This window comes from Prosopis cineraria, unplaced genomic scaffold, assembly GCF_029017545.1.
Source record: "Prosopis cineraria cultivar Desert tree isolate PC_DT_omini unplaced genomic scaffold, ASM2901754v1 PC6, whole genome shotgun sequence".
Taxonomy (NCBI): Eukaryota; Viridiplantae; Streptophyta; class Magnoliopsida; order Fabales; family Fabaceae; genus Prosopis; species Prosopis cineraria.
The window spans coordinates 39,023,951-39,095,755 of NW_026555337.1; the positions used below are offsets into that span (position 1 = coordinate 39,023,951).

General features: G+C 30.8%; 7 protein-coding genes and 1 pseudogene across 7 annotated transcripts; all 8 read right to left on the minus strand.

Annotated features, from left to right (window-relative positions):
• Positions 1-1,145: 1,145 nt before the first annotated feature.
• Positions 1,146-3,553, minus strand: LOC129314144 (uncharacterized; annotated as a pseudogene).
• Positions 3,554-5,322: 1,769 nt separating this feature from the next.
• LOC129314145 (uncharacterized) lies at positions 5,323-8,736 on the minus strand. Its single transcript, XM_054957515.1, has 7 exons — positions 8,530-8,736; positions 8,250-8,336; positions 7,926-8,153; positions 7,037-7,198; positions 6,665-6,718; positions 6,384-6,536; positions 5,323-5,706 (listed from the first exon to the last, which is right to left on the minus strand). The coding sequence occupies exons 1-7, from the start codon at positions 8,734-8,736 to the stop codon at positions 5,323-5,325; spliced, it is 1,275 nt and encodes a 424-aa protein (XP_054813490.1).
• Positions 8,737-10,085: 1,349 nt separating this feature from the next.
• Positions 10,086-14,401, minus strand: LOC129314146 (uncharacterized). Its single transcript, XM_054957516.1, has 8 exons — positions 14,192-14,401; positions 14,006-14,092; positions 13,695-13,905; positions 13,490-13,532; positions 12,509-12,674; positions 11,249-11,302; positions 10,989-11,141; positions 10,086-10,463 (listed from the first exon to the last, which is right to left on the minus strand). The coding sequence occupies exons 1-8, from the start codon at positions 14,399-14,401 to the stop codon at positions 10,086-10,088; spliced, it is 1,302 nt and encodes a 433-aa protein (XP_054813491.1).
• Positions 14,402-16,250: 1,849 nt separating this feature from the next.
• Positions 16,251-19,543, minus strand: LOC129314147 (uncharacterized). The gene is made up of 7 exons (XM_054957517.1): positions 19,436-19,543; positions 19,231-19,317; positions 18,895-19,134; positions 17,725-17,889; positions 17,526-17,579; positions 17,282-17,434; positions 16,251-16,634 (listed from the first exon to the last, which is right to left on the minus strand). Exons 1-7 carry the CDS (start codon positions 19,541-19,543, stop codon positions 16,251-16,253), a joined length of 1,191 nt encoding a protein of 396 aa, XP_054813492.1.
• A 2,432-nt stretch (positions 19,544-21,975) lies between these two features.
• LOC129314148 (uncharacterized) lies at positions 21,976-25,508 on the minus strand. Its single transcript, XM_054957518.1, has 7 exons — positions 25,344-25,508; positions 25,093-25,179; positions 24,765-25,004; positions 23,872-24,036; positions 23,636-23,689; positions 23,378-23,530; positions 21,976-22,341 (listed from the first exon to the last, which is right to left on the minus strand). Exons 1-7 carry the CDS (start codon positions 25,506-25,508, stop codon positions 21,976-21,978), a joined length of 1,230 nt encoding a protein of 409 aa, XP_054813493.1.
• Positions 25,509-33,077: 7,569 nt separating this feature from the next.
• LOC129314149 (uncharacterized) lies at positions 33,078-35,902 on the minus strand. The gene is made up of 7 exons (XM_054957519.1): positions 35,735-35,902; positions 34,962-35,048; positions 34,649-34,864; positions 34,329-34,496; positions 34,143-34,196; positions 33,885-34,031; positions 33,078-33,661 (listed from the first exon to the last, which is right to left on the minus strand). Exons 1-7 carry the CDS (start codon positions 35,900-35,902, stop codon positions 33,266-33,268), a joined length of 1,236 nt encoding a protein of 411 aa, XP_054813494.1. The 3' UTR covers positions 33,078-33,265.
• A 5,886-nt stretch (positions 35,903-41,788) lies between these two features.
• Positions 41,789-45,089, minus strand: LOC129312515 (uncharacterized). The gene is made up of 7 exons (XM_054955158.1): positions 44,885-45,089; positions 44,257-44,343; positions 43,958-44,152; positions 43,667-43,831; positions 43,486-43,539; positions 43,223-43,369; positions 41,789-42,357 (listed from the first exon to the last, which is right to left on the minus strand). Exons 1-7 carry the CDS (start codon positions 45,053-45,055, stop codon positions 41,980-41,982), a joined length of 1,197 nt encoding a protein of 398 aa, XP_054811133.1. The 5' UTR covers positions 45,056-45,089; the 3' UTR covers positions 41,789-41,979.
• Positions 45,090-53,607: 8,518 nt separating this feature from the next.
• On the minus strand, positions 53,608-61,845 carry LOC129314150 (uncharacterized). The gene is made up of 6 exons (XM_054957520.1): positions 61,690-61,845; positions 61,172-61,258; positions 60,888-61,079; positions 60,566-60,730; positions 54,909-55,052; positions 53,608-53,988 (listed from the first exon to the last, which is right to left on the minus strand). Exons 1-6 carry the CDS (start codon positions 61,843-61,845, stop codon positions 53,608-53,610), a joined length of 1,125 nt encoding a protein of 374 aa, XP_054813495.1.
• Positions 61,846-71,805: the final 9,960 nt, after the last annotated feature.

The following is a 71,805-nucleotide window of genomic DNA, read 5'->3' on the forward strand; positions in this document are numbered from 1 at the left end:
CACTACTATGAGAAATATTTAGGTAGATTGGATACACCATATCATTTGTAATCTATCCAATTAAAATATTCCAAGTAATTTAAATAAAATATTGTGTGACATTTATTTAATGATTTTATTTTTATAACATAATGCAAATTTAATTTCTTGCCTTTTCTCTCTTCACTATTATTAATATCAAAATTAATTTATATTTAATACCATTTAAATATCATGCTTTTATTGGACAGACCACATATGACGTGGTGCACTCTATTCACCTAAAAATTTCTCTCACTACTATATATTGACTCTGATTTTTGCCCAATTAAATTTCCTTTTCTCTTTTCTTTAAATTTCTTTTCATTGGCCTTTCTTTAATTACTTGATTTTCTTTATTTTTCTGTCCACTAATTCATATTCCCCCCTTTTGCAACCTCAACTTCTTTTTCCATTAAACGTTTCATCCTTCTCTCGTAGATCAAATAATTTCATGTTGGAATAAAATTCAATATATGGGGTCACTCATGTAAATATTAAAAATGTGTGGTTATTATTTAATTAAGCCTAGATAAAGTGATCTATTTATATTATAGTTTCTACGCTTAGGGGTATAATTGTTATGGGATTGATGTGAAGAGACCAGAGTAATATTTATAATTTGTTGAGGATTCAAAACATAAATATCACCAATTTAAGTCTAAATAAGAAGCATGGTCACTAGATTAATGTCCCGTTGATTGGAAATGTTCTCTATTCCCCTTCTTAGAGACATTCAAAAGTTCCATCTGGTAACAACCTAGAAAACACACTTTCGCCAAGTCAAAAGATTGATTCAAAGCGATAGGTCCAGGTGCGCTTTTGCATTTAGTTTCTTCTATTCTTATAAATTGATATGGACTTTATTTATGTTTATGAATTTGGTTTAAATCAATTCTGTATTTTAAACATGAACTCAATCGATTAGGAACAACCAATTCCAACAATTCACCTCATCACAATGTACATGGCATTTGAGACCAACCAATTGAGGAGGAAAGCAAAACAAATTTTATAACTATACAAGACTAAAAATAACAAGAGCAGCATTCCAAATTAAAACAACACTTTTGTCAGATCAAATTAAATCATCAGTTGATATATATCTAAATAGTCAAGTTAGTGGATCAAGGGCAACTGGGGTTTCTACCAGGACCCCATAATAGAAGTAGGTGCCCCAACGACGAGAAGAGCCGATTTGGAGAGAGTAGCAATTGGAATGATCAACGTAAGGCAAAATGTTAGTAGGAGGCACCATTTGATTTTTGTCATTAACAATTTTAACGTTGTTGAAATAGCTTGCCTTCCCATAACCTTCTCCAGGAAAATGCCCACTTCCCATTTGTGTTGTTGTGTGTTGTCCATTAGACTTTGAGTTTATTATTTCACCTCCCCACTCTATCAAAGATGCACTGCCAGAGAGGTGTGTGAATATAGACGACGGCCAATATCCCATAACTTTATGGTCACCGTATTGCATCCACCAGTCTCCGTTGAGCTTATCCTGCCCATTATCATATCATATCAGTAACAAGTCGTACTATTCACAAGTAATGTATTAACATAATCATGCAATATAACCGAAAACGTTACAAAAAATTGGTACCTTCCATATAAGGATCTTGATTTCATATTGGGAATTAGCATTACCATAGGAAGATAATGGCCGGATGGTGGATCCTACAGCTACTCCGGCGTTGAGTTGAACAAAACCAGAGCATAGGAGATTGTAACATCCAGTGTCTCTATACGAATCACTCTGTCGTATAACAAAATTGAGAAAATAACAATAATTAAGGCGATGTTTGGTAAATGGAAAATTGTTTTTTAAAAAGGAAACGTGATTCTATTTTCTTTTTAGAAAATATTTTTTTACCTACTGAACATTGCATTAGAGTATGATTTTTGAAGAAACAAAATGTAGGGTTGCAAAGAAATTTGAACTTACAGTCCAGTATGTGAATAGTCTGGTGCGAGAGTCTCCAAATAATTGTGGACTCACCTAATTGTTTGAGTTTTGGGAAAGAGATATGGGGAATAAGATACAATTGATGATATATAGAGACAAAACTTAATTAGAGAAATATTTAGACACGCTTGAACACAAATAATACCATCCAACCAGCTTCAATAGTGTTGAGATTTTGACTGTCATCATTATTTATGACCCAAATTTGAGAGATACTAAATTCATCGTTTTGTTGAACAATAGGCTTCCAAACGTTCATGGCTGCCCTCGCTCCATAATATCTATCACCTTTCGCAAAAGCCATTGCATACTAGAATGCCAAACCCGTCAAACCAAAATAAGAAAGCTCAAATGAGTAAAACGAAACATGCAAATTAAATGGCCGGTTTAATTTCTGATTTTAAAATTAAAAAATAATGTTATAGAGTTAAATATTTTTAAATTTGTTCTGTTTTTTTGTGTTTTATAAATAGAAACATCTTGGAACTGTTTTGTTTGTTTTCATAGCATATTACATTTGATTATTGGACACCGTCATTAGCTATTACAAGCTACTATATATAATAGGCTGCCACCATTAACCACTACTGATTATTTTTATTAGCCATTTTTTAATTTTAAAGTTATTTTCAGATTAACATAATCAATCATATTTTTTTTTGTCTTTTGTTTTCAAAAATTATTTTTAAAAAGTATCCTTCTAGTTTAATTTATTTATAAGTCACTTCTAATATGTTTTATTAGAATAAAAAAAAAAACTTTGCACTCATTAATTCTATCTAAATATTTAACAAATTTTTAACTTTACCTCTATTAAAAATCAATGATGTGATTTGTCACTATGATGGAAAAAAATATTCTCTCTCCAACTTATAAACATAACTAGAGGGAGTAGTTTACAAAATAGTTCAAACAAGCCCAAAGCTTCTCGTTTTTGGGTGAAGAGATAACACAAGTACCTCATGGCTACCTTGACCTGGCAAATCTGATGTTAAAGGGATGTTCTTGGGATTCTTCTTTCCAACCCTCAATATGTCTTCCTCTCTTGTCCTTCTTATAGGAATGGTTCCCTCTGGACAACTTCCACTTTGGTGCCATACTTGAGGAATAGGCATTGACTTATTTGAAGATACATTGTCACTTTCTTCAATTATCATCCCTTCTGGGTAAGAACTTGGCCTCATCTTATAGGCAAGATGAGAAATAATTAATTGTCTTGCTAGAATCAAAATAATGAATCAGAGAAAGTAAAGCATAAGAAGGAAGTTTTCTTACCCGAATTTTGTGGTTTTTAAGTTTTGGATGATCAAAAGCTGGTTGTTTTAATATATCAACACAGTCAATTATATCTCCATCAGGACTCTACAATTTTAAGTTGCACCAAGTTGAAACACATAATTAAAGTATTTAAAGTTGAAAATAAATCCACCAGTTGGTTAAAATTGGCTCATTGAAGTTGTTGTGTACCTGAATAGACTTGACAGCTGGTTTATTCAAGTTCTTCAAAATCTGGTCAACCTCGAGATTCTGAGTAGAACTAGCATTACCAAAGTCTCGGCCTGCCATGGAAATGGGTACAGAAAACAAGAAACAAAATATAAATTTCGCTACCCAAGTCCTCTCATTTCCTAATTTTACCGCCATTAATTAATTATTGAAGGTAAGAAATATCAGAAGAATAAATGAATACGAGAATTCTTATATGAATGCAATGTACAAGATTTGGGGTTACAAGAATTTATAGGGACTTCGTGTCACCGTTTGTTAAATGTTAAATTACTTTACTGTCCATTTTGTTACGAGATTTCGATGGCATGATGCATATCTGGGTTAATTACAATGAAAACCGACCCAAAGGATATGTTTTGAGGTTTCATTTACTTATAATAATCACTAATAAGTTTAGTAAAACGGTAATAATGCAAGAGTTACCAGACATTAATTTTCCCCTCTATTTTAAGCTTCTTTTCATCCTGTGTTAACAGAAAACGGTCAATTAATTTATGCTTGAGATATATATATATATATATATATATTATGGAAATTACTATGAGTATGATTTTTTTTATTTGACCACCATAAATGGATCTGAATAGATAGAATTCCAAAGTTGATTTTTTTTTAAACTTTTGTTTTTATTTATTAATCACTCATAGGCATTTGCCTATGTAGTAGGTAATCCTATTTAAGGTATGGTCGAGTACTAAATATGGGAACCTTTTCTAATGAGGATTTGAAACTTGATTTGCCATGTTGTAGCCTTTTCTTTTTATTCTCATAAAAGTAGATAGAATCAACACTTTTTGTTTGTAAAAAAACAGATTAACGCGCACTGACAAAAAGGGGTTAAAAAAATTAAAGTTAATTTCTACTTTTCTTACATGTAAAAGGGCAAACCCCCATTTTTTTAAAAAAAATAAGAAAATCTGATTAAACATAATATATATAATCAAAATTTAGATATACAAATATACAAAATCAAATCTACAACTTTCAAATATACAAAAATGAAATAAAATCTCCTACTTAAGATTTACATACACCGTGGAAACTGTATGAGTGACAACACACTTGCTCAAAACTAAAAATTTAAATGGAGAGGCTAGATCTGCACGTGATATATAAGAGGAATGACTACAAAGCATTGTCATGATACAATGCTTTAGCAAGTTGGGCCACGAGAAAAATATGGGTTTGGATGGAATGGGCCGAGAGATCAAAGAGATCAAAGTCATCGGAAGGTGAGACATAGGGTTGCATTATGAGAGTGGCTTCATGGTAGAAGGTGTGAATATTATTGTGAAGAACCTCGTCTCTTTTCCCTTTGGCCATTGTCCTTGTGAGGGTAGAGTTTCTCCTTATTTTTGCAATAATGTGCTGCCACTTCATTATGCTCCCTTATTTCTATATTCGAGTAATTGTGTAGCCTTTTTTCTTTTTTATTTGTTTTTCAAACAAACATTTGGATTGGGATTGTCATCAAGATAGTTCAAGTTGTGTTTTGAGTAAATCTTGAGTTCATGACACAATATGAGCAAAACAATTTAAGCAAATCTTGAGCTTATTGTTGCCTTTCAGCCTCATCCATTTTATTTTGATACATCAATCAGCATTCATCAATCAATCAATCATTATACAATTTTTATAGGGAAGAGTCTGTGCCTTATGAACAGTAGCATTTTAATTCCGATATATAAGTGGGTCTCATGCTTGTGGGATCATACAAATTAAACCACTGTATAAGAGACATCTATGCAAAACACAAGCTTATAATAATCTAGATACATGCACCCATGCAACGCAGGAACCACATCTGGTCTAGTTTGAATAAGACCTTACACATTTGCAAACATCAAACTGATATGACCAGGTCCCCCATAATAGAAGAAGTTGCCCCAGTCATCATTATGGTCAGTTCGGAGATCGTAACAATTGGAATGATCAATGTAAGGGACCAAGTTACCAGCAGGAACAAGTTGGTTTTGGCCATTAATATATTTAATGTTGTTGAAGTAGCTTGCTTTCCCAAAACCTTCTGCAGGGAAATGCCCACTTCCCATCTGTGTTGTGGTGTGTTGACTATCAGATTCTGAGTTTAGTACTTCACCTCCCAACTGTATCGCTGTTGCACTATCAAAGAGGTGTGAGAACAGGGAGGAGTCCCAATATCCCATAACTTTATCGCCGTATTGCATCCACCAGTCTCCATTGCTAACATCCTGCTCATTATCATATATAATTAATACTATTTTTGGTCCACAGTATAGAGCATTGCCAACTGCTTCATGATTCTTAAAGGAAAAAAAAGACATAGTTGAAACTTTGATCTTTTTTTTTTAAATTATACCCTCATTATAAATGCCCTATATAAGTGCCTTTAATACTAACAATTGAAATTCTAATGAACATCTTTTTCAAAAGAAATAATAAATGAAAGTTAAAACATAGTTAAAACAATATAAAAAACACCTGATGTCTTATATTTTTGACCAAACAATGTTCTTCTAAAAAATGCCCCATATTATGGATTGAAGGGTTATCACTTTACCAATAATACACAGAATTAGACATATCACATTTTTCTAATAACAAGAGATGTTTGCATAGATGTAATCTACAATAATGAATAATCATGTCTTGTTAATTATAATTATTGATATGCTTGAGAGTAATTTAAAAGTATATAGCATTGCAAAAGCTCTTTAAGCGTGAGGTTGCTGCATGGTCCCAAGTAGCTACTACAACATATATTAACAATCTCAAAGATTCTATATATATATATAGGATTTAAAACTGATTAATGTCTGTACATTTTGATTCACTATATATCATGAAAGTTTCTTCATTTAGTGAAGCTTGTATATATATGTATATATTGTTTCCATTTCATCAGTACCTTCCAGATCATGATGGTGATCCCATATTGGGAATTAGCATCACCATAGACAGATAATGGTGTGATGCGTCCTCCCACGGCTATTCCAGTATCAAGTTGAACAAATCCAGAACAAAGAAGATCATAACATCCGGTACTTTTATATGAATCACTCTGTCATATATTAAAAAAAATTAAGAAAATAAAAATGATGAAGAAAATGATTAGAAGAATATATATATATATATATATATCTATATATATATATATATATATATGATTGCTGAGGAATTTGAGCTCACAGTCCAGTACGTAAAAAGTCTGGTCGCGTCATCTCCATATAGCTGTGGATGCACCTAATTGGACAAATTAAAGAATAGCGACATAGAGTGAGATAAATATAGGAAGCCACATAGAGAAATTTCAAACACTAAAATAGCTGTTTTTAGAAAATATGAAGATCGAGAATACATAACAAAGTAAAATGGGAATATGTAAATGTTATTAGGAAGTATGATTATAAATAATGTGAAAGAATCTTCTTATGTACACACACGTGCACTTAATTACGCATATGATCCGAAAGTCAAAAGCGAGTTTTATATGTTCACACACCCACACTTTTTAATTGTGATTATTTTTCATTTTTTTTCTACAAAAGGATTACAGAATACCTGCCAACCAGCTTCAATAGTATTGAGATTTTGACTGTCAGCATCACTTATAACCCAAATTTGAGAGATACTATACTCATCCTTTAGAACAGTAGGCTCCCATATGCTCATAGTTGCTTTGCCTCCATAATATTTTCCTCCTTTCACAAAAACTGAAGCATACTGAATCCTCCAAAACCATCACAGAAAACAAAAAAGTAAAATACATCATAAAAACTGTGAAATTAGAGATAGAGGAAAAAAGTGCAGTAGTGGGTTCTAATAATAAGTTGTGGGCCCCACAAACAGCTGCATTTTTTTTTGGTTAATCTCTTCCTGAATGGACTTTCTAAATTCATTTTGTGAGCGAAAGGATTTCAAAAAGGGACATTGACAACCAACTAAAATGGAGGTGAGTGGTAAAGGTTCGTTACTTAAGCAAGTGATAGGGGGTTTGATTTTCAACCCTTGTGCATGTAACAATTAGTTGGGAAAGATCTACCTTTTGTTCTCAATACATCGAGGGAGATAATTTATGCAGATGATGGAGCCTATTGCTTGTGCTTGAAAAAAAAAAAAGGGACTCTGGCAAGAACAACTTTTTTCTATGAGGGGTCGGTCAAAGTAAATATGTCTCACTCACTGTTGCAAAAGTGAAAGGATAATAACGGCTTGCACTAGATGTTTAGTTTTGGATAAACGGAAAGCTTAAGTGATGACTATGAGGTGAATTCTGTGAGATCATCAGGTTTAGGATATGTCTTATTGGTCAAAGAATAGCCACATAGATATTTACAAATAACCTCCATCCTTGTGTGTATATATGGATGAAAACAATACATAAATATAGATTAATGAGGTAAAAAAAAAAAAAATCTCATTTAGGTAGGGTAAGAGACAACACAAGTACCTCGTGGCCACCTTGACCAGCAACATATGAGCGTAGACGGACAGTTTTGAGATTCTTCTTCCCAAATTGTTGGATAGTCCTTGCTCGTAATATGTCCTCCTTTCTTGTTCTTCTTATCGGAATGGTTCCTTTTGGGCAACTTCCAATTTGGTGCCATGGCTGAACAATTGAAGACATTTTGCTGTTTTCAGATATTGTCTTTTCTTCTGGTCGGAAAGTTGGCCTCATCTTCAATCATATCATATGAAAAAAATGGTTAATTTGCTTCAAAATTCTAAGCAATAATTAAGAAGCCAAATTAAATCAAATGAATCTCAAATTCACCTTAATTTTGTGATTTTGGAGTTTCGGGTGATCAAAAGCAGGTTGATTTAGAATAGAAACACAGTCAATTATATCTCCATCAGGACTCTGGTTTTGGCAAATACAAATTGACAAAACAAAGGATCATAAGTTGTAGAATCCTCAAGTAATTTCAAATATCATTATCAACAAACCAGACCCCCAAAAAGTGAAATACTATATGGAGATAGAGAGGTAACTTTTTAACCCCCGATGTTTGAAACATGGGGATAAGAAACATGAAGATGAATTCTATAAATACCTTAATAGACTTAACGGCTTGTTTATTCAACTTCTTCAAAAGCTTCTCGATCTCGAGTTTCTGACCAAAAGTACCTTCCACGCCATTGTTGGTGGTGGCGTTGTTGACTGTGTCTAGACCCGCGTGCGTCATGTGTACACAAAACGAGAAGAACACCACCACATTGGCTACCCAATAAGTCTTCCCATGTATCAATTTTGCTGCCATTGAAGCTGAGAAATATGAAACAATCATCTCAATGAAAATGATGCGTAAATATTTAAAACATGATGGCACAGAAATTTATAGGATCGTTCATGTTATTAGAATCTGAAATTATTTTATGGCCCTTGATCTTTGTGACAAGATTTTACCTGGGAAAATGAATCTGGTTATAAAAACGACAACAAAACGCATAAAGAAACATTTTAATGTTGTAATCAATGAGATTCATTTGCCCCTGCTTCGTATAATAAAGGGGCCATGTCCTTCCTATTTCCCCAAAAGAAAGGAATATATCGAATATTTACTATACTCTTATTTTCACTCTTGATTATTTTTCTTTGTAATATGTTAGACTCTCAACTAGTGAGATCAATACGAAGTTTAAACAATGAGTCATATTATGAGTAAAGTTTTTAGGAGTTTGATTTTTATATTACATATAGATTCGTTCTTGCATGCTAAGTGATGAGTTGTGTGGGCTCTTAACCTCAAATCAAATGGCTAATAATACGACCACCTCTTGAATTCTGCCATTCCTTTCTCTCCTAACTCTAAGTTGAATAGGAAACATTGAACTTTTTATTACCTTTGCAAAAAGTAAGAAAAATATCCATTAGGAGGAAGAAAAAACAATATATCAATATTAATTGATTATTTCTACAATTTTTTTTTACATTTTAGAATAAAAAACATAGGTTCAACATTTTTCTTTGTTATATCCCAATAAAAAAAAATTTAATCTTACTTTCCTACGATATCCCCGTAAGATTTGAGTTGGAACTTTAATTTGTTTTTAGTAGCGACGACATAGTATCAAATATTACATTTTAATTTTGATTCAAGCATTATTGAGTTATAAAGGAGATGAAGGTTCTTCGATTAAGTATTACTTATTACTTTTCCTTGGCATTCTATTTTTTTTATATGATTGATTTTAGGGATGAAACCTGATATCTAAACCCTGAGATGGCGCAAGAAAATGAAGATCAGAACGTTGAAGATATATGAATATTTTGTTTTAATTCCTATAATAATCTCTTCACTTATTGATATCTTTTATATTATTCTAAGATATTTGCATTTAATTTTTAGGATTTCTAAAATATATAAGGTCAAGCGTTATTTTAAACCAATGATATAATAGATTGATATAAATTAACACATTATTTTAAACCGATGAATAAAAAAAATTCCTAGAGGAGCAGCAACATGTTTAATAGACAATTTGAATATTAAATTACAAAATATGTTATATCAACGGATAAACATGCAAACAAGAAAACATATACGTAAGATAGATACCTTTTCGTCCATTTATTTTTATACATATATATAATCTGCCAAGTGATTGATCATGGGCAATTAGGGTTTCTACCAGGTCCTCCATAAAAGAAGAAGTTGCCCCAACCATTATCATCATGGTCATATTTGAGATCATAGCAATTGGAATAATCATTGACAGGGACCAAGTAATCAAGAGGCATGAGTTGGTTTTGGGAATTAATGAATTTAATATTGTTGAAATAGCTAGCTATTCCAAAATCTTCTGAAGGAAAATGCCCACTTCCCATTTGCGTTGTGGTGTGTTGGCCATTAGGTTTTCTGTTTACCACTTCACCTCCATATTGTATGTATGTTGCACTATCAGATAGGCGTGGGAACAGAGAGGAAGGCCAATATCCTATAACTTTATCGCCAAATTCCAACCACCAGTCTCCGTTGCTTTTATCCTACTCATTACCAAATAATAGAATTAGCTTATTGTAGGATCTTGAGTAGTTTAGAGTCATAGAATATGAATTATGTTCATTAAAAATGTCAAATGTATCCTTGAGATGTCTGTGAGACCATCATTAGTAAGAACAGTCCTGTATAAACAGTCAAAAGTTAATTTTTATTAATAGTAGGGGTTAGATTGTATTATTTTCAAAAGTTGAAGGGAATATTATACCAAAAATGAATTTATGGTTCTAGATGCTTTGGACCTATAGTTTAGTGTCCAATTTATTCTTTTACCTTTAATTAATGTTAATAATATTGATAAAAAAGAGTTTGTCATAGAATAAATAATATATAAAAAATCAACATGTCTTGATTTAATTGGAAACAAACACCTTTATACTTATGTAAAGCTAAATATATACAGTTTTTCCTATAATAATTAACATGTACATTTTGATTTACTATACATCATGAATTTTTTTTTAAAAGGGCGAAGTTGTATATATAATATTGTTGATATTAAAAAAAAGTACCTTCCATATCATGATAGTGATATCATATTGGGAATTAGAGTGACCATAGACAGATATTGGTAAGATTCGTCCTCCCACAGCGATTCCAGCATCAAGTTGAACAAATCCAGAACAAAAAAGATTATAACATCCAGTACTCTTATATGAATCACTCTGTCATGTAGTATTAAAAACATTAACAAAATAAAAATGATGAAGAAAATTATTGGAAGGAACAAAAAAAAAAAAAAAGATCTGATTGCAAAGGCATTTGAACTCACAGTCCAGTATGTAAAAAGTCTGGTCGTATTATCCCCATACAGCTCTGGATACACCTAATTTTCAATATTAAAGAATAGAGAAATAGAGAATGAGATAGATACGAAGGGACATTAAGAAATATTCAAACACTAAAATTAGCTAATGCTTGGAAATATTTATTTTTTTTAAAAAGTATAATGGTCTTTGATACAATACATAACAAAGTAAAATACACATATGTAACTGTTATTTGAAATGATTATTGCTAAACGCCAAGATGTAATCTCAGGAGTATAATATTAATAAATGATGTGAATGAATCTTCAAGAATATAAGATAATTTCAAAAGTGAGTTTTATAAGTTTGCATTTTTTCTTCATTATGATTAATTATTTTGCTTTTTTTTTTTTGGTTTCCTCGAACCTAATTTTGGAGCTCCAAATAACGTTTTCAATAGAATTGGCATGCGTCATATTTTAATTCAAAAGCTTAAGTTTATGAGTACTCCAACTTTTACACCCTTCCTGATCCTAAACATGATTTTTTATATATCATGTTATTCATGCCTTGTCCAATAAAAACATGTCCAGTCATATGGCTATAAATATAAATTAATTTTGTCATTATTGGTGATAGAGAGAGGAAAGGTAAAAAATTAAATAAGCACTTTATTTAAAAAATGAAATCATTAAAAAAATCACACATAACATTTTATTTGATTGAATTGATGCAATATTATTTGATAAAACATGATCATGTGGTGCAGAATTTCTTTGAGTGGAAACCAATAGAAGTAGGTAACTTGGTTATTTGTGATTAATAAGAGATAGAGAATTTGTAACACTTCTCCAAAATTACAAAGGCTATTTAATGATTATTGATTAAGATATAATAGCAGAAATAAAAACTTTCCAATAAATAGGGGTATTATGGGAAAGAAAAAAAAGGCAGACACAAGAGAATGAGACATCGGAAAAGAATCAATAGAAAAAGAATAGGAATTGATTGATATATCTCTCGAAACAAACGAAAAGGAAACAAAAGACGAAACATAAATCATGGATCAACTAAGCACTCTCGGGGACTTGCTTAAGAATAAGAAAGATGAATCCTATATAAATACTATGGAATAAGGTTTGGTCCTATTCATGGAGATTCTGTAAATATTCCATTCCAAAAAGAGAAAATTCGACACAATTGGAATTTTTTTAGAGATTGGATGCAGTTACTAATAATATTTAGGACTAATTAAATCAAAAGCCAAAAAATCCTATAATTACCTGCCAACCAGCTTCAATGGTATCGAGATTTTTAATATCAGCATCATTTATAGCCCAAATCTGAGAGAAACTCCACTCATCCTTCTCCACAGAAGGCTGCCACACGTTAATAGTTGCTTTGCCTCCATAATATTTTTCTCCATCCACATAAACTACAGCATCCTGGATCCACCAAAAACCATCAAAGAATCATGAAACGAGAAAAAAGTTGTGGAGTAGTAGTGGGTCTCATAAGTAATTATTCCTCTGATCTTATTTATAAGGCACATAGAGAGAATTTGTTTTGTTGCTACTTATAAGTTACCTCTAAGATTTCTACATCCATATTTATTTTTGTTTCTAAATGTTAGATTATTTTATTTTTAAAGTATGTATATTTAATAGGGGTGAAGTTAGAAAATTGTTGAATTTTTAGATAAAATTATTAAGATTTAAGGTTTTTCTTAGTTTGGGTGAAACATGCTAAAATAAAAGCCAATAATTTGGGCTAGCCTCAATAAGTACAAAAAAAATAATTTAGGACTAGGCTTAGAAAAATCATACTCTTTTAATGCTTGGTCTATTTGGATATTCAAGCCAAGTCCAAATTTAATTTGAGCTCTGCCTAAATATCAGAATTAAAAATATTTTTAAATAATATATAATATATTAAATATTAATTAATTCTTTAAATTTTTATTTTTTTATACTAAGAGACTATATATTTAAGTATATTATTATAGATATTTTCTAAAAAATTATTTACATTGTTATATTTTTATTATTTAGTCTATAAAATATCTAAAAAAATTTAAAATGTATTTTAATCTTGATTTTAAACTTTAAGACCCTAAAATTTTTTTGAATCTTCTGCATTTTATAAATATCCCAAAAATAAATTTTACATTTTTTATAATATAAAAATAATTAATTTTAAATTAAAAATTAAAATTGATTTTTTTTTTGAAGAATTAAAGAAATCAGCAATGTAGTTTTTTGGGTCGGCCTGAACAAGTTAAGATCGGACTTAACTTTACAGGGCAAGCTCAAATAATCTCAACCCATCGGAATTATGTATGAGCTCTTGACTTATAAATAAAACTAGAAAAAAAAAAAAAAAGATGCGGGCCCCATACATGCAGCTACTTTTGATAAGAGATGACGTAAGTGTATACCTCGTAGAAACCTTGACGAACAGCATGTGAACGTAAAGGGACAGTTTTGAGATTCTTCTTCCCAAACTGTTGGATAGAGCTTGCTCTCAGTATGTCCTCCTTTCTTGTTCTTCTTATCGGAATGGTTCCTTTTGGGCAACTTCCGATTTGGTGCCATGGCTGAACAATTGATGGCTTTGACCTTGAAGACGTTTTACTGTTTTCAGATATTGTCTTTTCTTCTGGTCGGAAAGTTGGCCTCATCTTCAATTAAAAAAAAAAAAACAGATTAATTATCGATCGGCTTCAGAATTCTGAACATTATAAGAAGCCAAATTAATTAGTAAATGAATGTCAAATTCACCTTGATTTTGTGATTTCTGAGCTTTGGGTGATCAAAAGCAGGTTGTTTCAGAAGAGAGACGCAGTCGATTATGTCTCCATCAGGACACTGATTTTAGCAAATACAAATTGACAACATAAAGGATCATAAGTTGTAAAATGATCCTTAAAAGCTGCGGATAAGAAGCAAGATGAATTCTATATATACCTTAATAGACTTAGCGGCCGGTTTATTCAACTTCTTCAAAAGATTCTCAACCTCAAGCTTTTGACTAGAAGAACCTTGCACGCCATTGTTGGTGGCGTTGTTGACTGTATCTAAACCTGCATTCATGTGTACAGACAAGAAGAAGAAGAAGAAGAAGCAGAACACCATATTGGCTACCCAAGTCTTCCCATTTCCTAATCTTGATGCCATTGAAGCTGAGAAAGACTTATGAAAAAAATCATCTATATGAAAATGCTCTAGTGGATATTCAAGACTAGTCGGTACAGGAATTTATCGAATGATTCATACTATTAGAATCTGAAATAATTTTATTGTTCTTGACTTTGTGACAAGATTTTAATTACCTGGTAAAATAAACCAGTAGGTTAATTATGACAATGGCAAAAAACCACACAAAGAAACGTTTTAATGTTGTAAATCAATAATATTCATTGACCCTGCTTGGTATAATAAAGGGGTCATCTTTCATGGTATCTCCAGAAAGAACAAGAAAATTTGAAATATGTTGTGATTAATTCAAGGGATCGAACCTAATGTCGAAAATCAGTTTCTGTATTGAGCACTTGATTTGATTTGAATATTTAGTTGAATTCCTTATATCTCTGTTATCATTGTATAATTTTCGATGGGAGTCTGCAGGGTATAATCTTATATTGCATTGTAACCATTAATTTATCAAATCACAGCCTGTTTGTTTCCTCTTAAAATTTGTGTAATTAAATCGTTGAAAATACCATAATTTACAGGATTATTTATATTTATATTCTAGGAAATCAACCTATATTGTGTCATCCTATTATCCTATGCCCAATGTAAGTTGGCTATAGATATCCGAATTAATTAACTGGAATCAACAAATACATGCTTCTGAGTTGAATATATTGGAAATTATTAAACAATCTTATAAATATTATTTATGGAGAAAAATGTCAAATTAGAGATTTGGATATGAATTTCCCATGGCGAATAAATTGATAGTGCGACTACTCGATTATTTATCTTCTTTTCTTGCTCTAAACTGGAGTAGAAAATGATATTCATGAATTGAAATAAAGAGAAAAGTAAAAAATCAATTAATATCGCATTCTCATCTACATAGAAGCCGCCATCACATATACTGTTGGCGACACCGGTAGAAACGCAAATGGCGAGGTACGAATTGCTTGAGTCATGCCCAGAAGGACACTGTCCTTAACAACTATTCTGGCACACCTTCCGAGACCGGCAGTTTCTTAGGATTAAACAAGCACTTCCTCGGCGGAACGAGGGAACAGAACAACAGAGACTAAATGTAAACACAGACAAACACAGACGAATTGACAGAGGGAGGAGAGAACCCCGAAAACTCAAGAGGCTTGTACCGCTCTGTCTGTACCCATAGCTATATATAGCCCAAAGGTGGACATGAACATTGGGGGGTTACCACCGGATTAAAGGCTCAGTTACATTGTCATAAAAATCATTTAAATACTTGTTTGGAAATGTTGGGGTTACACAAACGTAAAATGCATTTAACCTCCTATCTGGAAATGTTGGGAAGACAAAATATTTAGAAAATTAATTTGGTTAATGATCAAAAAACATTCTTGATTTGATTTCAAACTTCAGACAGCAAAAAATTGACTTTCTCCGGCAAGCCAAAAATAATTATTTATTTTGTAAAAATAATCCGGTAAAAAGAACCCATTACCTCTTGAACTCGCGCGTAGGGGGGGTGAATCGACTGATTTCAATTGTGATTGCCCTGAGTTGGCCTGTCTCATGTGCACGAAACCACTTTTTCTCCAAGTCTATTTTGCTGGCCCACTTTATTTCTTAGTATATATACATTAGGAGAGTCTTTCTTTTAGTCAATGTGGGACTTTGACACACACACACTTTTGACACACATACAACATATACGTCACCACCAAATGGTATTTTTTTGGATAGCTTAAATTTTAATTACAAACTAAATATAAAAAACCAAAAAACAACACCACCTTAATTGTTTGATGATCTGTTGAAATATTTGAGTATTACTGAAGCTAATTAATGATCAGGGGCAATTAGGGTTTCTCCCTGGACCCCCAAAATAGAAGTGGCTGCCCCAAGCATTATCAGAAAAGGCAGGTTGGAGTACATTGTAGCAATTGGAACGATCAACATAAGACACAACGTTATCAGCTGTCAACATTTGGTTGTTACCATTAACAAATTTAATGTCCTTGAAATAGCTAGCTTTTCCATATTCTTCTCCTGGAAAATGCCCACTTCCCATTTGTGTTGTTGAGTGTTGTCCGTTAGCTTCTGAGTTTAGTACTTCACCTCCCCACTCTATCACTGTTACACTGTCTGATAGACTTGAGAACAAAGTGGAAGGCCAATATCCAATTAGTTTATCACTGCCAAGTAGCATCCACCAATCTCCGCTGCCTCTATCCTGTTCATTATCACAATTGTCAATTATTACTGCATCTCTGCTTCTTTGTTTGTTTGTTTGTTTGTTTTTAATACAAGGGCCACGGAACACGTGCAGCTAAAGAAATTAGTTCATATCAGAATTCAAGAAGAATCCGAACCCAGGTGGTGGAACTTCAAAAGTTGTTGTGTCAAGATTGTCTTCGTACAGGCTCAATTTCAACTATAATGCAATTTTTTGTGTGGAAATCCTGTGTTGTGGGGTATTTTATAGAATATTCTAAAGGCAATTACTGTATTTTTACTTTAAATTTCAATAGAAGTTTATCAAAATTACTTTCCTCTCATTAGAAACATGTGTAATAATTGGTAGTATTATATAAAATGCCTTGTATATTGCAAAATAGGACTTCTAAAAAACAGTAGAATTCGGAACAAATGGGCAAAAAGCGACGGAAATGGAAAGACAATCTTAAGTCAAAATTTTAAGACACAAATTTATGAATTATTTCTCTTTATTCTATATTAGTTATTAAATCAAATTTTATTTGATGTGAGACTTCTCATGTCAACTCTAGTTCACTTATACTTAGACTACCTAATAACTAATGTCATGAACGTGTTTTTCTTTGAGGGAAGTAATGAATTCTAGCCCTTAAAAAATCGTACCTTCCAGATGGTGATCGTGATTTGATATTGGGAATTAATGTCATTGTATATAGACAAGGGCTTGATGCTGCTTCCCAGAGCTACTTCAGCATTTACTTGAACAAAGCCAGAACAAAGAAGATCATAGCATCCAGTATTCTCGTTTGAATCACTCTGTCAAATTAAAATAATAAAAAAAAACAATGACGAAGAAAATGATTTGAACAAACCAAGATTTAGGGCTGTTAAGAAAATTTGAACTTACAGTCCAAAATGTATAAAGTCGGGTGTTAGTATCCCCATATAGCTCTGGATTTACCTAAATGTCCAAAATAAATAATAGACAAATAGGTAATAGGGGCATGAGAAGTCAAAAACGTGTTTTATTTTATATGTTACACATATTTTCTTTTGATTAAATAATTTTTCTTTTTCTGTTAGGTAGGGGGGAACAAAAAGAATACCTGCCAACCAGCTTCAATAATTTCGAGATTTTCACTATCAGCATCATTTAAAATCCGAATTGCTGAAAGACTAAATTCTTGGGATTGTTGAACACGAGGGTTCCAGACGTTCATGGTTCCCTTGGCTCCATAATATTTATTTCCTTTCAAAAAGACCAAGGCATACTAAACAAGAAAAATTAAACACATCGAATAAAGCAAAACAAAACACAAAAATCCATGGCACAGTTTTTTGTTTTGAAAAAAATTAAAAAATTCTACTCTTTCAGTCCCAAATTTTTAAAAGATTTTTTCCGTCTTGAAATATAAGACACTTTAGGTAGATTAAGGTTTCATTAAATGCTTCAATTCTAATACTTCCTCCGTCCCAAATTATAGGGCACTTTGGAAGGAGTTTTTCTATTCTAAAATATAAGACACTTTAGATAGATTAAAATTTTATTAAATGCATCAATTTTAATATTACCCTTTCTCTCTCTATAATTAATTTCTATCCTTTCTCTTTTCAATGTATTAAATGATGGGCATTTTGAAAAGTTTACATTTTTATTTTGGAAAGATAAGGTTGTTAAGTATATTTAATGATGTTTACTGGTATGTGAGATTTTATCTAAAAGTATCTTATAATTTGGGACAGAGGGGGTATTACTCTTTCTCTCTTTATAGCTAATTTTCATTCCTTCTCTTTTCAATATATTAATTATGGATATTTTTGAAAGTTTATTTTTTTGTTTTGAAAATATAAGGTTATTAAGTGTGTTTAATGAGGTTTATTGATATGTGAGATTTTGTCTAAGAATGTCTTATAATTTGGGACGAAGGGATTATTTAAAGATGTGTTTTTATTTACCATTTTAAAAAATAAAAAAGTTAAAATATGTTTTGAAACCTAAAAAATCAAATCATTTTTTGATCATTTGTTACTTTTTTGTTTTGCAAACTTAAAGAAAGTGCAAAAAATATTACTTTTTTATTAATGACAATTATATTAAAGTAAATAATCCGTTCAACTTTCATTTCACCACTTTAAATATATTTATTAGAATAATGTTTCACACATATTTTTTTAAAAAAAGACTTTTTATTGTTTGTTTTCAAAACTTGTTCCAAAAAACTACTCGACACAAATGTTTAAAAAACATAAAAATAAAAATATAATAACACAAGTACCTCATAGTGACCTTGAGCTCCAACACTTGGGGATATGAAATTGTTCTTGAGATTCTTCTCTCCGAATCGTTGGATAAAGCCTGCTCTCAATATATCATCTTCTCTCGTTCTTCTTATAGGAATTGTACTCTCTGGGCAACTTCCACTGTGGTGCCATAGCTGATGGATTGTCTTTGATTTCGAAGATATTTCACTTTCTTCAAGTATCTTATTATCCTGTGGCCCAAAATTTGGCCTCATCTTCATTCAAACATGAAATAATTCATTGGTTTGAGTATTCTGAACAAGAGGTTAATCAATAAAACTTAAAAGAATATAAAAAGCAAACTGTTTCACCTGAATTTTGTGATTTTTGAGTTTTGGATGATCAAAAGCTGGCTGATCTAGAATAGCAACACAATCGATAGTATCTCCATCAGGGCTCTAGTTTAAGAGGGGAAAAAACAAATTATCAACATAAACTATCATAAATTGTACTAAAACCCATCAATAATTTCTCCTCTCCACTAGTGTTTCAAACATGGAGAGATAATTTGCCTACCTTAATGGACTTAACAGCTGGTTTATTCAACTTCATCAAAAGCTTCTCAACTTCATGTTTATGACTATGATTACCAATATCAATTGTGTCACGATTTTCCATCGTCATTTGCCCAGAAAAGAGCAAGAAGTAGAGCACCACATTCGCTATCCAGATCATCTTATTTCCTAATTCGATCGTCTTCCATTACATTGAAGGATATCCAAGACTTTATGACAACTATATAGGCTGATTTGTTCTATATAGTAAACAGCAAACAAAGACACTTTTTAAATTTGTGATATTCATGTACCCCAACCCTATATATGGATTTGGCCCCAAGAAATTTTTCTATTCCCCATTTTCTGTAATCAACGAAAGTGCTATTTTTAATTATCATCTTTGATTTAATAAAGTATCACGTATATTTGTCATTTATAAAGTTTCTTCTTTTCCCAGTACATGTACTTCCACTTGATGCATCTATGTTACTTATTTATAGAATTATTTTGAATCCATGCATGTATGGAACCAATGCACATTGCTCCTCTTTGTTGTGAAATATACCCCTATCTAGAGACTCAAGACAACACTTATAATTTCTTGTTAAGAGCAAAGATTCGAGGAGGTCCATTGCATATTTGAGAAATGCACAATACCAGAATTTTTGTATCCCATATATCAAGCATCAACCTTTTACAAATTTGCAATTTTTGTTTACTCAAATCAATTCAACAGTCAATGTCTAATATTTGACAACTTTCTATGCAAATCTCTACAAGATGATGCTTATAGTTTTCTCAATATTTTATTACTTATCACGAACCTTGTACATATAGAGTAAACTAGATGATGAGCACTACCCAAGTATAAGGCAAATAAAGTGCTCTCTTCATCTCAAATTATAACACACTTTTAGAAAATATTTAACGTCCCAAAATATAAGACACTTTGATAAAAATAAAATTTTATTAATGACACTTTTTCAATATTATCCTTCCCATATATTCTCTCTCTTTAATATTTTTTTATTAATGGAGTATTAAATGAAGGACATTTTTAAAAGTTTCAATTTTTGTCTTGAAAAAGTAAGATTGTAAAATATATTTAATGAATTTTATTGGTATGTGACATTTTATCTAAAAATGTTTTATAATTTGGGATGAGGGGAGTAATATTTTTTCCAGTCCCAATTAGTCTATTACAGGTGACATAAAAGAATTTATTGGTCTTTAATATAGTCACATAGAATATTATTGATTAACATTTTCCAATTTTCTATATAACTCCTCAAATATTGTGTTTATCTCTTAATAGGGGTAAAATTGGAATACTATTAAATTTTAAGATTGTAAAGTTGCCTGAGAGGGGGTAAATTAGGCTAAATAAAAATTTAACAAATTTTGTAAAATAAAAGAGATGAGTTAAGGAACGATACCCCTAAATATAGAGAGAGAGAGAAGGCAAAAACTAAAAGACAATTATTAGAGACGCACTATACTGGAATAAATGGTCTCTCAACCTAATAAGAGTGTTTGTGTCCAAATAAGTATGTTTGTACCCATATTAGAACGAATGACTGCGCCCAAACAAAGATGTTTGTACCATAATAGAGGATAGCATGGGTATAAAGAGAAAGTTTAGGGAATAAATACCACTATATCGGTAGAAATGATGAAATAAGGGAACAAAGGGAACTGTAACGGTATGAAGAGACTCAGTACTGGTATAACTCAAACTTCAACGGAACAAATGCCATTGTATGGGTATAAGTGAAGAAATAAGGGAATGGAGAGAGTTGCACCGGTATAAACAACATCGTACCAGTATAGAGGAATAAAAAGAATTTGAGAAGTTTCAATGTCCAAAATAAATGAAAGAGAGATCGAATCAACTTAAATTTTTCTCAATTAGCAAAAGAAGGATTTTGAGAAAAATTGAGTACTTAACTCAAAAAGAATCTCAAAGAATCAAAGCTTGGAATATTAGGAGATTCATGCTTCTATTGGTATAGGCAAAATATTTTGGGTATAAGAACATAAAAGAAAATAGAAATTATGAGTTTAAAGGCTGTGAGTTTAGTTACCCTTAATTGCCAATAAATAGCATTAAATTTTCCAGTAAAACAAAATTTTCTCTATTTTGTAATCATCAAAACAAGAGTTCAACAAATTTAATGAGTTAACTACTTTTACTTGATTTTAATGAGGTGGTTGAAGTGACTTACTTCCTTCGGTCCCTATCCTAAAGTGTCTTAACTAATAACTAGAATCAAGAAATGATGGTTAATTCATTAAATGTCTTAAAATGAAAAAAACTTTCAACTTTACTCCTATTAAAAATAGAAAGAGAGAGATATAAAATATATGATGAGTTATATAATTAAGGACCAACTTAAGAATTCTTCTAAAAGACACCTTATAATATAAGAATTGGATGGAGTACAATAGGCATGAGGGAGCACACATCTACCTGCCCGTTAATATTGGCTTGTTTTAATACCTGCTGAACACTTTATTTTCTTAAAAACTAGAAATACACTAAGCGTTAAAATAGCAACATCATGGGCAATTAGGGTTTCTGCCAGGGCCACCAAAATAGAAGAATCTACCCCAACCATCAGTACGACCAGTTTGGACATCATAGCAAGTGGAACGATCAACCTGATTGAAAATGGTATCAGCAGGGACCATTTGGTTATCACCATTAAGGTTCTTGAAAAAGCTGGCTTTCCCAAAATGTTCTCTTGGAAATTGCCCACTTCCCATTTGTGTTGTGCTGTGTTGTCCATTTGTTGCTGAGTTTACTATTTGACCTCCCCAACGTATGAATGTTGCACTATCTGAGAGGTGTGTGAACAGAGACGATGACCAATATCCCATAACTTTATCTCCATATTGCATCCACCAATCTCCATTGCTTTTATCCTGCTCATTATCATAATCATTCTTTTTATACAACATTTTCAATTACATATTTAATTTTATTAGCTAGGTTGTTCAAGTCTGAGTGGACTTAAACCGATATGGAAAGATATACATACATCAAATAAAATTGGGTTTAATGACTAATATAAAATAAAAGGAAGGACTTATAAGTGTTGAAATGTGAAGTTAAGATTATACTTCTTCCTACTCTTGCCCTCTTATCCCCTTAGTTTCCAAAAGGTCACTTTCCATTCCCAATAATGTAGCAGGGAATTGAACAAATTTCTAGTTATCATAATAGATAAAGTTATTCATATTTATGGACTGGAGGAATCCAATTCTCCCAAGTCCATCATGTGATGATGATGAAATATCAAGAAAATATTTTCTTTTTTCGATTAATCATAGAGAGAAGCTGACACTGTATAGATTTTATAAAATGGAATTTTAGAATAAAATAAAGATGCGTCAAATATACTCGTTAGTTTTATGCCTGACTAAACTGCCAATAAGAGTCATGCATGAACTATACTCTAATTCCTTCTTTAGCCAAAAGAAAAAAAATTCCTTCAAAGAAATTTGAAATAAGTGGCACTATATTTCATGACCAATGAATATTGTGGCATTTTATATATTTTATGTTCTATATATAGGTAATCGAAAATATATAGATGTCTTTTTCTTATTGGTGAAGCTATATATTCTTGGAAAAAAAAATAAAGTCCTATTACTGAAAATTAATGACAGTGAGGTCCCAAAAGAATTTGAAAATTAAGTTACAATTATTAATTCAGATACACTTTACGAACTGCAATATCAATTACAAATGAAAATTATTATTACGTTTAGAATTTATATATATTATATTTGAAATTAAAATTCTTAAATTTACAATTATTTAAATCAATATTTACAATTTATTTTTAAAAAAATTTAAGACAATTTATTTTTTAAAAAAATTTTTAGGACATAACTGTTATTAATTTCCTCTTTTAAGATTTAATTATCATTTTCTGAAAGAAAAAACAATAGTTACCTTCCAGATCATGATCTGGATATCATATTGGGAATTTGTGTCATTGTAGACAGATAAGGGTTCAAGGGTGCTTCCCACGGCGATTCCAGCATTAAGCTGAACAAAGCCCGAACAACGAAGATCATAGCATCCTGTACTTTTATCATTATCATCCTGTCATGTAAAAAACATTAAGAAAATATCAACGACACACAAAGAAACTTATTGAACAAAAAGAAAAGAAAAAAAATGTAGGGCTGCTAAGAACTTGGAACTCACAGTCCAAAATGTAAAAAGTCTGGTTCGATTATCCCCATAGAGATACTGATTCACCTAATTGTCCAAAGTTAAAAAATAAAACAGAGAATGAGAAAGATTTCTAGTGACAAATAACGTAAACAAATATTTAAAACATGGTGAGCAAGTCAAAATACATTTGTATAATATATATGTTCACTAATTATTAACTTATTTTGCTTTTCTGTTGGGTAATTTTTTCAATATATATATAATACCTGCCATCCAACTTCAATTGCATTGAGATTTTCTTTATCAACATCATTTACGACCCAAATTGCAGAGACACTCCATTCGACATCTTGTTGAACTTTAGGGTTCCAAACGTTCATGGCTGCCTTGCCACCATAATATTTTTCTCCTTTCACAAAAACCGAGGCATACTGGACATTCCAAAGAATCATAGACGCAAAAAAAAAAAAAAAAAAAGAGAAAAGAAAAACAAGTCATCAAATGAACAAAACAGAAAACAGACACTAAAAACTTATCGTTTAGTTATTAGAGACAACACTTGGTCAGTTGATTCTAGCTTCGGTGTTCATCAGATTTACAATTTTCAACTTGTAATTTTTTTCAACAAAATAATTTTTTTAAATTGTTAGTTAGAAGATTATCTTTATTTTTAATATTTTATTTGCCAAAATAAAAATTTATAAATTTTATAAAAAAATTTAATACTAAGTCTAGACTGTTCAAATAATATGTGGATAGTTAATTTATAAAAATTATAAATTTTTAATATTAAATTAGACCATCTAGATTAAATCTGATTAGTGATGAGTTGTTTATTTTTTTATTGGTTTCATAGGGTATTCTCACATTCGGTAGCCATGAGATTAGTCTATAAAGGAATCACCATTTACGATTGTTCTCTCCCTAGTAATGATTTCCATTCACACGTCTAGGAATTAAACTCTATAATGATGTTTAAGTGGCCCAAATCACCACCATTCATTTCACACCCAGATTTAATAAATTTTTTAAACTTGTATAATGAAAATGTTAAATTTGGATAGTCCAAATTAAGTCTAGAATGTCTTTGCCCAAAACAAAAAATTAAATCTAGAATGTCCAAATCTCATCACCTCTAAAGCTGGACTCTTAGTAATACCTCGTTGACACGTTGACCTCCAGCATCAGAGGGTAGACGAATGGTCTGGAGATTCTTCTTTCCAAATTGTCGGATAGATCTGTCTCTCAACATGTCTTCTTTTCTTATTCTTCTAATAGGAATGGTTCCTTCTGGACAACTTCCACTTTGGTGCCATAGTTGAGCAATTGGTGGTGATTTTGAAGGCACATTATTACTTCCTTCAATGATCATCCCTTCTGGGTAAGAACTTGGCCTCATCTTCAATCAAATTGGAAATAATTAATTAGTTTCCTGGCCTCAAATCTGAATGAGAAGAAGTAAAACAACAAAAACAAAATTCTCTGACCCGAATTTTGTGATTTTTAAGCTTTGGGTGATCAAAAGCTGGCTGTTTTAAAATATCAACACAGTCGATTATATCTCCATCAGGACTCTGGATTTAATCATACAAATTGTTAGCACAGACGATCATAAATTGTAAAACACACAATATTCATATCAAATTCTGAATAAAAGCCAAAAAGACTTAAAAAAAAAAACTTCACTTGCTTGCTTCACACACACACACACGCACACACACACAAAGCATATATCTACCTTAATACTCTTAACAGCTGGTTTGTTCAACTTCTTCAAAAGCTTCTGAATAGAACTACCATCTTTGCGGCTTCGATCTGCCATTGTCATTTGAACAAAAAGCAACAAGAAGCAGAACACCACATTTGTGACCCTAGTCTTTTTGTTTGTTAATTTGTTCGCCATGGTGACAAATATCAAGAACCTTTATTGTGGAAAATTTTCCAGTGGATATTCAAGACGATGGCACAGGAATTTATATATAGGCTGATTTTTGTTATTACAATCTGAAATTATTTTATCTTCATTCTTGATAAGATTTAATTTCCTTGCAAATATCAATCTGGTAACAACGATTAAAAAAACCACAAATAAAGAACATTTTTAATGTTTAAATCAAAGGGATTTCCAGACCCTCAATAAAGGGGATTTGATTCCTTTCTTCCACACAACTAATTTATTTATTTCTCATTTATAATTTTTATTCCAATACACTCCCCTTTACATTCAATTATGCTTTCTGTATGTGCCAAATGCTAAGATCAAACGGATGGTAGTTCAATCAACCTTTAAGTGTATCATTTCTTTCTCTTCTTATTATATCCTTAATTGAATAATTAAAAATAATAAATAGATGAATAGATGAATGAGAAATTAAAAAAGAAATAAATATATTTATTATGATATTTATAATTATGAACAATGAAATTCAATTGAATTTCTATGAGGTTGTTCCCTATTACATATATCTACATGGGCTTTAAATTTATAATTCACAAAATGTGATTTCTAGCTCATTTCGATTAATGCAATGATGCATCTAAAATCACATTTGATAATAGACTAGACGGTGGGCTTGAGATTGAACTTTTTTTTTTTTTTTGGGGAGATAGCTTGGTATCGTGTTTTCTGGTAGGCCAATGGTTGAGTTTGGGTTTGAAGTCGACATCTTTAGTTAGAAGATATCTCAACCTTCATATAGGTTTTGGAATTTGCAGCAATAGGAGTCCGATGCCCAAATAACTATTATAATGAGAATTAATATTATCTCAATTTTCAACTCTCAAGGGAACAAAATTATTTTATAAAGACTGATCAATTGCTCAATAATGATTTAATAAGCTGTCTCAATAACCTTGGTAAAATCCTTTGATTTCAATGCTTCTAATATTCACACACCTAAAATTATTATTAATTGAATTAAATAGGGAGGAAGGAAAAATCCCAAAAATGGTGAAAAAAATTATATAAATTCACTATTTTTGAAAATTTCTTCTCCTAATTTTCTCTCATCCCTATTTCCTTCTACTTTTCCCTCCATCCATGCCAAGCCTTAATAAATTTTGTATTCAAGTTCCTTTAATTATATTAGAATCTATCACTTTCGAGTATCTCTTCACTTAAACACATTCTGTGTGTGCATATAGCCTGTGCATTTTATTCAACATTCATATGAAGTGAGTGTTCATCAAAAGAATTTTTTTCCCATTGTTATATCATATAACATAATCAAACATAGGGTAATAAAATCAATACAATGTTAATGGGGAGTGATTGCCTAGGAATGAGGGGAGAGGAAAAGCAGGCAAGAGTAGTGGAAGCCCTATTCAAATGTTATTGGTAGTCTTATGTACAATATGGTGTATATATACCAGGCTTGATCTTGTATATACAATAAGTGTGGTAAGCAGATACATGCACAATTTTGGAGAGGGTCATTGGGATACTATTAAATGGATCCTTCAGTATTTGAAAGGTACTTCTAATGTTGCTCTGGTATTTGACAAGAATAAGGCTGTCTCTAACAATGTTGTTGGTTTTATTGACTTTGATCATGGTCATGATTTTGATAAACGAAAGTTTCTTTTTGCTTATATTTTCACCCTTTGTGCCTCATCTATTAGCTAGAAATCATCTCTCCAATCTATTTTTGCATTGTCATCAACTGAAATAGAGTGTATAGCAGCAACTAAGGGTGTAAGGAAGCTATTTGATTGCAAGGTCTTGTTATTAAACTTTGTGTTGCCCAAGGAGTTACTAATGTTTTTTTAATAATTTATGTTGGTCAGATAAATAAATTATTAAAAAAAGGGTTCAAGCAGAATTGGTGTGCTTGATTTTATTTAATTAGAGTGATAATATATACAATTACAGATAGTAGAGCAGCAACCCAATAAATGCTTCGGATTAAACTTTTGTATTATGTTTGTGGAGATTTGGAGACTTTGTTGTTGTTGTTGTTGTTGTTGTTGTTGTTGTTGTTGTTGTTATGTTTTAACAATTTTAAAATTATTTTCTTGGTGTTTGGATAACTAATTTGCAAAGGAAAAAATTGGATTTCATTTACAAGAAAAAAATAAAAAATTTAAATATAAGTAAAAAAACCTAGAAAGAAAATTGGTGGATTAGGTTGGGGAAATCTTAACCTACCATGGCCAGCCCACAACCCACAGGCTGGCTTAATTTTTACAGCTTTAAATTGAAGGTTATGTCCAGTGGAAAAAAACTCAATTCCCATTTAGATTAAGTTTAAACCATAGGCTTGACCAGGCCATAGTAAGCTCTAAAATTGAACTCACTCATTCTTTTCAATTGAAAAAAAGATTAAGAATCAAACCCTGTGGTTAGAAAAAAAAATATAATGGAAGGGATATCTCAATTAGCTCAACAACATTCAAATCTAATCAGATAGTATTGTGAAAAAAAAAGGAAATAATTTACTTATGCAAATGAAAAGAGAAGAGCTAGGAAAGCTTGTTGAGGCTGAGAGAGAATGAGAATTGTATTGATCATTTAATGGTAGATTGAGATGATGAATGAGAGATGATTCATTGAATTTGAAGGTCATTGACCTTCACTTGCACCACAGTACACGCTGCTACTACGCGTCTTTCACGTCAATTATTGAGTTGCAGACTTGTAAGCTGTGTGATCACGCAGAGATACGCACATAATAATATTAAATTTCTCAAGTATGAATGAATTTGAGTCAATGCGTGTAAGAAATGCATTATGGATTTGCTTTCATGAACTTCTATTTTTTTCCCCTTGTTTACAATCATTATGTGATATTTTCAGCGTCTTCAACATTAAAAAAGTGACTTTTATTTTGTTTTAAATATAGAGCATGTAACAATTTCTCCAAGACATGTACTACCTATAGACATTTTCTGCCCCTTTCGCATAGAAGAATGTAGAATAATGGAAGAATTGCATTCAAGGACATATGAAAAATGTTATTCGCAGATAATGATTAATAATAAGTTACATTCATGAAAAAATAAAGATCTTTTTGAATTTTAACAACAATTCATTCCATATTGATCTTTGTATGTAAATAACATTCTTTACAAATCCTTGGATACAATATTCCTCAGCATAATCAAGTGGGTTCAACAATCACACACACACACACATGAATGAGTTCTAGTGTTCTAGCTTATTGTTTGCCATTGAATATTAATACATGGAATTGAGTTAGGAAGGACTCCAAAATACTTCTGAGACCTGAAAAATTGCTTTTGGGAAAACGTGTCGTGGATTCAGAGTATGAGATTCGATGATAAACAAATTGCTTCACGTTAGAGGTGGAGCCAGAATTTTTTATTATAGAAGGAGACCGAGATTACATAGCTAATTATACGATAATTGCAGAAAAGTCACACACACACACACACAATTAACATAATCTAAATATTTCAATGTAATTATCTTCAAATTTACAAATATATATCTGAAATAAATATGCGCATTCGTTTTTAATTAAATTTTGCTTGTGATTCTTTATGATATAAAAATTTATCAATAAATAAGAATAAGACTTTTTAACCTCTACAAAAACTTGACATAATTTATTCATAGTCATCAAGTTCTAAAAATTAGAATTTTTGGACACATTAAGTTCATAATGCTCTAATTCATATTATTCCAATCAAATCTTTTTTTTTTTTCAGAATTCAAAGTTATACTCAATTTAAAAAGGCTATGTTGCTTAATTGCTTGCTGAATTTATTATGTAATTAATACAATTGATAATTTTATTACAGTAGTAAATATATCAATATAATAATGATAGCCAACTGTGACAAAAAGTAGATCTTATGTTTAGTATATATTTCATAAGGAAAAAAATTATGGGAAAATTACATACTAGTTAGGTGGAGCAGTCTCGCAAAATTCAAAACCTATGTACAACTAGGCTCCTTGAGATTTGAGTGTAATTTGTAGCTGGGATAAAAAGATAATAATACCCCTATTAAACATATATACATTATATCAGTTAAATAATTTACAACTAGTTTATCAATAGTTTACAACTATAACCTCAATTTTCTTACAATTGTGACTTCATATAGCTAATAATTAAATTGATCAATTTGACTATTAAATATGTGAAGTTACACTTATAAAAAATTAAATTTATAAATGCAAATTACTAATAAATTAGTTGTAAATAATTAATATTAAACTTTGTTAGTAATGCATGATTTTAAATTATTAGATATGTAAAATTATAGTTGTTAAAAGTTAAAATTGTAGTTGTAAATTGCTAATAAACTAGTTGTAAATTAATTACTTGATTAAAGTAATGCATGTTTAATAGGGGTATTATTATCTTTGCAGCCTAATTTCAAATTATACTCAGATCTCAAGGGACCTAGTTGTGTTTTTTTGAATTTCTCAGAACTTATTTGTGAATAAGTTTGCTTCACAAGATCCATACATAATATTTTCAAAAGTTATTTTTCTTTCAAATATCGTTGTGTATCATAGACACAAATATTTTGGGGACCAAAAATATATAATTTCTTTATTTTTCAAAGAAAAACTTTAAAGAGTTATTCAAACTTTTTTAACTTAAAACTTTAAATAAATTAAATCTGATTTCAAGAATAATTAAGCACGTCCATGACTTAGTAGCAAACACTGGCTTAAAAGATGTTGGACTGCACTGCAAGTATGGTTTACATTAGCATCTTCAACTTATAAATCTTATTCAGCTCAATCTCATGCGGCAACTGACAAGAGTGAAGCAGGCCTTGATTACATATACTTAAATAATTTGCTGATGGAACCCATATTCATTTGTTTATGCTTAAATTTACAAATATATTTTGGGGCTAAAAGTATATAACTTTTTTGTTTTACAATACAATTTAAAACCTTAAGGGGTCGTGACTCTCCCTCGTCGTCTTTGGCTTCGTCCTATTTCACGTTATTTCTGAAGTACTAGAATAGTGACTTTGGATCACTCCAAAGAGTATCATAAAAAAAATTCCACTTGCTAGTCTTTGTCATTAAAATTTTTTATGAAGCTTGTTGTGGTCCTTATATTTTTCAGGGTTAAAGGGAAAAAGTACCCTAGATTTTTTTTTTTTTAAATAACATGTGCTGTCACCTGTCAACTGCTGGTTAACTCATGGTCTATGTTGATGATAGGGTAATATTACACCATTTTTTAAAGTTTTGAAATAATATTGCTTTAAAAAAGGTTTAGGATACCAAGCACCTCTTATAAAAAAATTTTAGGACATTTTTACCTTTTAACCCTATTTTTTATAAGGATAATGAAACTGTCAGTTCCTCAAGTTTTACTTCAGTTATTGATTTCCCATCAAATTTAATCTATTAATTTGGTCCCTAGCATTTTCTTAAATTATATGATGCCAGTCCTTTAAGTTTTTAAACACAAATTGATTTTCAGATTAATCTAATGTGTATAGTATGTTGATAATTTGATACACATATATAGCTAAATGAAAATAAATTAACCCTTCAATTAGTTTAATTTTTATCAATATAATTTCTTATGCTGCATTTTGTTCTTTTTGTTTTGGAGATTTCCAAGTCTATTTTAATCTCATCTAAATAATTACATTTTTTTTGATTAATCTATATGTTTCTCGTTAATTTTATTGGATACAATTTTGTTCGAGGCATTAAATTAAATTTAGACACCTCTTTCAATACTATTTCTTTTTGTGAGACCCAACCCTTATTGGTACAGTCTTACCTTTCTCTTTAAACAATAACAATAAGAATCAAATGAATAATTGATGCAAATTTTAGCAATCAAATTGATATAAATTAAACTTGAGGGGATTAAATTATAATTAAGAAAAACATGAGGAACTAAAAGTATTATTATTCCCCTTTTACCCCTTTTTTAATAATTGCTCAAAGAAAGTCGGTAGAGATGTTTAGGACCTCAAAGTAAAAATTGACCCAAACACCGATTAAAGGAAAGCATAGAAGTGTTCCGTGTTTGACAGGATAACTAAAAAGAAGAAAGAAAACGGACCCAGAGCAAGCATTTATTGTTGTAATCGCCTATTGCGGAAACCGTGTGAGGAAAATGACTAGCTCTTAACTACCACAATTAAGAACGGAAACATTTAATAGTCAAAAAGACAATAAAGTGGAGCGTTGAAGGATGACTCCCTGGGGGGAATTTTTTGCTTCAACCTTGTACACCAGTCATCCATGAACTTTCCAATAAAATTACATCAATGCAATTAAATAAAATTTTATATCTCATTATTTAATGACTTTATGTTTAGAATAGAGTACCCCTTTAATTTTTTTATTTTTTCTCTCCCTATTATCATCAGTTGCATAATCAATTTATTTTTACATACATTTGATATTGAATATTTTCATTGGATAGAGCACAAATGATGTAGTGCACCAAGTCCTATCCATGCAAGATGAATTTCTCCTGGGGGAATTTAAAGCTGAGAAATTTTTGAATGGACTAGATGCACCATGTCATATATAGTTTGTCTAATAAAAACATGTCTAGATATATAAAACTCAATCGCAGATGAAGAATATGTGGAATGTCATCGGACATGATCAAGAGATCATGATCATCTATATGGCATGCTCTTCTTATTATCATAATTTAAAAAGATTAACCAAGTGCCCTTACATGAGAGACCCACGTGATGAAATAGAATTGAAGCTTTGAGTCTCATCTCTATATGGAGATTATTATTTCTTACTTCTAATCTATTAAAACTCCACAACAACTTTAGTGGAAAAAGTCTAAATGAGTCCATTACCCTTAATAAAAGGTGTCAAATCATGCTATAGAAAACATTTACGGGAACGCTTCTTTTTACCCTATGAGAACATTTTTATAGCCTTCTGGATGTTATCAAAATGCTTTCAAAACGTTCTCATAGATAATTCTACAAGAACTCTTATACATAAAAGTGCTCCTCCCATATAAGTGATGTATAAATATTTGAATAAAACAAGAGTTAATTTAAATACAAAAAATATTCTCTTTTTTGAAAATCTAAAAGTAAGTTCACAAATAGATGTATGAGCGATGATCAAAGAGATATCTTTCACTTAATATATACAATCACAACTAAATATTACTCTAAATCCACTTCGGGCAACGTTATTAGTAACCTTGAAGGAAAAAGGATTTCTTTTCTTTGATAAGGAAAACAATATATTTAATTACTATACATTAATCCATTTAGACTTCTATACATTTCATATTTTACTTTTCATAAAATTTGTATCCAAGTAACTTTATATTAATATGTACCACTTTCCAGTGTCTCTTCACTTAATCACATTATATATATAGAGCTTCTGCATTTTATTTAACATTTAATTAAAGCAAATAATGTTTGTCAAAAGAAATATGTTTTCCACTGTTATATTTTATAACATAATCAAACATAGAGGATAACAAATACGATATAAATAACATTGCATAATACCACACAACAAAATATTTCAATCTTATCGATCAAGATAGACTTGTTTTATCAAACCTTATCTTATACAATATTCCACCAGGCCAGGGAATTCTACCCATGCCACAGTTCCTTTAGTTTCCTTGATATAAATAGATAGTTGTGACATTTTAAATAAAGTCTCCATATTTTTTAATTCCAACATATATTTGCCACCCGCCAAGATTACATTATAAGGGCTAAGGACAATTTTGGTTTCTTCCAGGACCGCCATAGTAGAAGTAGACACCCCGAATCATCAGAATAGCCATAAGGGGTAGCAGTGTAGCAAGTGGGATTGGAAATGTAAGGGTTAAAGCTTTTAGGAGATACAAGATTATTATTTGCATCAACAATAGAAAGCTCCTTGAAATAGCTAGCCTTCCCAAAACCTTCTTCAGAAAAATGCCCACTTCCCATTTCTGTTGTGGTGTGTTGCCCATTAGATTTTCTGTTTACTATTTCACCGCCCCACTGCACATTTGATGCACTCTCAGACAGGCGATTGAACAAAGAAGCTGGCCAGTATCCTATATTTTTACTATTCCCAACTTGCATCCACCAGTTTCCAGTTCCTTGATCCTACAAAAGAAAGAAAGAAAGAAAGAAAGAAAGAATTTAATATCTAGTTTTTTTTGGGGTTAAGTTGTATTTGAGTTATAACGTTTAGGGACTAATGGACTAAATGGTTAAAACTTTAGGACCTGAGTCACGCCGACTTAGAAACCTTAAGCAAAACTGAGTTGTACCCTAGGCAAAACTGTAAGAACTAAATAACTAATTTTTTTCATAAAATAAAAAGTACCTTCCTGATAAGGATGGATAATTCATATTGAGAGCCACCATAGACAGATAGTGTTTGTAGGCTACTTTCCACCGCTATTGTGTTATCAACTTGAACAAAGCCAGAGCAACGAAGGTTATAACATCCAGTACTGCGATATGAGTCACTCTGTGGCATGACAAAGGTATGTATTAAAAGTAATATAACAATGATTAACAACAAAAATACAATGGTTTGAGGAAACAAGAAATTGTAGGTTGGTAAGAAATTTGAACTTACTGTCCAGTATGTAAAAAGTCTAGGGTTGTCATCCCCATATATTCCTGGATAGATCTAATTTTCCAGATCAGGGAACAGTAAATCAGGGAATTAGATGGGCAAAAAGTAGTATTTGTTAAAAAATAAATGTATACAGATATATCATCCATCATGCGTAAATGTTATTTGAAAGAAATTATAGAATACCTGCCAACCAGCTTCAATGGTCTCAACATTATTATTAGGATCATCACGATTCACAATCCAAATTTGAGAGAGACTAAATTCATTGGATTCTTGAACATGGGGTTTCCAAATGTTTATAGATGCCTGGGCTCCATAATACCTGTCTCCCCTCAAGTCAGCTATGGCGTACTTGAGGCACCAGAACCAAGAAAAATATTTAGTTTTATATTTAAAGAATTTTTTTGGCAAGTATGAAGAGTAGGCTCTGCCGACAATAGAGAATAATTCCCCTGAAATACTAAGAGCATATATATATATATATATATGAAAATAATTAGTACCTCATGGCCAGATATAGGTGATGATGATCCAAACAGATCAGGGATGCTCTGATTGATTTTCTTCCAAAATTGTTGGATAGAATCTGCCCTCAATATATCCTCTTTTGTTGTTCTTCTAATAGGAACGGTCCCTTTTGGACAACTTCCACTTTGGTGCCACAATTGAGCAATTCGGTTTGAAATATTGCTTTTTCTGGAATGGAATGTTGGCCTCATCTTCATGCAATAGGATACAATTTACATCACAATTGTGAGTTAATTAGAAAATTCAATTTAAAAAAAAAGACAAACTAAGATATATAAATGATTTTACCTGAACTTTGTGATTTTTCAGTTTTGGATTATCAAAAGCTGGCTGATTTAAAATATTCACACAGTCAATCATGTCACCATCAGGACTCTGCTTTTCATAATACCAAATGTTAACCAAATATAATAGTGAATTATGAAACTCAGAAATAATTTCTTTTTGGGTAAATATAACTTTTAGTCCTTGTACTTTACTCGCATTTTATTTTTTGTTTCTATACTTTTTTTTGAGGTATTTTAGGTCCCTACACTTTTATTTTTTATTATTTTGAATTCTTCCAAAGTTTCTATACTTTGCTCCTAGAGGAATCAAAAATAATGAAAAATAAAAGTGTAGGGACCTAAAACACTGAAAAAAAAGTATAGGAACTAAAAGAAAAATGTGAGTAAAGTACAAGGACTAAAAGTTATGTTTATCCTTTCTTTTTAATTAAGTACTGTGAAATGCACATTAAAAGATTGTATACCTTTAAGTTTTCACATAAAAGGTCATCTTCTTTCTTTAACCCGAAATTTGCAACATGGATATAGAAAAGGCCTAAACTAACTTTCTACAAATCTAGTTCCTGAAAAAAGACAAAAAACAACTTTCCTGAAATTAAGTTTTTTAAACAGAAACTGTAAGTTTAGAACTGGTGTAATTTTAGAAACTGGTGTCCAAACACAGAGTGTGAAGGTTAAAAAGGTTGAACAGTATTGAAGCTTTCTTTTATGCAGAAACATTTGAAGTAAAATGTCAGTGAAATCAAAACTAGTCGAAGAAGCTAAATTGTATACCTTAATTGACTTAACAGCTGGTTTGTTCAACTTCTCCAAAAGCTTCTCAACCTCAAGTTCCTCATCGAATCTACCATGGTTACTGGTGGCCCTGGCAAACACGAAAGTCAAGAAGAAGCAGAACACCACACAAACTATCCTCGTCTTTTCATTTCCTAGTTTCGCCATTGAAGCTGAGAAATAGGGAGCAAGCACCTACACGAAAATTCTCAAGTCGCAAAAATATTCATCATGACTTGATGGTGCGCAAATTTATAGGATGATTTATGCTTTGTGGAAATTACTTAATTATCCTTTTCAAGAGATTTTTTAATGAGAATTTTTAAGATATTTTTATTCCAAAAGGCATCTGTATTGACAACCAAAAAGTATAAGTATTAATATTTTCTCTTACCAATATATGAGAAAAAAGAAAAAAAATTATGATAAAAAATTAATGATATCCCGTATAAATAGGATTAGAAAAATCTTTCTCTCTATGCAAATGAAGGGAGTATTATTCATCCCAACCGAAATTAATCTATATATCAGACTTATTTATTTCTTTCTACAAAACTTAATCGTCTCCTGAGTGACTCAGTGACTATGTAATTAATCGCGTAGTTCTGGGTTCCGAGCTCGGAGGTCTTCAATGGCAGCCAGTAATTGTTTTAAGATGAGGACAAAATAACATCTGTCTCGTAAGGGGCATTGCACCAAAACAAACACATATTTTTTAATTACTTACTAGGATTTTTGCCAATAATTGTGATCTGACAAAAACATGTTTCTATCAAGGGAAGCTTGGTTCGACTAATCGAGGGAGTATAATTAGCTTATCCCAAGGTTTCGAGTTCAAGTCCAAGAAAATGCAATCGCATTAAATAAAAATATCAAAAGCATTCCTGAGACACCCTTGAGGTTGTTGTTAATGATAACAATTCCACATAGTGGGGGTCTTGATTAGTCAAGGCAAGTGGTGGTAATAACTCCAAATGTCTTATATTTTGAAACATAAAAACTCCTTCAAAAGTATCTTATAATTCGGGACGAAAGAAGTATTTGTTATTGATAAGGGCAACATTTCATTGTTTTTAATTTTGGAAGGAAATATTGCATAAAAAGAAAAAAGAAAAAGATACTAGATGTTCCTGTACGAATATATATGGATTTTAGTTTATCAATTTGTTGGTTATGAAAATATCTCACGAATTTTAGAAGCAACTTCGGAGTGAGTTTCCCAATTGTAATTGTAATTAGCTTTCACCGCAAGACTTGTTTCCTGCACGCGTTTGAGAAAACAATTCGTGATCTTATTCCCCCTATCTAACGAAAAATTAATCATTTACACATTATAGTGCTTATTCAGTTAAAATTTAGTCACTAAACTATGATTCGATGCAACCCATTCTCTATTTTATATTTTTATTAAAAGATTATGAAGTTTTTTTGGTTCTTTTTTATAAGACAAACCCCTTTTATAATGATAGAAAAATTAATCTGCAGGCTTTTATAAGTTTTCTTAATTTTGAATTAAGTCTTTGTAGTTATTTTGTTTTAATCAAACCCTTAAAACTGAACTGATTAAATATGTTATTATCTTAAGGTTAAAATTCTTGAATTTTTTCTTTTAAAAAAAAAAATTAAGAACTTTTTCATTTATTAAAAGACTATATAACTTAAAATTAATTACATAAGCTTTATAACTCAAAATTTAAATAATTAGGCTATGCCTTCTCAATAATTTTTATACATATTAAATTTTCATAAAAAATTAAATAAAATGTAAAAATTATATTAAATCAATTTTCTTTTTTTTTTAATTTTAAAACTTTTTTTTGGAAAAGAAAGTCATTCATTAATTATTTTAACCTCCAGGGGATTAGTATATATAATCAATTAAATGATAAGAATTTAATTAAAACAAAATAAATTATAACGACATTTTATTAAACAAACTATGAGGACTTAATTTAAAATTTTAAAAGTTAGAAGGATCTACGTATTAAGTTTTTTCTTTAATAATTGCCCGAAGTGAGTCGAGAGAGATGTCTTGGACGACAAATTAAAAATTGACCCAAACACCAATTAATAGAAGACAAGCTTCAAATATCAGAAGTCATCCTTAAACAGTCCACTTCATTAATCCCAGTCATTTTCCTCACACGGTTTTCACAATTGACTTATACAACAATATTCTTTCTTTGGGGTCGTTTTCTTTGGAAAAAAATGATAAATAAAGACTTGTAAGAAAATTAATGTCAAATTAGGATTGCTTGACAGCCAAGTTTTCAAATTCAGTATTCCTTGTTCCATTTTTCAATACTAATTTCATAAAAAAAATATTAATTTGGTATTAATCTTCTTATGAGATCCTTGCTTGCCATCCTCCCTTCTTTTTATGAAAAAGAACCAAAACAAACTTCATAAAGTGGATTAAGAAAAAACAGTTTAGAGCGATCCAACTTCACTGTTCTAGTACTTTAGAAACAACCTGAAGCAAATTTTAGAAGTCACTCCTATAATTGGGGAAAGGCACGCATATATCATGTATGTGGTGGTTGAACCCACTGGATTGTTCTATATTCATCTTCGAAAGGAGCACATGGAGGAGCAAGCAATTGTAAATACTCATGAATATCACAAAATTATTGAAAACAAATGGGAAAAAAAAATACAAGTCCATGAACGCAAGCACGTCAACCATTAAGTTTTCATATTGACTAAGTCCATTCGCATTTAACCAATCTAGTTAACAAAACTATTAAGTACTGTGTGTGAATCAAACCGTTTGTAAGTCTGCAACTACGTGAAAGAAGGGCAGTAGCAGCGTGTCGTATGATGTCAATCAAGGACTTTATATTGAGCTGCAATGAGTCGATGACCTTCAAATTCAATGAATCACCGATCATCTATCATCTCAGTTTACCTTGACCAATACAATTTTCTCATGTCTCTCTCAACCTCAACAGACTTTCCTAGCTCTTTTCGTTTCATTTTCTTAAGTAAATTATTTCTTTTTTTTTTTAAATCACTACATTTATATGAGATTCTATATTATATATCTAATTAGATTTGAATGTTGTTGAGTATAATTGGGATAACCTTAATCTTTTTTTTTAATAGAAAAAATTGGTGACTTGACATCAGAGCTCATTCTGACCTGGCCAAGCCTTAAGTTTAAACTTAATTTAAATGGGAATCAAGTTTTTTCCACTTCATTTTACCATCATTCATAAGTAAGTTATTTTTTGTCATTATATATATATATATATATATGTATGTATGTATGTATGTATATGTATGTATGTATATGTATGTATGCATGGTTTTTTATTAAATATTTTGTATTAAATTATACATTTTATTTTTATTGCGATGGAAGAACTTGATATCAAAAGTGGGAAGAACTACATTTAAATTTTAATTGAATTCTTATAATTTTAATTTAGTTGCAACTTAACTATTAAAATTTTAAATCAGTACAACTCTATTTCTACAACTTTAATTAGGTTGAAACTCTTTTTTCTTTTTGATTTTTACTCAACACAACTCAATTCATATAGTTTTAGCAATTTAAAATATTAGTTCCTAAGTTTTAAGGAATAACTTTAGTTCTTATAATTTTATTTTTTAAAATATAGGAACTAATATAGTCAAAATTTTATAAATTATAGAAACTAAATTGCATTTAAGTTAAAGTTTAAATTGATTAATCAAGCCAAAATTACAGAAACTAGGTTGCATCAAATCATAGTTTAAGGCCTAAGTTTTAGCTTAATTAAAATTATAAGGTCAAAATGATTAATTTCTCCTTAATTATATTAGAGGAATTAAGATGCATTTTTAGAAATAGTCAAAGTTTGTTACACTAGTGCAAAAAACAATTTTCTTGACACAAGACGAAGTGCAATAGAAATGAGTGTAGTAGTAATACAAGAATTTTCACCATAGTGGGGAGTGGAACTGTAGTGGAAATGATGAAAGGGTGACAGTTCTTAGCTTCAATTGCTGCCATAATTGGTAATTACGGCTATAGTTCTTAGATTATACTGTCACCGTAATTGGTGCAAATCACCATTTGTGGCTACAGTTTGTGGCTACCGTTAGTAATTATAACAATTGTCATTAACATAAACCGATGAGTATGAGCGTAAAACGACACCCTTAGGCTACATTAGTGTTGTTAAAGCAGGTGGGAACTTGCTGGAAATTCGGACAACACTACCACAGCCCCAAAAACTTGAAGAAAATGCATAGAAAATAAAGGAGAAAAGAAGAAGCTTACCTAATGATTTGGAAACCCAAACTTGCCTCCAAAGGGCACCTATAGCAAACCTTAGAAGAGCACCCTTCATTCTTACCCTTACTCTCTCAAATTCCTTTTTAGTTCTGACTGAAATTTGTGTTTCTCTAAATTAAAAACTCTGATGCATCCATCACAGGGAATTGTTCCATTTGCCACGACAGACGACAAAAAATGGAAGCCTTCACTTAAGCCTATTAAATTGGGCCCAAAGTGACTCAATAACATTTATGGTCCAATTTTTACTCCCATATAGGGTCCAATGGACCCAAGGGTTATGTAATTACCCTAATTTATCCAATTAGTATCATGATCAATTAACTTAACTCTTTGATTAATTTTCATTAATCCTATTTTAAAATTTGGAATATTTAAACAATTCTTCGAGTTGTGCTTGTTCTTCTGGAATTTCGGATAATGGTGTCTGAGACTCTGATTTTTCTTTATTGCTGTTTCTGTTTTCCACCGTTTGGTTTTCTTTGTTGGTTGCTTTACTTTTATACTGCATTATTGGAATTTCTTAGTCGGCTAAAAAAATAACCTTAGTAAAATCTTTTAATTTCAATTTTTCAAATATGCGAACCTAAAAGTATTATTAATTTAATTAAATAACCAAGGAAGCCTTATAAATTAAGAATAACCTAACTTTCCAATAAAATCTATGCCTTAATCACAGAATAATAGTATTGATATCACTTTATTTATAAACATATGTCATAAATGGAAAATAATAATATCAAGTATTTTTATAATTGATTAAACAGATGTATTTGTGAAATTGAAAATTCTCCTCATTCTTTATGGCATGCTCTTCTTTTTATCATAATTTCAAAAGATTAACCAAGTGCCATTACATGAGAGACCCATGTAATGAATAGAATTGAAGCTTTGAGTCCCACCTCCATATGGAGATTATTATTTCTTACTTCTAAGCTATCAAAACTCTGCAACAACTTTTTTTTTGGGGGGGGGGGATTCCAAATGAGTCCATTATCCTTAACAAAAGTAGTCAAATCACTGCTAAAAAAATTTACAGGAACGCTTCTTTTTAACTTATGAGAGCATTTTGATAACCTTAGCTTCTGGATGTTATCAAAACGTTCTCGTAGTAAACAAGAACTCTTATAAAAGTTCTCTCACAGTAGTGATGTATAAATATTTGAATAAACAAAAGTTAATTTAAATACAAAAATATTATATTTTTAAAAAATCTAAAAGTAAGTTCAAATATAGATGAGTGATGATTAAAGAGATTTTTCATTTCATTATTAATAAAGTCACAACTAAATATTACTCTGAATCCACTTCGGCAACCTTAGTTATCTTGAAGGAAAAGGATTTCTTTGCTTTGATATAAGGAAAACAATATATTTAAGTAGTATCTATTAATCCATTTAGACTTCTATACATTTCATATTCTAACAGTGCTGTCGCACTTACATTTCATATTTTACTTTCCATAAATTTTCTATTCAAATCCCTTTATATTAACATATACCACTTTCTAGTGTCTCTTCGCTTAAACATATTATACATATGGAGTATGCATTTTATGCACGTTTTCCACTGTTATATCATGTTACGTGTATTAAATTTTTTATATTAAGTATGCTTAAGAATAGTATACTCCACTAAAATAGTTTAAGTTATTTAGTTAGATATTTTCTAAGCTTATATATTTATGATCTATCTTTAAATTTTTAAATGTGGGACTTCTTTTATGTTATAATAACGTGATCACACATAGGATAACCAAATATGATACAACATAACATTGCATAATATCACACTACATAATATTTCAATCTTATTAAGACTTGTTGTAACAAGCCTTATCTTATACAATATCCCTTATTAATTGCCTTGATATAAATAGATAGTTTCGGACTTTTTAAATGAAGTCCTCATATTGTTTTATTCCAACATATACTTGCCACCCACCAAGATTGCATAATAAGGGCTAAGGACAATTTGGATTTCTCCCAGGACCGCCATAGTAGAAGTAGACACCCAAATCATTCGAATAGGCATAAGAGGTGATATCGTAGCAATTGCGATTGGTAACGATAAGGCCAAAGTTTTTAGGAGAGACAAGATTATTATTTGCATCAACGATAGAAAGCTCCTTGAAAAAGCTCGCCTTGCCATAACCTTCTTGGGGGAAATAGCCACTTCCCATGTCTGTTGTGGTGTGTTGCCCATTAGATCTCAAGTTTACTATTTCACCACCCCACTGTACATTTGATGCACCCGTAGACATGCGACTGAATAAAGAACCTGGCCAGTATCCTACATATGTATTCCCAACTTGCATCCACCAGTTTCCAGAACTTGGATCCTGATCAATCATTATAATAATAAAATAATAATTATTATTATTACCAAATAGCGGAATCATATGGCATTGAGCCATTAGGGGTTCTTTGATGTTTATTATAGTTTATTTGAATTGTTTGGATTTCTCAAGGAATATATGTTCTTGCAAAATAAAGAACGAAAGGTACAATTAATATATCTAGTTTTCTAGGAGGTAAGTTGTAAACTAAGTCGAACCAAACCAATATAAATGGATTGAAACTGATTATGAAAGAGGTCTAGTTTGGTTTTTTATTTGCCAAAATTGATTGGCTTGTTTCAGTTGAGGTTTTTGTATCTTGAACCAAATCAAACCAATTCGATTATAATTATTTTATATATTTTCATAAATTTGTCTAAAATCGTTTCTCTTTCCAAAATCTTGCTATCAATAAATCACTAATAAACATATATTACAATTAGTTTAATATTGACTATAGTTTTTTATGATAAATTTTTAATTTTATAGTCAAGTTTTTTAAGAACATATTAGTTTTTAATATTTAAATGAAATAAATAATTGTTAAAAAATATTCTTTTGTTCTCGAAAGATCTTTTTCATTGCAAATACTAATTAATTGTTAAAAATTAATAGTAAATATTCATATATATATATACACACACACATTAATTATGAAAAATATCATATAAAAAATTTAAACTTGTTCCAAACCTAAACTAAATCAAACAAAGCTGATTGGGAAAGAAATCGAGTAGGTCCCATGTTTTGGTGAACCAAATGGTTTGGTTTGGTTTTTTCTCAAAACTGAACCAAAATGAACCTATAAACACCCTTCATCACGCCGAGTTAAACTTTAAGCAAAAATGAGTTGTAACCTAGTTAATACCTTCCTGATAAGCATCGATAATACATTTTGAGAACCACCATATTTAGATGGTTGTAGGCTGCTTCGCACCGCTACTTTGTTATCAACTTGAACAAAGCCAGGCTGGCAATTCAAGTTGTAACACCTTATATTGCGATATGAGTCCCTCTGTGGGACAAAAAATGAATGTATTAAAAATAGTATAACAGTAATTAATTAACAACACAAATACAAATGGTTTTAGGAAACAAGAAATTATAGGTTGGTAAGAAATTTGAACTTACAGTCCAGAAGACAAAAAGTCTAGGGTTGTAATCCCCATATATTTGTTGAGAGATCTAATTTTCCAGAAGCAATAAATCAAGGAATTAGATAGAAAAAAGTTGTATTTATTGAAAAAACGTATGAAAGTGTACTCATCCATCAGGCGTTTGTACATGTAACTCGACAGAAATTATAGAATACCTGCCAACCAGCTTCGATGCTCTCAACATTATTAGGATCATCACGATTCAAAATCCAAATTTGAGAGAGACTAAATTCATTGGATTCTTGAACAGAGGGCTTCCAAATGTTTATAGATGCATGGGCTCCATAATATCTATCTCCCCTCAAATCAGCTACGGCATACTAGAGGCTCCGAACAAACAACGAAACAAGAAAAATATATTCAATATGCAAAACACAAAAACAGGCAATTTTTAACAACAAAAATGAAAAAAAATATATATATATATATAAGGAAAATAGTAGTACCTCGTGGCCTTCCGTGGAGTATAATGATCTTCTTATACTAAATTCTTTGATAGAATCTGCCCTCAATATGTCCTCTTTTGTCGTTCTTCTTATAGGAACGGTTCCTTTTGGACAACTTCCACTTTGGTGCCACATTTGAGCAATTGGGTTTGATTTTGAAACATTGCTTCTTTTTGGATAGAATGTTGGCCTCAACTGCATGGAATAATATATATATATATATATATATATAATTGGCCTCAGAATTGTGAGTTAGAAAATCCAATAAAAAAATGACAAGTTAAAATAAATTATTTTACCTGAATTTTGTGATTCTTCAGTTTTGGATTATCAAAAACTGGTTGATTTAAAATATGCACGCAATCAATTATGTCACCATCAGGGCTCTACATTTTATGATACCAAATGTTAACCCAAATATAATAGTAAATTATAATTAAAACCCAAAAATAATAACATATTGCTTGATTATATCTTTCTATCACATATATTCTAGAACATAATTAACTGCCAAATGCATGAGAAAAGATTTCATGTCTTTAATTTTTCATATAAAAGGACACCTTTCTTCACCTCGAACAATGCAAGCATGGATAGAAAAGGCCCAAACTAACGTTCTACAAATATAGTTTTGAAAGGAAAAAAAAAGAAAAAAATACTTTTAAGAAATTATATATTTAAAACAGAAACTAATCAAGTTTTAGAAGCCAAAACACACAGACATAGAGTCAAAGTTAGGGAGAAATACATTAAAGTCTCACATAAAAAAATTAATTACTATAGGGTTCAATGACAACTGAACTAAGAAGATTGACAACTAATAGTTAAAAAAAGGTTGAATAGTGTTGAAGTTTTCTTTTATGTAGAAACATTTGAATTAAAATGTCAGTCATAATGAAAACTAGTCGAAGAAGTTAAATTGTATACCTTAATAGACTTAACAGCTGGTTTATTCAACTTCTTCAAAAGCTTCTCAACCTCAAGTTCCTTGCCAGATCCTTCATTGCTAGTGGTGGCCATGGCAAGCACCAAAGACAAGAAGAAGCAGGACACCACACTCACTATCCAACTGATCTTTTCATTTCCTAGTTTCGCCATTGAAGAGCTGAGACAAAGGAAACAAGCACTTGAATGAAAGTTCTCATGTGAATATTCTCCAAGACTTGATCATGCACAAATTTATAGGATGATTCATGCTTTTCGGAAATTACTTGATTGTCCTTTTTTTTCACTGAAATTACTTGTTTAGTTGTCTGCCTTTGCCGTCACGGATCACCATCAATATTTTGGACCATAGGTGGAATCAACTGTGGAAAAGCCAAATTTACTATTTGGACTTGTCTTCTGCACGCGTTTGAGAAAAGCAATTCAACATACCACTATTTTAAATTATTGTCACTTAGTTTAAATTAACTGACTTTGACTGTTTCTGAAAAAGCATCTTAATTCCCCTGATATAATTGAGAAGAAATTGTTCATTTGGACCTTATATTTTTAATTCAGCTAAAACTTGGTCCTTAAACTATGAATTGATGCAACTTAGTTTCAAAAATTTTAACTCAATTAAAATTCAATTCATGAACTTTAATTGGATGCAATTCAATTCCTATAATTTATAAAATCTTAACAAGTTAAAATATTGGTCATTATATTAGACAATAAAATTATAAGCATTAAAGTTATTCCTTGAAACTTAAGAACTAATATTTTAAATTGTTGAAACTACATGAATTGAGTTGTGGTGAGTGAAAAATTAAAAAAATAAGTTTCAACCTAATTCAAGTTGTGGTGTAGGAATTGAGTTGCATTGATTTAAAATTTAAGAATTGAATTACAACTACATAAAAGCTATACGGACTAAATAGTTAATTTTCTATAATATAAAATTAAATTTAAACACAATTCTCTCTACCTTCAGTATCAAATTCTTCCATCACAAAAAAGTAATAAAATATATTATTTAATAAAAAATCACATATATTTAACAAAAAATCATATATATATATATATATATAATAAAAAAAAACCATTGACTTATGAATGATGGTAAGTAAAGTGGAAGAAACTCGATTCCCATTTAGATTAAGTTTAAACTTAAGGCTTGGCCAGGTCATAATGAGCTCTGAAATTAAGTCATAAATTTATTCAATTAAAAAAAAAGATTAAGGTTATCTCAATTATACTCAACAACATTCAAATCTAATTAGATAGTATAGAATCTCAGAAAAATGTACTGAAGAAAAAATAAATAAATAATTTACTTAAGTAAATGAAAAGAAAAGAGCTGGGAAAGTTTGTCGAGGTTGAGAAAGACAAGAGAATTGTATTGATCATTGGTAAACTGAGATGATAGATGATCGATGATGTCATCGACTCAATGGAGCTCAATGTCGTTCACTGGCATTACGGGACACGCTGATATTACCCTTCTTTTCAGGTACGTCAATTAGTTGCAGACTTACAAACGGTGTGATTCACACACAGTCACATAAAATTTTGTTTTTTGTTTTGATTTGACACATATAATTTTGTTATCTTATAGCTAGATTGTCTAAATGTGAATGGACTCAGTCAATATGAAAACTTAGTAATTGATGTGCTTGCTTTCATGGACTTGCATTTTTCTTTTTCATTTGTTTTCAATTATTTTGTGATAATCATAAGTATTTACAATTGCTTGCTTATCTATATGCTCCTTTCGAAGATGATCATACAAAGATCAGTCCAGTGAGTTCAAACCACCACATATATGATATATATGCGTGCCTTATCCCCCAACAATAGGAGTGAGTTCTGGTGATCTCATTGTTTGCTATTAAATGTTAATACGTGGAATTGCTTTTGCAAAACAACTGCTTTTCTTAAAAGAAAAAAAAATCCACTTTTGTGGAGTTTGTTTTGGTTCTTTTGTATAAAACAAACCCCTTTTTTTTTAAAAAAAAAAAATAATTGCCCAAAGTGAGCGCAGAGAGATGTCTAGGACCTCAAATGAAAAATTGACCCAAACAATAATTCAAGTAAAGCACAAGAGCGTTCCGTGTTTGACAGGACAAACAAAAAGAAAAAAAAAACAAAAAACAAAAGAAAACGAGCATATACTGATGTATTCCCCCCTGTCCTTAGTGGAACATTTTTAATCGTTCACGTATCTTAAAAAAGAAAAATTAGCTATTTTATATTATATAAAAAATGATATGTGCTTTCATTTTTATTCTTGATTTTAAATCATGATAATTATATTAAATACCTTCACACTAATAAAGAAAGGGTAAAATTGAAAAATAGTGATTTAATTATTACAAACTATCCTACATTTTGAATTAAAAATTATGTTTAAAGGTGTCCAGCTACTGAAAGAGTAATAGTCAATTGTGGAAACAGTGTGAGGAAAATCAAGAGTGAGCATCAATTTTTATGGTTCGGTTCGGTTCTAATCTGAGAAACTCGAGAAACCAAACTTCACCAATATTTTTGACCATACCGAACCGAAGTACTGGAAGTAATCGAATGAAAATCAAACTGATTGAAGTTTAATGGTTCAATTCGGTTAGATTTTTCAGTTATTGAACAACTACCATCCAAGAACAATACAGACTGAAATTGGCTAAGATGAAGAACTGAGAAGAATATGAACCAACAGAGAAGGAAACAACCGAGAACAACACGAACCGAGATAAGGCGTGGGGAAGTCTAATATTTTGTTACCGTTTCAGAGTATCTCTTGGTTGACATGAAGAACTGATATCAGACAACAGAAATCGCAATGGAGAAGGAGGGGCAAACCAAGTACTGGGATGAGACTAAATGCAGAAATTGTGATGGAGAAGGAGAGGTGAATTGAGATGAGACGAACGGAGGTGAGGCAAGGGTTTGGACTTTGGAGTGCCTGAGATAGGGTGTGCGGCGATAAGAAGATGATAAATAATTAGGGTTAATGTGAGATGAAGAGAATATTACATGGGCTACCAAATGGGTTGGGCTAGGTTGTGTTATTTTCTCATCTTTATTTATCTAATGTTATTTTCTCATCAAACTAAAAATAACCTTCAAGGATAGATGCTGTGGGCCTAATGTGTGGATCAGAGTGTAATATTCTGGTCCACTTTTAGTACTAAAAAAAAACTAAAAATAATCTTTATAAAATACAAAAACTATAGATCTATTTTTTTAAAAAAATATTAATTATTTTAGTTTATTCGGTCTATTTGGTTTCTTACTTTTCTAACCAAACCAAACCATTTAAACCAAAATTTGTTTTAAGAAAAACCAAACCAAACTTTTAAACCGAACAAACCGAACTGAATTTAATTCGGTTCGATCAAACTTAATTTAATTTGATTTGGTTTTTGATTTTACTCACCCCCAAGGATAATGATTGAAGGATGACTTGTGGGAATTGGGAGCTAGTCTTCTGTTATTGTGGGGCTGGTGGGGACCACTCAATGCAAAGATTTTCTCAAGTCACATTCAATGCCATAAAATTTAATACTTTTTTCAATTTTATTTATAAGTTATTTTTATTAATTTCATCAATATTAATATAATAAAAGTATAAGGAATAAAAATAAGTAAAATTTTAAATATAATCCTCAAGTAAAAAATAAAAAATAAACAAATAATATAATATTATTTTTCTGTCTTTCTCTCTCTTACTTTTTAAAAGTAGTTTAAAAATTTTAATTTAAAATAAAACAATCTCATCAACAAGTAACTTATGAAGTGAATCAGATTATATTTTTAAAAGGTAATTAATATATGAGACCGGAGGAATATTTGAGAAGATATAAAAAAACATCGACCCGAAAATGAAACTCTACCCCGACAAGGAAGAGGATACCACCCCACGTGACTGTCTCATCTCAGTCTGTTAAAACTCCGAAACTTCACGAAAGAGATATTTATTTAAAAAAAAAAAAATGAGTTTTGCATTATTTGCAGCTTCAAAATACGAGATTAGAAAGCATTTGTGGAAATCTCACAGCAGTACTGTTCAACGGACTAGCATGGGTGCTTCACCGTTATCATCTCTGATAAGTTCTGGGTCATCCAAATTTAATACAAAACATGACCCTCACCAATCATCTCTTCAAAATTATTTGAATTTGAATGTTTGTTAAATTATTTCTATACTTCAACAAAATTTTCCTAAAAATTTGATGTTCTATTATGAAAATTTGTTTTATTTAAGAAGAATCCCTAAAAAAAATATTTCGTATTTCTTCAAAAGTCTTCAACGTATCTTTAAGAAAATTGTTTGAAGATTTTTTAAGATTAATGAAAACTCTTGTAGCAAACTGAAGATAATTGAAACCAATCGAAGAAATTTTTCTTGAAGATATGTTGAAAACTTTTGAAAAAAATGTGGATGATAATTGAAGTTATTATATTTAGTCCACAATTGTAACCAATATTCAAAAAAGAAATATTTCCAAGTTTTGTTACAGGTTAACATTCTGAAAAATCTTCCTGTAAACAATATTGATTGTACTACTCTAGGGTTTTTGTTCTGCATCATGGATGAGTAATTTTAGACCTTCTTCTTAACTCTTGACAATGCAAAACATATAATTGATCATGAGTGAAGACAAGCTTAGGAAGATAGACTCCAATTCTTGAGAGCAGTTTTCCTTGACTATAGTTGATAGCCAATTGCAAAAGAAACTACTAAAGGCAACAATCATGTCCCGAAAATAGAGAGTGATTGGCAAGTGATGTGAACTATGTCACACATTCCATAAGCCTTAAACTAAGACATTTTTCCATTTCCAAAAGTAAATATATTTATATTGAAATTATAACCACCTTGATAATTTTCATATTAACAAAAGCTTCAAGAAACATGAGGATTCGGGAGAGCACCTCCAGTTTTTGGGTGATTTGACTCCCCCACACACCACTAACACAAACGAGAGTGAAGGAGATAGAACAGCAAAGGGAAAGACGACTGTACAACGGCAGCGTCAAACACTTCACAGTCACCAGCGACGAGATGGGCAATGAAGAGCACGGCAAAGAAGTGAACAATGGGATTGCTGATCGACGCTCTCTCAGTGTCTCTCTTGCTCTGGATTCTTTGAATGCTAAAGGTGAAGGAAGAAAGGAGGAAATGAATGCTATTGCAAGCGTGCGATTTCTGATCTCTGATTTTTTTTATAAGGGCAATATGGTAATTTCATGTGGATGAAGCAAAAATAATATAGGACCTGATAAGCAATAACCAAGAGAAATTCCATCTGAAAATAAACTTGACAGTAGCTTGAGATTGAACCTTTATTTTAGGGAGATTGGCATTTCGTTTTCCGGTAGGCCTCTGGTAGAGTTTGGATTTGAAGTTGACATCTTTAATTAGAAGATATCTCAACATTCATATAGGCTTTGGAATCTGCAAGAATAGGATACCGGCGGCTGGAGCCAGACCTTGGGTTAGAGGGGGCAATTTTCTTTTTTTAATTTTTTTTTTCAAAAATCAATTATATAGATTTATTATATCATTGGACTTTGAGTGAAAAAGTATTTAAAAAAAAATTGTTTTGAGTTTAGAGAAAGAATAAAATGGATTTAATGTTCAAAACGTTAAAAAGATGGGATGCAAAATATGAAAAGAAGAGGGTGCAAAATTTAAAATTCTACATCAATTGGGGGTGCCTGCACTCACTTGTATGTGGCTTCACCACTGATTATCACAATCAGTGGGGCGAAATCATTTACATATTCATAATTTTAAAAAATAACAAATTATTTAATAATTACGTGCTTTATAAATTTTTTCTATGTGGTTTCATATTTTGAAATTGTTAAACAATCAGTTCATTGTTAATGCTTTCAAATATATCTTTTTCAATATAAGTCACGAGATAATCATTCATTCATGGATTCCCCATTTGATTGTGCAACCAAATTTTTACAAACTTTATAACAGAAAAGGGTCTTTCAATTATTGCTGTGACAATAGGTAATATCATTGTTAATTTCAAGAGAAGGTAAACTAATGGATAAATAATGTGTCTTCCAATTTTAATTAATTTTTCCACAAATTTGTTTTGAGATTTCAAACAATACAGGCGAGATTATTTTTTTTCTTATTTTCTTAAAGGTTTAATAAATGTTAATTTTTTATAAAATAATGTTACTATTTGGGTATATTGAAATTGTGGGCTAAAATTTATTGGGCTTTTGAGTTAAAAAAAATTAATTTTGGATCTGAGTTAAAAAATAATATGAAATGATTTAAAATGCAAACCATAAAAAGGAAGGGGTGCAAAATATAAATACCTATACCTCCATTATTACGTAAGTAATTTTTCTCATTTGATATGCCCTCCTCAAATACATGTGGCTTCGCCACTTATCACAATTGCCAACTCTCAAGGGAACGATATAATTTCATACAAGTTGCTCAATTGGCGATTTAATAACATGTCTCAATAACTGAACGCTATATTTGGATGTATAAAAATTTGGATTTGAACCAAATATATTGTTTGGCAATTAAAAATATATAAATTTGGATTTGACCAAATTCTAAATTCAAGTTCTACCTCAATCTCTTTGTAGTTTAAAATTCTTTTTAAACTTTTTTTATTTCAAATCCCACTTCAATCTCTTTATAATTTAACTGACTCTTCAATGGTGCCAAATAAGACCAGATTGCTGGAGGCAACCAAGACCGAGCTGCTATCCCCAGTTAGGACTAGATGGCTGACTTTTATTAGGATCGAATCGCCGACGATGTCAATAGGACTAGATTGTTGGAGGCGACCAAGACCATGCCACCACTACCAATTGGGACCAAATAATCGACTTCAATTGAGACTAAATCACCGATGCCTATTGGGACTGGAGTGCAGGTGATGACTGAGACTGGATGGCTGACTTCAATCGAGATTGAACCACCAATGCCGATTGGGATTGGAGAGCAAGTGACAACCAGGACCAGATAGCCAACTTTCATCAGGACTAGACAGCCAACTTTCACTATGATCGAACCGCCGATGCCAACTAGGATAGAACCACTAGCGCTGACCAGGACAGGATTGCTGGCGCCAATCAATATTGGACAACTGTTTTAAATTCAAGTATAGAATTTTGAAATTTTACTTAAGATTCAAACAAAGGATTTTAATATTATAATTTGAAATTTTTTATATCATTCAAACAAAAAATTTAGAATATACAAATTTCAAATATGATATTTCAAAATTAAATTTCTAACTTAAATTCACCCATCCAAACACAACCTTAGTAAATTCTTTTAATTTCAATGTTTATAATATTCACACCTAAAATTATTATTAATTTATTTAAATAACCAAGAAAGCCTAGAAATTAAGAATAACCTAACTCTCCAATAACCTCAGCAAAATCTTTCAATCACAGAATAATAGTATTGATATCATTTTATTTATAAACATACGTTATAAATGGAAAATAACAATATCGTGTATTTATAATTGATTAAACAAATGTATTTGAGATATTGAAAATTGTCCTCATTATTTATGGCTCTTCTTACTATCATAATTTAAAAAGATTAACCAAGTGTCCTTAATTAAAAAAGAGACCCACGTGATGAAATAGAATTGAAGCTTTGAGTACCACTTCCAAAGTTTTAAAAACTAGACCGGTTATTGAATCAGACTAGTAACTGGTTCACGGTTCATTAGTTCAACCGTGGCCGAATTGTGGTTGAACCAGTTGACATTAAATTAATATATTTTTAATTTATATATCATAATTAAATAAGAAATATATATGAACAAATTAATTTTTTTAAAAAATTTAATTAATTTAGACAAGTTTTTAAGGAAACTGGTCCAGTTTTCAACTGATTTTGCTAGCGTTTGACTAGTTTTTTTAGTCATCAATCAGTTCCTTTGTGGCTAGTTTTGAGGAGTCAACTGAACCAAAACAAGAGCTGGTTCTTGATTCAATTTATTAAATCAGACAGTTCGGTCTAATTTTTAAAACAATAAACACCTCCATATGGATATTATTATTTCTTAGTTTCAACCTATTAAAACTCTATAACAACTTTGAAAAAAAAAAAAGCTTAAATGAGTCCATTACCCTTAATAAAAAGAGTCAAGGCTATGCAAAAATCTAAAAGCAAGTTCAAATATAGATGAGTGATGATTAAAGAGATGCTTTTCATTTCATTATTAATACAGTCACAACTAAATATTACTCTAAATCCACTTCGGCAACCTTAGTTACCACGAGGGAAAAGGATTAATTATTTTCTTTGATCAGGAAAACAATAATATATATATATATATATATATATATATATCCATTTAGACTTCTATACATTTCATATTCTAGCAGTGCTCTCGCACATATATTTCATATTTTACTTTTAATGAATTTTGTATTCAAGTGCTTTTATATTAACACATACCACTTTGTAGTGTCTCTTAACTTAATCACACATTATATCATGTAACATATATTCGAACACAGGATAACAAATACGATACAATATAACAATGCATAACATCACACTACATAATATTTCAATCTTTTTAAGACTAGCTCGTTGTAACAAGCCTTATCTTATATAAAATATCCTTTATTTCTTGATAGATATAGATAGTTTGGGACTTGTTAAATAAAGTCCTTATATTGTTTTCTTCCAACATATATTATAAGGGCTAACGACAATATTGGTTTCTCCCAGGACCGCCATAGAAGAAGTAGACACCCCAATCATTAGAAGAGCGATAAGGGGAAACAGTGTAGCAATAGGGATTGGAAACGTAAGTGTTAAGGTATTTAGGAGAGACAAGATTATTATTTGCATCAACAATAGAAAGCTCCTTGAAAAAGCTAGCCTTGCCATAACCTTCTTGAGGGAAGTAGCCACTTCCCATGCCTGTTGTGGTGTGTTGCCCATTGGATCTCAGGTTTACTATTTCACCGCCCCACCCTACATGGGTTGCACCAGCAGTATTTATGCGATTGAACAAAGAAGCTGGCCAGTATCCTACAGATGTATTCCCAACTTGCATCCACCAGTTTCCAGTTTTTGGATCCTGCTCAATCATTATTATCATCATTATAATTGTGTGACTATATTTTACAAAATAGTGGAATCATATGACGTGGTCCATTAGGGATTCTTTGAAATTTATTAATTGGTGGATTGAATTGTTTGGATTTCTCAAGGAATACGTGTTCTTGCAAAAGAAAGAGAGAGAAAAAATTAATATATAGTTTTTAAGAGATTAAGTTGTAATTGAGTTATAAAGTGTAGGGACCAATGGATTAAATGGGTAAAACTTGAGGACCTAAGTCATACCTAAGGATGTTCAAAACTAATCCAAATAGATATGAACTAATCAAAACTAATTATAAATAAAGTCTGCTTTGTTTTTTTATTTTGGTAAAACTGATTTGTTTGGTTTAATTCAAGTTTTTATCTCTTGAACTAAACAAAACCAAGTTTTATTATAATTATTTTATATATTTTATAAATTTGTCTTAATTTTTTTCTCAATCCAAAATGTAGTTATCTACAAATAACTAGTCAAAAATATGTTACCATTAATTTAATATTGTCTATAGTTTTTTATGATAATTAAATTTTGCAATCAAGTGTTTTTAGGATAACATATTAGTTTTTAATATTTAAATGTGCTAAATAATTGTTAAAAAATATTATTTTGTTTTCAAGAGATTTCTTTCATTGAAAATATTAATTAATAGTTAAAATTAATAGTAAATGTTCACACACACACACACATTGATTATGAAAAGTATCCAAAAAACCCAAATTTAATCCAAACATAAACTAAACCAAACCAGACCGATTAGAAGAAAAAATCAAATAGACCCCAAGCTTTGGTCAACCGATTAGTTTGGTTCAATTTGCTTTTTCCTCAAAACCGGCCTATGAATTCATCTTGCACCAAGTTAAACTTTGAGCAAGAATGAGTTGTAACTGAGTTAACACCTTCCTGATAAGGATGGATAATACATTTTGAGAACCACCATAGACAGATGGTTGTAGGCTGCTTCTCATTACTATTGAGTTATCAACTTGAACAAAGCCAGGCTGGCAATCAAGGTTATAACATAAAGTTCGATATGAGTCCCTCTGTGAGATGAAAAAGGAATGTATTAAAAATAATATAATGATAATTAACAACACAAATACTAATGGTTTGAGGAAAATAAGAAATTATATGTCTGTAGGAAATTTGAACTTACTATCCAGGAAGTAAAAAGTCTTGGGGACAAGGTCCATTTTAGCGAGGCGGGAATTGTAATGAACCCAAATGATATAGATCCAAGTGGGAGCCCAACTATCACAATGGATAACCCAATTCTACAGCCCACATTGGAAGCTAGAAGAAGGAGCCAGCGCACGAGGAAGAAAATGTGGAAATTGCGCGAGTTAGATGAAGAGGCTATATAATGACAAATACGGTTACGTGAGGGGGTGTGAAATGATTGGAATATCTCTCTCTCTCTCTCTCTCTCTCTCTGTGCTGAACCTTCTCTACGTTTCTGCTTCTGCTATACTTTTCTACATGCCTTTGCTGTCATTTTCTCATTATTCCTGCTGTAGTGCCTTTATCAATTTCTGAATTGTAATACGCTCCGTTAATGTTGGTTTTGTCAGTTTTACTCCATTAATATTATAATATATCCAGAGCATTATAGATTTGATGCTTTCATTGAGAGATAATGGCAAAAAATACTAGACTGAAAGAGCTTCAAGCTGAAGTGAGAAAGAACAATGAATTTGCTGAGCATGCTGAAGGTAGATTCAACCGACTTGAAGGACTCATGGATGAGCTAATGAAGTTAATATATAATCTGAATTGAAGGTTTAAACAACCTAGCCCTGAAGGATTTGGAGGTTCACCTTTACATACTACAGGTTACTCGCCGATAAGGTACTATGGGGGACAAAACAGACAGGTGAAGAGAGACTTCCCTCACTTCGATGACACTGATGCACTGTAGTGGTTGTTTCGAGCAGAACAATATTTCAAATACTATGAGATCAAAGACCCACAACGTTTGGTTCTTGCCTCTGTGCATCTAGATGGAGATATTTTACCCTAGTTCCAAATGATGGAGAAAGCTCAGAAGGTGCATGACTGGGCTGCGTTAGCTTGCGCCATTGAAGAGCAATACGGCCCATCCAAGTTTAATTGTGCAAGAGCTCAACTCTTCAAGCTGACACAACAAGGCTCCTTAGAGGAGTATAATAACAAGTTTATGTCAATGGCAAACCAACCGGCGGAGATCACTGAGCAAGCTTTGCTTGACTGCTACATAGGGGGGTTGAAGTTGGAAATTAGACGAGACGTTCTGGTTCAACAACCCAACACGGTATTGAAAGCTATGACTCTTGCTAGATTATTCTTTGAAACAGTTATTTATGGTGTGACAGGAACCAAACCCCGAACCTATAATAGTGCCTTCAGTGGCTCTTCCTCCAGTAGAGCTATTGTGCCTAATATAGGTGCTTCAGGAGCCTCTTTATCCAGTGGAGGAGGCAAGGTAAATTTACCACCATTATTACCCACTCCAAAGATATAGATACAGCGAGAGAAGGGATTATGTTATACCTGTGATGAGAAGTTTGCTCCAAATTATCGATGCCCCAACAAGCAACTAATGATGCTGATAGGTGATGAGGAAACAGGGATAGAGGAAGAGAAAACAAAGGATCCATCGGCTGAGCTGGAGCACGAGGCTACTCTCCATCATCTATCTCTCCATGCTCTTCAAGGTACCTAGGGTTTAGCCACAATCCGTTTTACTGGAATGATCATGGGTTCAGAGGTTCAGTATTGCTTGATGGAGGAAGCTCCGATAACTTCATACATCCTAGAATAGTTCATCATCTAAAAATTCCAGTAGAGCACACAACTGAAGTTCGAATATTGGGTGGAACGGGTCAAATAATGAAAAGTAAAGAGATGGTCACAAATATACTAGTAATCATTAATGGTTATACCCTATTATTGACTTTATTTGTTTTACCTGTTGCTGGTGTTGATGTAGTGATAGGAGCAGATTGGCTTGAGACATTGGGTCCGCATGTGGCGGACTACAGTACTTCTACTATAAAATTTGTTCAGAACAGGAAATTTGTGACTCTTAAAGGTGTGCGAGGCTCCTCAATAGCTCAAGTACAATTTCACCATTTGGTGAGAATTCAACACACTGATACTGTGGTGGAGTATTATATGATCGAGAAGCTGGAAGAAGACCCAAAAGAGCTAAAAATTTTAGAAGAAATTGCACCTAACATGGCTGTATTATTACAGAGATATCGCTCTGTATTTTCCCAACCTCATGGTTTGCCTCCCCGACGAGAATGTGAACATAGGATTGAGTTGCAACCTGGGATAGGACCTATCAGAGTGAGACCATACAGATATCCGTATAGTCAGAAAACAGAGAGAGAGAAAATGGTCTCTGAATTGCTTTTAGATGGATTGATACAACAGAGCACGAGCCCTTTTTCAGCACCAGTGATTCTTGTGAAAAAGAAAGACGGCACGTGGCGATTTTGCATTGATTATCGAGCGTTAAATGTAGTCACAGTGAAAGACTCGTTTCCCATGCCGACTGTCGATGAGCTTTTAGATGAACTTCATGGCTCTGTTTTTTATTCGAAGCTCGACCTCCGTTCTGGCTACCATCAGATCTTGATGAAAGAGATAGATAAAGAGAAAACTGCATTCAGAACACATCAAGGGCTTTATGAATGGTTGGTGATACCTTTCGGATTAACAAATGCACTGGCTACTTTCCAATCGCTAATGAACTCAGTTTTTTGACCATTTCTCCGATGGTTTGTCTTGATTTTTTTTTATGATATACTAATCTTCAGTGCCACGTGGGATCTCCATTTACAGCATGTGGAAATTATTTTGAGCCTACTGGAACGACATCAATTACTTGCCAAAATGACTAAGTGTGCTTTCGGCCAGTCCCAGATAGAATATTTAGGCCATGTCGTCTAAGCCCAAGGGGTAGCGATAGATGATGCAAAGGTGAAGGTCATTCAATTATGGTCGAGCCCAACAAATGTCACACAGCTTAAAGGATTCTTAAGCTTGAGTGGGTATTATCGAAGGTTTATAAAAAATTATGCCCAAGTTACTGGCCAACTTACAAAACTCTTGGCCAAAGATCAATTCATATGGACTTCAGAGGCCTAAGAGGCTTTCGATAATCTAAAAAAGGCAGTGACTGAAGCACCGATACTAGCGTTGCCGGATTTCACTAAATCATTTGTGTTAGAAACGGATGCGTCCAGAGTAGGAATTGGAGCAATTCTGAGCCAAGACAACCATCCGATTTATTTTTATTCAAAGAAACTCTCAACCATAATGCAGGCTAAATCTGTATACACTTGAGAGTTGTATGCCATTACTGAGGCAGTTTCAAAATTTCGACATTATTTGTTTAGAAACCAATTCACAATCAGGACAGACCATGCTAGCCTAAAGCATTTGTTAGATTAGAAGATTCAGACCCCAGAACAAGAGGCATGTCTTCTAAAATTATTGGGGTATCAATTTAATATTGAATACCGACCTGGGAAGCACAATCAAGCTGCCGATGCTCTTTTATGGGCTATGATTATGGCTTTAACACAGATAGAAAATGTATTCATTGAGGAATTCTATAACAAGGTGTGAGAATCTTCTCTAATTTTTGATCTTAAAAACAGAGTGCTAAGTGACCCACAGTCTATGCCAAAATATCAGATAAGGCAAGAAGATTTATATTGGGGGAATCGCCTGGTCATACCTCACGATCAGCCAGATTTGATTCATAAGATCTTACATGAGTTTCATTCTTCAACAATAGGTAGACATGCAGGGTTCCTCCGTACTTTTCATCGCATTGCTCGACTTTTCTTCTGGGCTCATATACGACGAGATATAAGAAACTTTGTTCGACATTGTGCTATATGCCAACAAGCAAAATTGTCTTAGCTTCATCCTACTGGATTGAATCTGTTGCCTATTCCTAATCACATTTGGGAAGATATAGCTATAGATTTTATCACCGGCTTGCCACTAGTTAAGGGTTTTTCCGTTATTCTTGTGGTTATTGACCGATTATCCAAATATGGCCATTTCATTCCACTGCCAAGCACCTTCTCCAGCCCCATTGTTACTGAAGCTTTCCTCCAAAATGTGGTTAAACTACATGGAATGCCAAAAACGATTATTTCTGATAGGGACAAGACTTTTACTAGTGCCTTCTTCTGCCACTTAATAAAGTTACAGGGTACAAAGTTGTGTGTGAGTACAACCTACCACCCTCAAACGGATGGTCAATCAGAAGCTTTGAACAAATGCCTTGAGATGTATTTACGGTGCTTCATGCATGAATACCCACGTCACTGGCTACAAGTTCTTCCTTGGGTAGAGTTTTGGTATAACACCGCCTTTCATACTACTATCGGCATGATCCCATTTAAGGTGGTTTATAAGAGAGACCCACCTCCATTGATTCGCCACTCCTCACAAGAAGATACGCCTTAGGAAGTCCATCAATAATTGGAGTTACGTGATCAACTTTCAGTGGTGCTCAAACAAAATTTATTGAAGGCTCAAACACGAATGAAGCGATTTGTAGACAGACGTCGATCGGAAGTTTCTTTCCAAGTAGGCAACTTGGTTCTGGTCCGTCTTCAACCTTATCGTCAACACTCTATTGCACTAAGGAAATACCAGAAATTAGCCTTACAATATTTTGGCCCATTTTCAATCGTTGAGCGAATAGGGACAGTGGCATACAAACTTCTACTTCCAGATCATGCACGCATCCACCCTGTATTCCACGTTTCACTTTTGAAGAAATTTCACGGAGAAGAACCTCAGGGGTCTTACTTGCCATTACCCCTATCTACAGTTCCAGAGGGTCCCCTGTTGCAGCCTATGGCAGTGGAAGACACATGGCTAGTTCAACAGAATGAAAAATAGGTTTCCCAGGTCTGGATTTGTTGGAATGGGTCCACCAAAAATACTTGGGAGGATGCTGTCACCATGAGTCACTTGTATCCACACTTTGACCTTGGGGACAAGGTCCATTTTAGCGAGGCGGGAATTGTAATGAACCCAAATGATATAGATCCAAGTGGGAGCCCAACTATCACAACGGATAACCCAATTCTACAACCCACATTGGAAGCTAGAAGAAGGAGCCAACGCACGAGGAAGAAAATGTGGAAATTGCGCGAGTTGGATGAAGAGGCTATATAACGACAAATACGGTTATGTGAGGGGGTGTGAAATGATTGGAATATCTCTCTCTCTCTGTGCTGAACCTTCTCTACGTTTTGCTTCTGCTATACTTTTCTGCATGCCTTTGCTGTCATTTTCTCATTATTCCTGCTGTAGTGCCTTTATCAATTTCTGAATTGTAATACGCTCCGTGAACGTTGGTTTTGTCAGTTTTACTCCATTAATATTATAATATATCCGGAGCATTACAGGTTGTCATCCCCATATATTTCTGGACAGATCTAATTTTCGAGAGAAACAGTAAATCAAGGAATTAGATAGACAAAAAGTAATGTTCGTTGAAAAAATGTATGAAAATGTACTCATCCAGATTATAGAATACCTGCCAACCTGCTTCGATGGACTCAACATAATTAGGAACAGCTTGATTCATAATCCAGATTTGAGAGAGACTAAATTCATTGGATTGTTGAACACGTGGCTTCCAAATATTTATAGATGCCTTGGCTCCATAATATCTATCTCCTGACACATTAACTGGGGCGTACTAGAGGCACCAGAAGCAACAACGAAAAAAGAAAAATATGTTCGATATTCAAAACACACAAACAAGCATTTAAAAAATATATGAAGCAAATTACAAGCCTTATATTTTAAGATATTGATAATTAACACTTCTATATATATAAGGAAAATAGTAGTACCTCGTGGTCATTTGTAGAGTACAATGATCTTCTTACACTAAATTGTTCAAAAGAATCTGCCTTCAGTATGTCGTCTTTTGTTGTTCTTCTTATAGGAACGGTTCCTTCTGGACAACTTCCACTTTGATGCCACATTTGAGCAATTGGGTTTGATGAAAAATTGCTTCTTTTTGGATGAAATGTTGGCCTCATCTTCATGGAATAGGACATAATTTGCCTTAGCATTATATTGTTAGATAATCCAATAAAACAAAAAAAAGACAAATTATGATAAATTATTTTACCTGAATTTTGTGATTTTTTAGTTTTGGATTATCAAAAACTGGTTGATTTAAAATGTGCACGCAGTTGATTACATCACCATCAGGGCTCTGCATTTTATAATACCAAATTTTAACCCAAATATAATAGTATATTATAATTAAAACCCACAAATAATTTATCCTAAGTATGTACTCAAAGTACATATAGCCTAGAATATTAACTGCCAAATGCATAAGAAAAGATTTAATATCTTCAATTTTTCACATAAATGGTCATCTTCTTTCTTCAGTTCGACCATTGCAAACATGGAGTGTAAAGGCCCAAACTAACTTCTACAAATATAATTTAAAAAAAAAACAAACAAGAAAAAACTTTTAAGAAATTAGTTATTTAAAACAGAAACTAAGTTTTAAAAGCCAAACACACGTACGGATCTAGAGTAGAAGTTAAGAAAGTTTGATAGTGTTGAAGTTTTCTTCTATGTAGAAACATTTGAATGAAAATGTGAGTCATATGTCGTCAAAGCTAAGTTGTATACCTGAATAGACTTAACAGCTGGTTTATTCAGCTTCTTCAAAAGCTTGTCAACCTCAAGTTCTTTAGCGAATCCTTCATTGCTAGTGGAGGCCCTGGCAAGCACCAAAGACAAGAAGAAGCAGAACAACACACTCACTCTCCAAGTGATCTTTTTCATTTCCTAGTTTCGCCATTGAAGCTGATAAATAGGAAACAAGCAACTACAGGAAAGTTCTCACCTGGATATTCATCAAGACTTGATCGTGCACAAATTTATAGGATGATTCATGCTTTTGGGAAATTACTTTTTTTTTTTTAATGCTGCCTTTACTGTCACGGAACCCCAAACTTTTTTTAATATTTCGAGTTCTTCTTTATTAGCCAATCTATTGCCTTAGCTTTCACTTTCAAACGTGCTTTCTGCACCAGTTTGAGAAAAACAATCAATCATGCATACTTCACGTGATTTTTTTTTTTTTCAAGGTATCCTCACAGTCATGTGACCAATCTCTTAAAGAATCTTAACACCATTTAAGAGGTTATCTTATCTCAAAAGATTTTCTCTTTTAAATAAATAATTATCAGTTTGTTTTAATTCACTCACTTGACTTTGATCAAAAACATCTTACTTGCCCTAGTATTTAGAGAAATTAATCATTTAGATTCTACAGTTTTGATTTAGGCAAAACTTAATCCTTAAATTATGATTTTGTGTAATTTAATTTTTATAATTTTAACAAAGTTAAAATTTAATTTCTAATCTTTAAATTTGATGCAGTTAAGTCTCTATAATTTAAACTATTTTAAATTTATAAGGACTTAAGTTATTCTTTAAAATTTAAGAACTACTATTTTAGATTATTAAAATGATATGAACTGAACTAAATTTAGGGACGATTATATATATGTGCGCGCGCGCTCCAAACTAGGAGTGGGGTTCTAGCTAGGAAAAAAAAAAAACAAAAGAAATTGCTTTTGTAAAAAGGCATCCACGAATTCATAGTATGTATTTAGATTTGATTAATGATTTAAATCTACTCAATAGGCATTTCAATTAGAGTCATGGAATTTTATTAATGCTTAAAAATTTTCAACATATATTTTTTTTCAAAAATTCAAAACAATCTTCATGAAAATTAGAACACTCATTATCCCCTCCAAAAATTTGAATTTAAATAATTTTTAAATATTACATGACAAAATATTTGATAACCATTAAAGCAAGGAAAGAGAAACTAAGCAAGCACCTAAATAGGCAGATATTTGTCATGACTTGATCGTGCCCAAATTTGTAGGACTCCATATGCTGGTCGGAAATTACTAGATTATCCGTTTTCTGGAAAATTATTTGTTTATTTGTCTTCCTTTACTCTGACGGATGACCATAAATAGTTTGGACCATATACGTGGAATGAACAGTGGAAAGCTTAACTTAATAAATTTTTATTTCTTCTTTTCCAACCAATCTAGGCTGAGCTTTCATGTAGGACCGGCAAATAGGTGGGCCCAAGCTTATGAGTTTGGCCCATATAAGCTGATGCCGAAAACAACTTGTCTGCTTTTACTTTCATTATCAACATCATAACTTATTTAAAATGAAATTATTTATAAAATTATCATTGAAACAATTTAAAAAATTTTTTCTTATGAATTATTTTTTAAAATTTAAATTAAATAAAATAATTCAGAAGAAATTTTGAAAATTAAATTTCTTCTTTTAAATATAGAATGAAGAATAAATGTGATATAAGATCAAGAAACAAAAGGAATGATAATGAAAATTTGTTAATTTTAATTATTACATTTTGTTAATTCTGTATTATTCATAATCTTTGTTTAGACATAGTTTATATTTATCAATAATGATGTTATTAAGCTGGTATTTTGATATTATATAATTAAAATCTTGATGGGTTTTAGGCTAAAGTATACATAGATACTTACATACAAATGCATAAACTCAAAAATTTTAAATATGAATTATAATATCTAAAGTCAAATTGTTTAAAGGATAAATGAAATATACATCACAATAAAAATATTCTAAATTTAATATTTCAAATTCAATTTTTTGTCATCATGTAAAGAAGTTAGTAATGAGATTTTTATAACTGATTATTTTAAATTTACAATAAGCACAAAAAAATCTCTATTCACTCCAAAATATATATGAAATTAAATACCTAGAAGAATACAAAAAATTATTCAAACCCGCCATATTGTTATGGGGTTGAGAATGATTAGAGGTTAGGTCATATATGATATCCATGGAATTATTTTGTATTGTTATTAATTTTTATAAAAAAGTACAAAATTGTTCAAAATGACTATTGACAAATTTTATGTTTTTAAAATTAATTTTTATTAAAATATTTTTAAGATAATTGAAACATTTTAGATAAAATTTATTTTCAATAAAAGAAGGGAAATTTTTTTACCATTTTTAGAGAAGACAAAAATTTAATAATTTATTTTTACTAATTTTTGAGGAAAATATGGAGAAGATAAAAGTAAAAAAATAACATAATACAATTTATGAATAAATGATATAATTAATTGTTGTCATTAACAAAATAAAAATAAAAAAATTTGCTTGAATGCTGATAAGAAAATTATTTAATAATTTAAATTTAATATTTGTTTGATTTTAAGTTCATTTTGCTAACCAAAGTAATAATTTATTAAAAATATAATATAACTAATCATATAAACATAAATTAGTTTATCATATTAATAATTTGACATGTGTATATAGTTAAATAATATATATATATATATATATAATTTCGCATACAATGATTGCAATTACACAAACGTTAAGTATAGAAGTTGCTTAAATTTTGTATTATTTGAATTCTGTAACATTTGTGACATACATTGGAAATACAGTGACATGAAAAATTGTGTACCCGATTTATGTTTTGTTTTTACCTTTTTTTTTTAATGTAAAACAAATCTCACGAGTTTCTCATTTGAGAGAATCTATTTGCGAACACGTTTGATGCATGCAATATTCATTCCCGTGACTTTTAATATCAAAGTTGCCAAGTATGAAATAATATTTACAAGAAATAATTAAGGTTTGGTGTCAAAATTGGGAGAGTACTTTGATTGTGGCTGAAATATTTGACTGGGGATTATGAATGATGAACTTAGTTGAGAAATTGAATGGATGTGTTATGTGTATATGAGATGTCCGTTAAGTGACAGTCATGTTGTAGGTCCTCCCTACTATACCGGTATAAATAGATTAGGATCAAAAATATTTATAAAATAATATACTATGTTGCTACCCAAAAGAATAAAGTACATTATTTTATAATATTTATAAAATAAAATAGTACAGTATAAACAGCCGTGAATATTAGCAACATTGATAATTTATTTAACTCAAGGAGGACATGAAATTACATGTATTCAAATTTGTTGTAATTGCTAGAAATTTTACTTCAAGTATAACATTTTATTTTGTCATGCATCACAACCACATAATACAATTTGATTCAAAACACATTTTGAAGCTACCTTGGCTCTTATCTCTCTCTTTTCTTTGCTAACCAGGTTATCTCAAACCCTTCCCTCCCCTCCTGGATATGAAGTGTGACAAAATAAAATATTCTTCTTAAGATTGTACTAATTTAGATAAAGAACACATGTATTTCTTCATTTACACTTCATGTCAAACAAAATTTTAAGTATTTCAAGGGATAAAGATATTTTTAGTACCTCAAGTTTGTATTAATTATTGATTCAGTCTTTTAAGTTTAATTTTTATTAATTATCTTTGCCATCCGGGGAGTATAATAATGATCCAGGAAAATGAAGGATAATCTTCTTCACAAATTTTTGGATAGAATCTGCCCTTTGTTGTTCTTCTTATGGGAACGGTTCCTTCTGGACCACTTCCACTTTGGTGCCACATTTGAGCAACTGGGTTTGATTTTGAAAAATTGCTTCTTTGTGGATGAAATGTTGGCCTCATCTTCATGGAATAGGACATAATTGACCTTAGAATTATTTTGTTAGAAAATCTAATAAAACCAAAAAAGACACGTTAAGCAAAATTATTTTGTCTGAATTTTGTGATTTTTCAGTTTTGGATTATCAAAAGTTGGTTGATTTAAAATATGCACGTAGTCGATTATATCACCATTAGGACTCTGCATTTTATAATACCAAATGTTAACCCAAATATAATAGAAAAGTATAATTAAAGCCCACAAATAATTTCTTCTTAAGCACACTCAGACAAAAAAAAAATACCATATTGCTTGATTATATATTCTATTATACATAGCCTAGAACATTAACCGCCAAATATAAATAGGATCTAAAATTTATTCAAATTACCCAAAAAAAAAATTAATACATATTTTTTTATATTGTAAATTTTTTATCATGTAAATGTATTTATTTAGTAATTTTTTTAAAAAATTAAATACATGATTAAAATATTATTCAAACATGCAGTAAAAAAATTTATGAAATAAAAATTTAATATAATAGATTATTCAATATAATTTATCTTTATTTTTATTTAAAATTCATTAATTTTAATAAAAATTTTAAATTATATATTTAAATATTAACAAAATTATATAAATTGAGAGAGTATTAGACAACTAGGTCATAAGGGAAAATTAATAATTTTAAATTTTTAACATGGTTATAAATAAAAAATTAAATATTTTGGAACTTTAATGGAATATTTCCAACCGTGTTAAAGATTGGACTTGAGTGTAGATTTTAAAAATAGGAGAAAAGTCTATGTAATTTTAGTAAAATAAAAGACAGGTCACTGTATTTTACTCAATAAATAATTAGTAGTTTGTTTCACTCACTTTGACTTTTTCCAGAAACAGCTTAATGGCTGTGGTATTTGTTGAAACTAATCACTCAAGGCTTACAGTTTTGATTCAGTTAAAACTTATTCCTTAAATTATGATTCAGTGTAATTTAATTTTTATAATTTTAACTTGATTAAAACTCATCAATTATCTGTATTTCAACTTGATGCAATTAAGTATATGTTGTTTAATCTATTTAAAATATTAATTCTTATATTTTAAAAAAATGAAATTTTAAGTACTTAAGTTATTCCTTTAAATTTAAGGATTAATATTTTAAATTATTAAAATGATATGAAGTGAGCCGAATTTAGGGACTAGTGTTAGTGTGTGCGCGTTGCCCAAGTAGGAGTGGGTTTTGGTGATCTGATTGGTTGCTATTAAATATTAATATTAATACTACACTGTTTCCTCAAGCTTACTCATGGAGTTAGGTTAAAAAGGATTCTAAAAGAATTTGTGGCCAGAAAAAAAAAATTGCCTTTGGGAAAAAGGCTTCCACATGTTGTGAATTCAAAGAATAAGATTGGATTTGAATTTAGTGAGTAACTTAAATATACTCATTCAATGAATATTTTAATTATAGCCACTAAATTTTATTACTATTTAAAAATTATCAAGATATATTTTTTTTAAAAAATTTAAAACAATCCTTAAAATAATTAGAACACTCTTTATCTCCTTAAAAAATTTGAGTTTTGGTTTTTTTTGAATATTATGCAACAAAATCTTTCATAACCATTGAAGCAGGAAAATACTCTCTCTGGTATAACACATAAGCATTTTCTCTCAACTAATTTTGGTTTAAAATATAAAAAACTTATGACATGTAAATTTTTTTTTTCAACATTTTACTCCTCTATTTATTAACTTAAATCCTTTTGTAAAGTTATTTCTAATTCATTATGAAGTGCATTTGATAATTAAGATTAAGGGTAAAAAAAAAATAATATATACTTTGATGAGAATAAAAGCTTTATTCACATGCAAATTTATTCTAAAATTACTTATATTTGAGATCAGAAGGAAATGGATGCGAGCACCTAAACAAAAGTTCTCGAGTGGATATTCATCTTGACTTGATCATGCAGAAATTTATAGGACCACTTGTTCTTTTACGAAATTACTAGATTATCCTTTTTTGGGAAAATATTTGTTTATTTGTCTTCCTTTACTCACTGTCACGGATCAGCATTAATATTTTGGACCTTATGGGGAATCATCCGTGGAAAAGCCTAACTTAATGATTTCGAGTTCTTCTTTTTCAGCCAATCTTGCTTAAACCCAACATTTATGAGTTCGTCTCATGCAGGTGGAGGCCCAAATACTTGTTTATTGGTCTAATTTTACTTTCAGATATCAAAACTATGAAAAAAAAAGAGAGAGATTTTTTGGCTGCAAAAAAATGTTGGTACAAAAAGGTAGCGACATTGCGTCATTACAAAAAGCTTTTTTTTTTTTTTTGTGTAACACAAAAAAAATTAATTATCACTGCTAAAAATGAGCTTTTAAAAGAAATTTTTAAGTGTCCTTATTATCAGTAAACTTTTGACAACAACGTTTAATAGTTGTCTTCAAAATCATTAAGAAATTTATAAAACTATTATTTAAGTGATTAAAATTTTTTTTCTTACAAATTATAGATTTTTTAAAATTTGAAATTAAATAAAGCCATTCAAAAGACATTTAAAAAATAAATTTCTTCTTTTACATATAGAATGAACAATAAATTATATACAAGATCAGGAGACAAAAGGAATGATAATGAAAATTTGTTAAATTTAATTGTTAAATTATTTTTTAATTTTGTATTATTCATAATCTTTTTTTAGACCTAGCTCATGTTTATTAAGAATGATGTTATTAAGCTAGTATTTTAGTATGATATAATTAAGATCTTGATGGGTGATAAATTTCATTTATAATTGGTCTAAAATAATATAAATACTTACTGACATATAAATAGGTAAACTTAAAAATTTTAAATATAAATTATAATATCTAAAGTCAAAATTGTTTAAAGGATAAATGAAATATACATCACAATAAAATATTCTAAAATTTGATGTTTCAAATTCAATTTTTTGTCATCATGTAAAGAAGTTACTAATAATATTTTTATAACTGATTATAATAAATTTACAATAAGCACATAAAACATCTCTATGCACTCCAAAATATATATGAAATTAAATACCCAAAAGAATATAAAAAATTATTCAAATCCAACTTATTGTTATGGGGTAGAGAATGATTAGAGGTCAGTAAAATTACATATGAGATCCTTATAATTATTTTGTATTGTTATTAGTTTTCATAAAAAAGCACAATATTGTTCAAAATAATAGTTAACAAAATTTATGTGGCTAAAATTAATTTTTTATCAAAATGTTTTTTAAGAAAATTAAAAATTTGTAGATAAAATTTATTTTTTTAAGAAAAGAAGGGGAAAACTATTACCATTTTAAGAGAAGTTAATTATTTATTTTTATTAATTTTTTGTGAAAAAATATGGAGAAGATAAGAGTAAAACATAGCATAATATATTTTTAAAAGTAAATGATATACTTAATTATTTTCATTTAAAAAATTAAAAATAAAATTAAAAATTGCTAAAATGTTTATAAGAAAATTATTTAATAATTAAAAAATTTAATATTTTTTCATTTTAAGTTCGTTTTTCTAAAAATAATATTTTATTAAAAATATAATAGAAATTGTCATATGAATATAAATTAATTTATCATATTAATAATTGAAAATAATATATAATATATATGTATCTTTTTAATAATATGCATGTATAGTTAAATATCATATATTAATAATTTTATATATGTGTGTAGTTAAATAACATATATTTCATTTTGTATATAATGATTGTAATTGCATTTTAGTTTAAGTGGTAAAGAATGAGAGTACAAGACTTGAAACATCAAAGAGTCAAGGGTTCAAGTTTTAGCCTATAGACTTATAAACTAAGATGAGATGAGATTTTCTGATATATTGTTCAAAAACCATGTTGATGTTAGGATAACCATTAAGCATAGAGGCTGCTTGAATGGGGTATTCTTGAATTCTTTAACATTTGTGAAATACATCAGAAATAGAGAGTGACATGGAAAAATGTGCACCGGATTTATTGACTCATTTTTACGGTTTTTTTTTAATGTAAAACAAATCTCACCTGTTTCTCATTTGATAGAATCCAACTTCTATTTTGTGACCAAGTTCGCTATTCTTATGCTTTTATGCAAGTTTCTTGCAAAACGTCTTTGCCATAAAACCATATTCACAGGAATTAATATAGAAGAGACCTTAATTGACTTGTCTACTGAAAAGCGTACTATACAGCAGCATAAAAAAAAAAAAAACAATTACCATTTTCACACGTGAATCATAATCTTGTTTGTTGTCTTTAATTCAATCGAACACGTTTGATGCATGCAATATTCATTCCGGCGACTTTTAATAGAAAAGTTGCCAAGTATGAAAGAATATTTAAAAGAAATAATTAAGGTTTGGTGTCAAAGTTGGGAGAGTACTTTGATTGTGGCTGAAATATTTGACTTTGGGATTATGATGATAAAATTAATTAAGAAATTGAATGGATGTATTATGGCTACTAAACGTCCATTAAGTAAGAGTTATGTTGTGGGTCTCACCTAACGGTGGAGAAGGGGGACCAAGGGAGGCTATGGTCTCCCTAATTTTTTACTTTTTTCTTTGTAAAATATAGAGATTATATATTTTTAGCTCCTGACATTCTAAATTGATACATTATATAAGTTTTGAGACACTATATGAAATTCTCATTTCAATTTCACATATAGTTTTTTATGCCTCATGCATGTATATTACAACTATTTCATTAGTTTAAAGATATATAATTGTTATAAGATCTACTTATTTTCAATAAGATAATACAACACATGTTCTTAAAGCATTGATTTCATTTGATTTTACTTTCATTTTATATTTGATGGAAGAAATTATGAGAATAATTATTAACAAACTTTTTTGTCAATCATTGCAATGAAAATCCCAATATATATTGATTATGTACTTGATATCTATTATAAAATCATTAATCCAAAATCTAAGAGGTTATGTTTGATTTCATTAGTATATTGATATATTTATTTACTATGATTATCAATTGAAAGAATTAAATAGTAAATTCAATAAATAAATAATAGGGTTTCTTAGATTGAGCAAAGTTTTAGATCCCAATGATGCATTTAAATCATTTATTGCTTATAGAAACGATGAAATTTTCACTAATTTAATGATTATTTATATTGAGAAGAAACTTGATAAAAAATTTATCATAAACATAATTAATGATTTTTATATTATGAAAAATTGATGAGTAGCAAAACTTAAAAAATGAATATACATATTTATTTTTGTTATATATTTGTAAAATTGAATATAAAGATATACTTAGAAACAGAATAAACTGAAAGAATGTATTGATTGGGCCTTCATCAACCACTCTTGGGGTAATGTGTTTCCTTGTACCTTGATACACCACCTCCCAAAATTTAGGTCGGATCATAGACCTTTGCTTGGGTGCATCAACTGGCTTAATTCCTCTAATAGGGGGATTCCTCTTTTCCCTTTTTTGAAAGATCACTCTATGAAGGTAGTTAAAAGGGCTTGGGTGTCTAGAGATTGAAATGAGAAGGTTGAGTCACTTACTACTTCTATTAAAGATTGGAACAAGAAAAATGTAGGTAACATTGCAAATAGGAAGAAATGCCTCTTGAATAGAATCTAGGGAGTGAACAGAGCCAGAAGCCATCATGATTCTCTGTTTTTAGCCCAACTAGAGCAAGGTTTGTGGAAAGACTATAACAAGATTCTCCTCCAAGAGGAACACATGGTTTCAAAAATCTCAGTGTAATTGGCTCAAGTGGGGAGATAAAAATAGTATATTTTTTTGTGCTTCTACTTTAGTGAAGAGAAGACGTAATAGGATTGAAGGGTTGAAGAATGAAAATGATGAGTGGATTTTTGACCAAGAGAAGTTGAAAGAAATGGCAGTCTGCTATTATAAATCTCTGTTTGAAGAGGATAACTTAGCTCCTCCAGTTTTATCAACAAGACATTAATTTCCTTGTTTAGATGTTGGTGATTTAGAGGAAATCCATCATGAAGTCTGTAACCAAGAGATTAAAGAAATTGCTTTTGATTTGGGTGCCTTCAAGGTTGTAGGGCCAAATAAGATCCAAGCTTTTTTTCTACCATGAATTATGGCACATTATTTGTGATAATGTTTGCAACAT

What these genes read in the sequence shown, in the direction of transcription:
- LOC129314145 (XM_054957515.1), bottom strand. Translation starts at nt 8,736, where the DNA reads ATGGCAGCAAAATTGATACATGGGAAGACTTATTGGGTAGCCAATGTG. An exon ending in CTATTGAAGCTGGTTGGCAG is followed by an intron (nt 6,719 to 7,036) that starts GTATTCTGTAAT and finishes TTGTCCAATTAG; the next exon opens with GTGCATCCACAGCTATATGG. An exon ending in GACTTTTTACGTACTGGACT is followed by an intron (nt 6,537 to 6,664) that starts GTGAGCTCAAAT and finishes AATATATGACAG; the next exon opens with AGTGATTCATATAAAAGTAC.
- LOC129314146 (XM_054957516.1), bottom strand. Translation starts at nt 14,401, where the DNA reads ATGGCATCAAGATTAGGAAATGGGAAGACTTGGGTAGCCAATATGGTG. An exon ending in ATCTTAACTTGTTCAGGCCG is followed by an intron (nt 12,675 to 13,489) that starts ACCCAAAAAACT and finishes TTTTTGGTGGAT; the next exon opens with CCAGGATGCTGTAGTTTATG. An exon ending in GACTTTTTACATACTGGACT is followed by an intron (nt 11,142 to 11,248) that starts GTGAGTTCAAAT and finishes ACTACATGACAG; the next exon opens with AGTGATTCATATAAGAGTAC.
- LOC129314147 (XM_054957517.1), bottom strand. Translation starts at nt 19,543, where the DNA reads ATGACGATGGAAAATCGTGACACAATTGATATTGGTAATCATAGTCAT. An exon ending in CAGCTGTTAAGTCCATTAAG is followed by an intron (nt 19,318 to 19,435) that starts GTAGGCAAATTA and finishes CTCTTAAACTAG; the next exon opens with AGCCCTGATGGAGATACTAT. An exon ending in GAGCTCAAGGTCACTATGAG is followed by an intron (nt 17,890 to 18,894) that starts GTACTTGTGTTA and finishes TTTCTTGTTTAG; the next exon opens with TATGCCTTGGTCTTTTTGAA.
- LOC129314150 (XM_054957520.1), bottom strand. Translation starts at nt 61,845, where the DNA reads ATGAAAAAGATCACTTGGAGAGTGAGTGTGTTGTTCTGCTTCTTCTTG. An exon ending in CAGCTGTTAAGTCTATTCAG is followed by an intron (nt 61,259 to 61,689) that starts GTATACAACTTA and finishes TATAAAATGCAG; the next exon opens with AGCCCTGATGGTGATGTAAT. An exon ending in TATCCATCCTTATCAGGAAG is followed by an intron (nt 53,989 to 54,908) that starts GTGTTAACTCAG and finishes ATGATTGAGCAG; the next exon opens with GATCCAAAAACTGGAAACTG.
- LOC129314149 (XM_054957519.1), bottom strand. Translation starts at nt 35,902, where the DNA reads ATGGCGAAACTAGGAAATGAAAAGACGAGGATAGTTTGTGTGGTGTTC. An exon ending in CCATTGAAGCTGGTTGGCAG is followed by an intron (nt 34,197 to 34,328) that starts GTATTCTATAAT and finishes CTGGAAAATTAG; the next exon opens with ATCTATCCAGGAATATATGG. An exon ending in TATCCATCCTTATCAGGAAG is followed by an intron (nt 33,662 to 33,884) that starts GTACTTTTTATT and finishes TTTCTTTTGTAG; the next exon opens with GATCAAGGAACTGGAAACTG.
- LOC129312515 (XM_054955158.1), bottom strand. Translation starts at nt 45,055, where the DNA reads ATGGCGAAACTAGGAAATGAAAAGATCAGTTGGATAGTGAGTGTGGTG. An exon ending in TGAAGAATCACAAAATTCAG is followed by an intron (nt 44,153 to 44,256) that starts GTAAAATAATTT and finishes TATTCCATGCAG; the next exon opens with TTGAGGCCAACATTCTATCC. An exon ending in GACTTTTTGTCTTCTGGACT is followed by an intron (nt 43,370 to 43,485) that starts GTAAGTTCAAAT and finishes TTTGTCCCACAG; the next exon opens with AGGGACTCATATCGCAATAT.
- LOC129314148 (XM_054957518.1), bottom strand. Translation starts at nt 25,508, where the DNA reads ATGGCGAACAAATTAACAAACAAAAAGACTAGGGTCACAAATGTGGTG. An exon ending in CAGCTGTTAAGAGTATTAAG is followed by an intron (nt 25,180 to 25,343) that starts GTAGATATATGC and finishes GATTAAATCCAG; the next exon opens with AGTCCTGATGGAGATATAAT. An exon ending in GAGGTCAACGTGTCAACGAG is followed by an intron (nt 24,037 to 24,764) that starts GTATTACTAAGA and finishes TGGAATGTCCAG; the next exon opens with TATGCCTCGGTTTTTGTGAA.